Here is a 72,089-nt window from a genome sequence, read left to right on the forward strand (position 1 = left end):
TAGAACTGAACCCAGCCAGAGTCAGCACCTTCAGGGGAGGGGAGAAATGGGAGGGGAGAAATGGGAGGGAGGGGAAGCATGGAGTATAGAACTGAACACATCCACAGAAGGTAGCTTCAGGTTCACTCCCTGGTTCCTCTCCTGTCTGGTGTAGAAATCCCCTCAGCACGGGAATGGAGACAAGTCCAGACCAAAACTGTGTGCAGTACTCCAGCTGTGGTCTTACCAATAACCTGTCCAGTTGTAGCAGGACTTCGACTTTTATACTCCGTCCCCTTGCAATAAAGGCCAGAATTCCATTTGCCTTCCTGATTACTTGCTGTACCTGTATACTAACTTTTTGAGTTTCATGTACAAGAACCCCCAGATCCCTCTGTGTAACAGTATTTTGTATTCATCCATTTAAATAATAATTTGCTTTGTTATTTTTCCTACCAAAAGGAGATAACCTGACATTTTACCACATTGTCGTCCATCTGCCAGATTTTTGCCCACTCACTGAGCCTGTCTATATCCCTTTGTAGATTCTTTGCGTACTCCTCACAACTTGCTTTCCCACCTATCTTTGTATCATCAGCAAATTTGGTTGCATTACACTCGGTCCCTTCATCCAAGTCATTAATATCAATTGTAAATAGTTGAGGCCCCAGCACTGATCCCTGCGGCACCCCACTAGTTACAGTTTGCCAACCTGAAAATGACCCATTTATCCCGACTCTGTTTTGTGTGTTACCCAATCCTCGATCCATGCTGATATATTACCGACAACCCCGTGAGCTCTTAGCCTGTGCAGTAACCTTATCGAATACTTTCTGGAAATCCAAATATACATCATCAACGGGTTGTCCTTTATCCACTCTGCTCATTACATCTTGAAACAACTCCAGAAAATTTGTCAAACATGATTTCGCTTTCATAAAACCATGCTGACTCTGCTTGACTGCAATATGATTTTCTAAATGTCCTGCTACTACTTCCTAAATGATGGACTCCAGTATTTTCCCATTGACAGATGGTAGGCTAACTGGTCTTTAGTTTCCTGCTTTCTGTCTCCCGCCTTTCTTAAATAGGGATGTTACATTTGCAGTTTTCCAGTCCACTGGGACCTCTCCAGAACTCAGGGAATTTTGGTAGATTACAACCAGTGCATCCACTATCTCTGCAGCCACTTCTTTTAAGACCCTGGGATGCATGTCATCAGATCCAGGAGACTTGTCCACCTTTAATCCCATTAGTTTGCTTCCTACTTTATCTCCAGTGATAGTGATTCTTTTAAGGTCCCCACCCCCCACAATAACTCCTTTAACAACTATTGGGATGTTTTTAGTGTCTACTGTGAAGACCGATAGAAAATATCTGTTCCAAGTCTCTTCCATTTCCGTGTTTCCCATAATTGATTCTCCAGTCTCATCTTCTAATGGACCAACGTTTAATTTAGCTACTCGTTTCTTTTTTACATACCTGTAGAAGCTCTTACTGTCTTTTTATATTTCTTACTAGTTTGATCTCGTATGCTATCATCTCTGTCTTTCTTATTAGTCCTCCTTCGCTGGTTTCTAAACATTTCTCAATCCTCTGGCCTTCCACTGTCCTTCGCAACATTGTATGCTTTTTTTTCCAATTTGATACCATCCTTTACTTCCTTACTTCGCCAGGGATGGTTCATCCTTCTCTTAGCATCTTTGTTTCTCTGCTGAGATTATGAAGTGTCTCCTTATATGTTTGCCACTGCATTTCTACAGTCTTACCCTTGAACATATTTTCCCAGTCCACTTGGTGTCAGTGACAAGGATTGGTTTATATCACATGGGAGGAGATTGGTGTCAGTGACTGTGGGGTTGGGTCAACCTTCTTTGACGTGACCAAGGCCTTTGACACTGTCAACCGTGAGGGATTATGGGGTGTACTTTTCAAATTCGGCTGTCCTCAAAAATGTGTCACCATCCTCCACTTGCTTGGTGATAACATGCAAGCTGTGATCCTGAGCAATGGATCCACCACAGACCCAATTCATGTAAGGACCGGGGTGAAGCAAGGCTGTGTCACTGCAACCACGCTCTTCTCCATCTTCCTTGCTGCATTGCTACATCTCACCGTCAGTAAGCTTCCTGCTGGAGTGGAGATAATCTACAGAATAAATGGGAAACTGTTCAACCTCCATCGCCTTCAGACCAGATCCAAGGTCGTGCCATCCTCTGTCATCGAATTACAATATGCAGATGATGCTTGTGTCTGCGCTCACTCAGAGGACGAGCTCTAAACCATCGTCAACACGTTCACCGTAGTGTCTGAGAGTATAGGCCTTACACTAAACATCTCCGGAAAAGAAAGGTGCTCCATCAACCTATCCCCACCACACAGCACTGTCCTTCACCCCCACCCCACCCTGGATGATCAAAATCCATGATGAGGCCTTTGGCAAAATGGTCCATTTTTCATACCTCGGGAGCCTGCTGTCAACAAGGGCACATATCAGTGACTAGGTCCAACACCACCTTCTGTGTGTCAGCACAGCCTTTGGTCACCTAAGGCATAGAGTGTTTGAAGACCAGAACCGTAAAACCGGCATAAAGCTCATGGTCTACCGAGCAGTAGTGATACCTGCCCTCAGACACGCTTCTCAGACATGGACTATGTACAGCAGGCTCATCAAAGCACTGGAGAAATATCATTAACGCTGCCTCCGGAATATCCTGCTAATCCATTGGCAGGATAGACGCACCAATGTCTGTTCTCTCACAGACCAACATCCTCAGCATTGAAGCATTGACCTCGCTCGATCAGCTACGATGGATGGGACACATCGTCCACATGCCCGATACGATACTCCCAAAGCAAAGTCTCTACTTGGAGCTTCAACATGGCAAGCGAGCCCCGGGGGCCGAGGAAACGCTTCAAGGACACCTTCAAGGCCTCCTTGAAGTTCAACATCCCGACTGACACCTGGGAATCTCTGGCACAAGATCGCTCAAAGAATAATCCGTGAGGGCGTCGAACACTTCGAGTCTCTCCACCTGGAGCAAGCGGAGACCAAGTGCTTACGGCGGGAGGAGCACATGACAACCCAAGCACTTCAACAAACCGGCACTTCAACCAACGTACTTTCAACCACCATCTGTCCAACCTGCGACAGAGACTGTAGCTCACGCATTGGACTTAACAGACATCTGAGACCTCATTTGTAATGTGGAAGCAAGTCATCCTCGACTCCAAGGGACTGCCTATGATGTTGGTTGGTTTATATCAGACAGGAGGGGATTGGTGTCAGTGACTGTGGGGTGGGTTTATATCAGACAGGAGGGGATTGGTGTCAGTGACTGTGGGGTGGGTTTATATCAGACAGGAGGGGATTGGTGACATGGAATCATAGCAGTTTACAACACAGAAGGAAGCCATTTGGCCTCGTGTGTCTGAAAAAGAGCTATCCAGCCTAATCCCACTTTCCAGCTCTTAGTTCATAGCTCTGTAGGTTACGGCACTTCCAGTGCATATACAAGTACTTCGGTAAATGCGCTGAGGGTTTCTGCCTCGACTTTCAGGCAGTAAGTTCCAGACTCTGGAGGTTATGCTAGGACTGTGTAAAACACTAGTTAGACCACAGCTAGAGTATCCGCACAGTTCTGGTCACCACAGTGCAGGAAATACGTCTTTGCACTGGAGAGGGCACAGATGAGATTTACAAGGATGTTGCCTGGACTGAAGAATTTTAGCTGAAGAATTTTAGATGGGGTGGTGTTATTTTCTTTGGAATAGAGGCTGAGGATAGAATTGCTTACAAAATTATGGAGTGGATAGGAAGGACATAAGAACATAAGGAGAAATAAATAGGAATAGGCCATCGGACCCCTCGAGCCCACTCCACCATTCAATAAGATCATGGCTGATCTGATCTTGGTCCCAACTCCACTTCCCTGCCCTCTCGCATAAACCGTTGACTTCTTTATCTATCAAAAATCTGTCTATCTCCACCTTAAATATGTTCAATGACCCAGCCTCCACAGTTCTCTGGGGCAGAGAATTCCAAAGATTCACGACCCTCTGGGAGAGAAATTCTTCCTCATTTCCATTTTAAATGGACAACCCCTTATTCTGAAACTATGCACCCTAGTTCTAGTTTCCCTCACGAGGGGAAACATCCTCTCTGCATCTACCCTGTCAAGCCCCCTCAGCATCTTATACATTTCAATATCACCTCTCAGTCTTCTAAACTCCAATGAGTACAGGCTCAACCTATCTTCATATGACATCCCCTTCATCTCAGGAATCAACCTTGTGAACCTTCTCTGAACTGACCTATTTCCCTTCGCAGAGAGGTCAATAACCAGGGGGCACAGATTTAAAGTAATTGGTAGAAGGATTAGAGAGGAGTTGAGCAGAAACTTTTCACCCAGAGGGTGGTGGGGGTCTGGAACTCACTGCCTGAAAGGGTGGTAGAGGCAGAAACCCTCACCACATTTGAAACATACTTGGATATGCACTGGAAGTGTCATAACCCACAAGGCTGTGGAGCAAGAGCTGGAAAGTGGGATTAGGCTGGATAGCTCTTTTTCGACCGGTACAGACACAGTGGGCCGAATGGCCTCCTTCTGTGCTGTAAATGTCTATGATTCTGTGGTCGTTGAAATCCCCGACTATTGCTGCCCTATTGGTTTTGGACTTCTCAGAAACCTTCCTCCATATTTGCTTTTCTATCTCCCTCTGACTGTTTATAGTACACTCCCAACATTGTGATTGCCCCGCTTTTGTTCATCAGTTCAACACATATGGCCTCATTTGATGATCCTTCCAACATCTCATCCCTCCTCTCTGCTGTAACAACACCTCAGCTTATCTGCCTTATCCCCTAGACTTCTTGCATTGAAGTATATACCATTAAGCACGGCCAAACTCCTTTGTTGTCGATTTTCTAGCCTTTGTTTCCTCTGACTTCCAAACTCATTTACGAATTTTCTGCTCCCATTTCCAAGCTTTACTTCTCTCCCTCCTGAATCTACGCTCAGGTTCCCATCCCCCTGCCAAGCAAGTTTAAACCCTCCCCAACAGCATTCGCAAACCCCGGGAGGATAATGGTCGGGGCCCTGTTGAGGTGTGACCTTATCCGGCTTGTACAGTCCCCAGTCCATCAGGAATCTGTCTGTTCACCCTCACCCCTCAGAATGTCCTGCAGTCTCTCAATGATATCCTTGACCCTGGCACCAGGAAGACAACCGACCATCCTGGAGTTATGTCGGTAGCCGCAGAAAGGCCTGTCTGTTCCTGTAACTATTGAAACCCCTTTCACTATTGCCTACCTGACCTTGCCCTTACCCCGTTCCATACAGTTGAGCCACCCATGATGCCTTGGACTTGGCTCTGGCTGTACTCCCTGAGGAACCACCAGTACAGAGAGTGAGATGCACTGAGAGGTGTCCTGCACTACCTGCCTGGTCCTCCATGTCTGTCTGGGCAGTCACCCATTCCCTCTCTGCCTGCACACTCTTATGCTGCGAGGTGACGACCCCCTGAAAGGTGCTATCCACGTAGCTCTCAGCCTCGCGGATGCAGTGACACTCGCTGCTGCTCAAGCTCCGAAACCCGGAGATCGAGCTCCTCCAGATGACGACACTTATTGCACACGTACTTGACCAGGACACGAGAAGCGTGGTTGTTCCACAATGACAGGGTTTCAACTGTTTAAACAAAAACAACTCCACTGTTATTCCCTGAAATAATCCCCGCTGCCCGGCCTGAATGAATCCATGTCATTCCCAAACGCTGCAATGTTTGCTCCACCTCACAGGGTTCCATCTCTTTAAATGCACTCCTCCAGCCAAAGTGCCTTGCCCAGTCCCAATATATGCCTCCCCCAGCCAAAGTGCCTTGCCCAGTCCCAATATATGCCACCCCCAGCCAAAGTGCCTTGCCCAGTCCCAATATATGCCTCCACCAGCCAAATTGCCTTGCCCAGTCCCAATATATGCCTCCCCCAGCCAAAGTGCCTCCCCCAGCCAAAGTGCCTTGCCCAGTCCCAATATATGCCCCCACCAGCCAAATTGCCTTACGCCAGTCCCAGTGCATATTTCCCCCAGTCCTGTTTCTCAGCACCACCTGCATGGAATGATTCGGGGGGGGGGGGGGGGGGGGGCTGGGTGTGGGGGCCAGACAGTGGGCGGGGCTTGTCGCCTGTCGGTCACAAAGTGCAGAACCAATAGTTCCCTTGGGTTAATAAACCCCGGGGCGGGGAGGGGGGGGGGTCACACAGCCCGAGTGCGGACCCAGGCCGGAGTGACAACACTCCGCACCATCCGCTTCACACACACCCGGGCTCGGGCCCAGGCCCCGACTCACAGCCCGCAGGCCCCGTGTTCACCCTTCTGGTTCCAGGCCTGGCACACACTATTGGACCAGCCTGGACTCACCCTATTGTGCCAGCACAAAAGACCCAGTAGAAACAGAGACAGGGCCCAGTGTAATATAAACAGAGACAGGGCCCGGTGTAATATAAACAGAGACAGTGCTCGGTGTAATATAAACAAAGAGAGGGTCTAGTGTAATATAAACAGAGACAGGGTCTGGTGCACTAATAACTGACAAGGCCGAGTTTTACACTAGAAACAAGTCTTTAATATTGAAAGAACTTTTTGGCAATAATAATTGAAAGAGGTGATAGTGTCACATGAACAGAAGCCTTTAACACTTTAACAATACTAGAAACATTCTCTATAGAATACAACAGAGACACGATCTACAGTTATAATAATAGAGGTGTGCACTAGAACTGGAACTGCAGGGGCAGGTTATTTTCAGGTCGAGTGTAACAATTCCAGAGACAGGGTCCGGAGTAATAACAGCAAATGCATGGCCCACTGTGAGTAACAAAGACAGTGTTTGATCCAATAATAACAGAGGCAGACTCTAGTGTAATACTGAACACAATGCTAGATCGAGTGTGATGGTCACACAGGCAGTGTCTAGTGCAACAAAACAAAGATTGGATCTCCTCTAATAGTGTGCGCAAGTCGGGGCCTATTGCTATAACCTCATTCACCCATCCCCCTGTGCTCACTGACCTACATTGGCTCCTGGTTAAGCAACGCCTCGATTTTAAAATTCTAATCTTTGGTTTCAAAACTCTCCATGGCCTCGCCCCTCCCTATCTCTGTAAACTCTTACAGCCCCACCACCCTCCGAGTTTCTGCACTCCTCCAAATCTGTCCTTGCCCATCCCTGATTTTAATCGCTCCACCATTGGTGGCCGTGTCTTCAGCTGCCGAAGCTCTAAGCTCTGGAATTCCCCCCTAAACCTCCACCTCCACCTCCTCTTTCAAGGTTCTTTTTAAAAACAACCTCTTCAATCAACCTTTTGCGAATCTGTCCTGATATCTTTCTCTGTGGCTCTGTGTCAAAAATGTTTTCTTATTGATATCGATCGTGTTAAGCACCGTGAGATGTTTCATTGCATTAAAGGCGCTATATTAATGTAAGTTCTGGTTGTTTTCTTGTTGTAACAAATGCTTTGCCGAATGTGTGATAAGAGAGTCAAGGCCCACTGCAGTATGAATGTGTGGGTCAGTGTAATAACACCGGCACGGTCTAGTGTAACGGGAACAGGGAACAGACCCTGTCAGCCTTGGCTCAGTGGTAGCACTCTCGGCCGAGTGAGGATTCAATTCCCAATCCAGAGCCCGAGCACATCATCTAGGCCCAGACTCCAGGTGTCAGTACAGAGGGAGTGCTGCACTGTCAGAGGTGCCGTCTTTCAGGTGAGATATTAAACCGATGCCCTGTCGAGATTTTAAGTTGGATGTAAAAGATCCCACGGCCACGATTCAGAGGAAGAACAGGCGGAGTTCACCCCAGTGTCCTGGGCAATGTGTATCCCTCAACTTACGTCACTGAGAATGGATTGTCTTGTCATCATTACATGGCTGTTTGTGGGATCCCGCTGTGCACAAATTGGCTCCGTCCCGCTGAAAAAGAGACTCCTTAGGAGCCTGTCCAAAACATGTCTTCTCCGCCATTACACGCACGGCGCATGCTCCAAACACAGCCACGGCCCGCGCCTGCGCACTGAGCTCCTGCAGACTGGATGCAGCAAATTTTCCCCCGTAGGGTATGCTGGGTAGATAAGACCATGACAAACAGGAGCAGGAGTGGGCCAGATACTGCAAGGGTTATATACAGAGTGAAGCTCCCTCTGTACTGTCCTAAACAATCCCAGGGCAGGTACAGCACGGGTTAGTTACAATTTAAAGCTTGCTGTACGCTGACTTTCATCAAACACTCCCAGGGCAGGTACAGCACATGTTAAATACACAGTAAGGGTCCCTGCACACTGTCCCACCAGGTATTCCCAGGGCATGTACAGCACGGGTTAGATAAAGAATAAAGCTCCCTCTGCACAGTCCCAAGAAACAATCCCAGGGCAGGTACAGCGCAACTATTTTGTTGCTAATCTGTAAATCAAATGCCCCTGATTAAAGGGAGGAGGGCACTATAACCAACAAAATAAACTAAGTAAACTTTAGGTGGTAAACTTAAATCAAATTAAAATTTGGTTGCTCGAGATGACGATGCACTCCAGTCCCTCCAGTGCTGACCTCTTACAGAAGGCCGCAAGCGTACAGGTAGCAGGTACAGCAGGGGTTAGAGACAGAGTGAAGCTCCCTCTACACTGTCCCATTAAACACTCCCAGGGCAAGTACAGCATAATTTAAATGCAGGGTAAACGTCTTTCAAAACAGCCAATCCAAAAATTCACAGGACAAGCACAACACAGGTTAGGTACACATTATCATCATCATAGGCAGTCCCTCGAAATCAAGGAAGACTTGCTTACACTCTTAAAGGTGAGTTCTTAGGTGACTAAACATTCCAATACGGGAATTACAGTCTCTGTCACAGGTGAGACAGCCGGTCATTGAAGGAAATGGTGGGTGGGACTGGATTGCCGCATGCTCCTACGCTTGGTTTCTGCATGCTCTCAGTGATGAGACTCGAGGTGCTCAGCACCCTCCCGGATGCACTTCCTCCATTTAGGGCGGAATTTAGCCAAGGGCTCCTAGGTATCAGTGGGGATGCTGCATTTTTATCAAGGAGGCTTTGAAGGTGTCCTTGAAAAGTTTCCTCTGATCACCTTGGGCTCGCTTGCCATGTAGGAGTTCTGAGCAGAATGCTTGCTTTGGGAGTCTTTTGTTAGCCATGTGAACAATGTGGTGAGCCAGGGTATCTCTGGAGATGGAGCACGCCGTGTCCACAAGAGATGGACACTGCAGAGACTGGAGTGCATCATTTCAAGAGAGAACAGAATTTTATTTTAATTAATTTGATTTGATTTGACAAAGGTTTCCTTTATGTTGAATTATTAAGTTGTGTTTTTGGTGCCCTCAAAAAAAAAACAAGGGGGCACTTTAATGAAAGTTTCTGGAGTGTAACTCTCCCCCCCCCCTTTAATCAGGGGGCACTTGATTATTGTTCTACTTAAAATAGTTGTGAACAATGTGGCCCACCCAACTCAGCTGATCGAGTGTGGTCAGTGCTTCGATGCTGAGGATGTTGGCCTGATCGAGGAAACACCAGTAATGGTTTGATGAGAATGACCAGGAGATCCAAGATCTAATAAATCGCAAGCACAGGGCATTTCTGAAACTAAAACAACAACCCAACTCGGGACCAACAAAGCAGCATTACAGGTGGTTTCAGGCCGAGGTCCAAGAAAAAACCTGTGACCTAAAGCATAGATGGTTCGTGGAGAAATCACAGGAGGTTCAGCAGCTGGCTGACAGCCATGATGTGTGAGGATTCTTCACATCAGTCAACGCCACCTACAGCACAACCACCCAAGGCACCACCCCACTGTTGGCCAAGAATGGGGAAACACTCATCAAGGACATCGAGGCAGCCAAGACCCGCTGGAAGGAACACTTCGAAGATCTCCTTAACTGACACTCTGCCTTTGACTCGAGTGTCCTCGACTCCAACCCACAGCATGCTACCCACCACCATCTCAGCAAAACCCCAGCCCTGTACGAGATGGAAAAGGCCATCCGCCAGCTCAAAACCAACAAGGCAATGGGAGTGGACGAAATCCCCACTGAGGCACTAAAGTATGGCGGAGAGGCACTATTGGCACAAATGCATGACCTCATCTCTCTCATCTGGAAGAAGGAGGGCATGCCTGGAGATCTCAGAGATGCAGTAATCATGACCATCTTTAACAAAGGGGACAAGTCCGACTGCGGCGAATACAGATGAATCGCCCTCAGAAAGCCATCACTTGAATCGTCCTCAACCATCTTCTCCCATGTCGCTGAGGAGCTCCTCCCGGAGTCACAGTGTGGTTTTCATCCTCTGCGGAGTATAACGGACCTGAGTAGTTACACAGTAAGGATCTCAATACACTCTCCCACCAGACACTTGCAGGTAAGGTACAGCATGGGTTAGATACAGAGTAAAGCTCCCTCGACACTGTCCCATCAAACATTCCCAGGGCAAGTACAACATGGGTTAAATAGATATTAAAGCTTCCTCTATACTGTTCCATCAGACGTTCCCAGGGCAAGTACAGCAGAGGTTAGACAAAGACTACATCTCCCTCTGACTTGTCCAGCCATTCCACGGCAGATACAGCATCAGATCGATATAGAGAAAATCTCCCTCTATACTGTTCTGCTGGACATTCCCAGAGCAGGTACAGCACGGGTTAGATACAGACTAAAGCTCCCCTTACATTGTCCCATCAACCATTCCCAGGGCAGATACCACCAAGCTCATGGACTACAGGGCTGTAGTAATACCCGCCCTCCTGTATGGCTCAGAGGAATGCACCATGTACAGTAGCCACCTCAAGTCGCTGGAGATATATCATCAATGATGTCTCCGCTTGATCCTACAAATCCCCTGGGAGGACTGGCACAGCAACATCAGCGTCCTTGTCCAGGCTAATGCCCCAGCATTGAAGCACTGACCACACTTGATCTGCTCCGCTGGGCAGGCCACATAGTTCGTATGCCAGACACGAGACTCCCAAAGCAAGTGCTCTAGGTGGAGCGCCTTCACAGCAAATGAGCCAAAGGCGGGCAGCGTAAACATTACAAGGACACCCTCAAAGCCTCCCTGAAAAAGTGCGACATCCCCACTGACACCTGGGAGCCCCTGACCAAAGACTGCCCTAAGTGGAGACAGTGAATCCGGGAGGTCGCTGAGCACTTCGAGTCTCAATGCCGAGAGCATGCAGAAATCAAGCGCAGGCAGTGGAAGGAGCATACGGCAAAGCAGTCCCACCCACCCCTTCTCTCAATGACTATCTGTCCCACCTGTGACAGAGTCTGTGGCTCTCATATTGGACTGGTCAGCCACCAAATAACTCACTTCAGGAGTGGAAGCAAGTCTTCTTTCGATTTTTCCTCGATTCCGAGGGACTGCCTGTGATGATGATGATGATGATGATGATGATGATGACAACGCAGGTTAGATGCAGAGTAAAGCTCCCTCCACAATGTCTCACCAGACATTCCCAGGTCGGTACAGCGTGGGTTATTAAAGGTTAAATCTCACTCGAGCCTGTCCCAAACACTCCCAGGGTAGGTACAGCATAGGTTAGATACAGAGTTAATCTCCCTCTACGCCGTCCGATCAAACACTCGCACAACAGACACAGCACGGGTTAGTCAGAGAGTAAAGCTCTCCATGGACTGATCCATCAAACACTCCCATCGCAGGTACAGCACGAATTAGATACAGAGTAAAGCTCACTCTACACTGTCCCATCAAACACTCCGAGGGAAGATACAACACGGATTAGATAAGAGAGAAAAGCTTGCTCTACACTATCCCATCAAAAACTGCCAGAGCAGGTACAGCATGGGTTCGACAGAGAGGTTTAGGCTCGGTTTTCCAGGACTTGGGACCTGGGCAACAGAAGGCACAGTCACCAATTATAATCAGGGATGCTCAGGAAGACAGATATCTCATGGGTGGGGGGCAGGATGGAGGTTGTGGGGCTGGAGGAATTTACAGAGCTAGGGAGGGGCGAGGCAATTTAGGGGTTTGAAAATATTAGAATTTTCAAATCAAGGTGTTGCTTAACTAGAAGCCAATGTAGGTCAGTGAGGACAGGGGTGGTGGGTGAGCTGGACTTGGTGAGAGTTAGGGCATGGGCAGCCGAATTTTTGATTAACTCTAGTTTATGTAGAGTCAAATGTGGGAGGAGTGCATTGGAATAGTCAAGTCCAGAAGTAACAACAGCATGGATGAGGGCTTCAGCAGTGGATGAGCTGAGGCAAGAGCGGAGACGGATGATGTTACAGAGATGGAAATAGGCAGTCTTAATTATGCCGTGGATATCTGGTTAAAAAAACTATTTTAGGGTTAAGTATGACACCAAGGTTGCAAAAAGTCTGGTTCAGGCAGAAGTTGGGGAGAGGAACGGAGTCTGTGGCTAGGGAACGGAGGTTGTGGCAATGACAATTACAAATATCAGAATATTTGACAGGCTATCATGTGCAAAATGTGTGGATGAGTTTGTAAAATTCAATCGGTTACAAAAACGGGTTACAGAAAGTAACGGATTTCGAACCCTATGCAAGATGGTTCAATAAAGCGGTTGTTCAAAGGAGTTCAGTTGAGTTTAAACTGACACACTGCAGTTAAGTCTACTACAACTACAACTCGTACTCAAATGGAACAAGTTTGGAGTTTTATCGAAGGTGAACTAGGTGAGAAATGACTTAAGTTAGATTCAGAAAAAGCACTAAAATGGAACAGTCAGTATCAGAACATCAATTAGTCCCCTCTGATCATGGAGGAATCAAATATTCGACAGACTGTGTTTGAAACAAAGATAATTTATTCAACATTTATAAACAATATTAATCTCCAGCTCAGGTATAGGGGTTATTAAGATCATAAGAAACAAAGTAGAGCTGCCGGAGTGAACATGTTTCAGTGCCCAATGCAATCACAGTAAATCCTGTTCTATTCACAAATGCAGCCTTTCTCCTCAGCCCATTCAAAACTGAGATAAGGAGAAATGTCTTCTCTCAAAGGGTTGTAAATCTTTGGAATTCTTTGCCGCAGAGAGCAGTGGAGGCTGGGTCATTGAATATATTTTAGGCGGAGATAGCCAGATTTTTGAGCGATAATGGAGTATAGGGTTCTGGGGAGCGGGCAGAGAGGTGGAGCTGAGTCTATGATCAGACCAGCCATGATCTTATTGAATGGGGAGCAGGCTCAGGGGTCCGGGTGGCCCACTCCTGCTCCAATTTATCATGGTCTTTATACCCAGCATGCCCCGCGCGGAAGAATGTGCCGCACCCAGACTACAGGAGCTCAGTGCGCAGGCGCCGATCTTGGATGTGTTTGGAGCATGCGCGGTGCGTGTAATGGCGGAGGAGACATCGTTTGGACATGCTCCTTAGAAGTGGCCTTTTCAGCGGGACGGAGCGGAATAATGGACCAGCGGGGTGCCGGGGAGGCTTCATAAACATCCGGTGCCCGCCGCAAGCCCGGAATAATAACCGGAATATCGGCGGTTGCAGCTTCGGGTCGTTCTCCCGGTCACAGGCCCAGACTAACGGCGGCCAGCTTGGTACAGGAAGGCAGGGTCATCGCTCCGCCATCTTGGTTCAGTGAATAGCATAGCGCATGCGCTGCTATCTTGGTGCCGGAACAAAGTGAAAGATGTCAGTGTCTGGAACTGCACCCAACCAGAGTTAGAACCTTCAGGGGAGGGGAACCAGTGAGTGTAGAACTGAACCCAGCCAGAGTCAGTACCTTCAGGGGAGGGGAACCAGTGAGTGTAGAACTGAACCCAGCCAGAGTCAGTACCTTCAGGGGAGGGGAACCAGTGAATGTAGAACTGAACCCAACCAGAGTCAGCACCTTCAGGGGAGGGGAACTAATGAGTGTAGAACTGAACCCAACCAGAGTCAGCACCTTCACGAGAGGGGAAGCAGTGAGTGCAGAACTAAACCCAGCCAGAGTCAGCACCTTCAGGGAAGGAGATGGAGGGGAGCCAGTGAGTGTCGAACTGAACACAGCCAGAATTGGTGGTGAAAATTGGGAGTGGAGGGAAAACCGTCTATAACATAAGAAATAGAAGCAGGAGTAGGCCATTTGGCCCCTCGAGCCTGCTCCCCATTCAATAAGATCATGGCTGATCTGATCATGGACTCGGCTCCACTTCCCTGCCCGCTCCCCATAACCCTTTATTCCCTTATCGTTCAAAAATGTGTCTATCTCCATCTTAAATTATTCAATGACTCAGCTTGCACAGCTCTTTGGGGCGCAGAATTCCAGGGATTTGCCACCCTCAGAGAGGAAATTCCTCCTCACCTCACTTTTAAATGGGCGGCTCCTTATTCTGAGACTATGTCCCCCGAGTTTTAGTTTCCCCTATGAGTGGAAATATCCTCTCTGCATCCACCTTGGCGAGCCCCCTCATTATCATTAAGTTTCAATAAGATCACCTCTCATTCTTCGAAACTCCAATGTGTATAGGCCCAACCTACTCAACCTATCCTCAGAAGTCAACCCCCTATCTCCGGAATCAACTTAGTGAACCTTCTCTGAACAGCCTTCAATGCAAGTGTATCCTTCCTTCAATATGGAGACCAAAACTGTACGCAGTACTCCAGGTGTGGCCTCACCAATACTCTTTACAGTTGTAGCAGGACTTCTCTGCTTTTATAAACTATCCCCCTTGTAATACAGGCCAACATTCCATTTGCCTTCCTGATTACTTGCCGTACCTGCATACTAACTTTTTGTGTTTCATGCACAAGACCCCCAAGTCTCTCTGTAATGCAGCTCTTTGCAATTTTTCTCCATTTAAATTATAATTTGCTTTTCTATTATTTCTGCCAAAGTGGATAACTTCATATTTTCCCACATTATACTTCATCTGCCAAATGTTTGCCCTCTCACTTAACCTGTCTATATCCCTTTGCAGATTTTTTGTGTCCTCTGCACAATTTTTGTAACAACAGCAAACTCGGTCCCTTCATCCAAGTCATTAATATGGATTGTAATTAGTTGAAGACCCAGCACCGATCCCTGCGGCACCCCACTAGTCATGTTTGCCAACTGGAAAATGACCATTTATCCCGACCCTATGTTTTCTGTTGGTTTGCCAATCCTCTATCCACGTTAATACATTACCTCCAACCCTGTGAGCTTTTATCTTGTGCAGTAACCTCTTATGTGGCACCTTATCGAATGCCTTCTGAAAATCCAAATACACCACACCCACTGCTTCCCCCTTATCCGCCCTGCTCATTACATCCTCAAAGTACTCCAGTGAATTTGTCAAACATGATTTCCCTTTCAGAAAACCATGTTGAATCTGCTTGATTGAATCATGCTTTTCCAAATATCCTGCTACTGCTTCCTTAATAATGGACTCCAGCATTTTCCCAATGACAGATGTTAGACTAACTGGTCTAAATTGTCCTGCTCTTTGTCTGCTTCCTTTTTCAAATAGGCACGTTACATTTGCGGCTTTCCAATCTGTTGGGACCGCCATAGAATCCAGGGAATTTTGGTAGATTACAACCAATGCATCCATGAACTCTGCAGCCACTTCTCTTAAGATCCGAGGATGCAAGCCATCAGGTCAGGGGACTTGTCTGCCTTTAGTCCTGTTATTTTACCTAGTACTACGTCATTAGTGATAGTGATTGTATTGCGTTCCTCCCTATCTATAGCCCCTCGCTTATCCACTGCTGGGATGTTTTTACTGTCTTCTACCATGAAGGACTCTTACTATCTGTTTTTATATTTTGTGCTAGTTTTCTTTCATAATCTATCTTCCCTCTCAATCATTTTTTTTAGCCATTCTCTGCTGGCTTTTAAAAATGTCATACATCTCTGGCCTCCCACTAGATTTGGCCACACTGTATGCCTTTGTTTTCAATTTGATACCTCCCTTATTTCCTTAGTTAGCCACGGATGGTTATCCCATCTCTTACAGTCTTTGCTTCTCATTGGGATATATTTTTGTTGCAGGTTATGAAATATCTCCTTAAATGTCTGCCACTGCTCATCAACCATCCCATTCTTTAATCTATTTCCCCAGTCCAATTTAGCCAACTCTGCCCTCATACCATTGTAGTCTCCTTTATTTCAGCTTGGGACCCTGGTTTGAGAACCAACTTTCTCACCAACCAGAATATGGTTGAATTTGAAATTCAACCATATTATGGCCACTCGTTCCGAGAGGATCTTTTAGTACCAGATCATTTATTAATCCTGCCTCATTACGCAGTTCTAGATCTAAGATAGCCTGCTCCCTGGTTGGTTCCACAACATACTGTTCAAGGAAACTATCCCAGATACACTCTATGGACTCCTCCTCAAGGCTACCCTGGCCAATTTGCTTTGTCCATTCAATATGAAGTTTAAAATCACCCATAATTATTGCCGTTCCTTTATTACAATCCTCCATTATTTCTTGATTTATACTCCGTCCAACAGTGTAGCTACTGTTAGGGGCCTATAGACTCTTGTCCACCAGTGATTTTCCCTTTATTATTCCTCATCTCCACCCAAACTGATTCAATATCTTGATCCTCTGAGCAAATATCGTTTCTCACCAACGCACTGATCTCATTCTTTATTAACAGAGCTACCCCACCTCCTTTTCCTTTCTGTCTGTCCTTCCGAATTGTCAAATATCCCTGAATATTTCGTTCCTAGTCCTGGTCACCTTGCAACCACATCTCTGTAATGGGTATCAGATCGTACCCATTTGTACATATTTGTGCCGTCAATTCATCTATTTTGTTACAAATGTTATGTGCATTTAGACAAAGAGCTTTTAAATTTGTTTTTTTTCCTGTTTTTCCTGCTTTTTTCCTCTGTCCTTCCAACTCACTTTCTATATTTTTGCTTTCTAATTCCAGCTTTACTTCCCTCCCACTGAATCTATTCTCAGGTTCCCATCCCCTGCCAAGTTAGTTTAAACCCTCCCCAACAGCACTGACAAACCTCCCCCCCCCGCCCCGGACGAGGATATTGGTCCCGGCTCTGTTGAGGTGCAACCCGTCCGGCTTGTACAGGTCCCACTTCCCTCCAGAAGCGGTCCCAATGCATCAGGAATCTAAAGCCCTCCCTCCTGCACCATCTCTCCAGCCAGGCATTCATCTGCTCTATCCTCCTATTTCTGTACTCACTAGTTCATGGCACCATGAGTCATTCTAAATATTACCCTAGACCATGTCACTGTTTGTTTATAATTACACATGACCCAGTCTCGGTTTATATTACATTCGACCCTGCCTCTGTTTATATTACACTAGACCCTGTCCCTGTTTATACTACACTTGACAGTATCCCTGTTTATAAATAGAAGTATAGAGTACAAACGCATGGATATTATGATGAACCTGTACAAAACAGGAGCAGCTGGGGTTGCAAGGGGGATAGAGTATAAAAGCAGAGAAGTCCTGCTACAACTGTACAGGGTATTGGTGAGGCCACACCTGGAGTACTGCGTACAGTTTTGGTCTCTGTATTTAAGGAAGGATATACTTTCATTGGAGGCAGTTCAGAGAAGATTCACTAGGTTGATTCCTGAGATGAGGGCATTGACTTATGAAGAAAGGTCAAGTAGTTTGGACCTATACTCATTGAAGTTCAGAAGAATGAGGGGTGATCTTATTGAAACTTAAAACATACTGGAGGGCTTGACAAGGTGGATGCAGAGAGGATATTTCCACTCATAGGAGAATCCAGAACTAGAGGGCATAGTTTCAGAATAAGGGGTTGCCCATTTAAAACTGAGATGAGGGGGAATTTCTTCTCTCAGAGGGTTCTAATTCTGTGGAATTCTCTGCCCCAGAAAGGTGTGGAGGCTGGATCATTGAATTTTTTTAAGGCGGAGATAGACAGATTTTTTGAGCGATATGAGAGTAAAGGTTTATGGGAGCGAGGGGGAAGTGAAGTGGAGTTGAGTCCATGATCAGATCAGCCATGATTTTATTGAATGATGGAGCAGACTCGAGGGGCCAAATGGCCTACTCCCGCTCTTATTTCTTGTGTTCTCCTTAGAGCAGGGAAGATTGAGAGGAGATTTGATCGAGGTGTTCAAAATCATGAGTGGTCTTGCCAGAGTAGATCGAGAGATACTGTTCCCATTGGCAGAAGGGTCGAGAACCAGAGGACACAGATTTAAGGTGATTGGCAAAAGAACCAGAGGCGACACAAGAAGAAACCTTTTTGCGTAGCGAGTGTTTAATATCCGGATTGCACGGCCTGAAAGGGTGGTGGAGGCAGACTCAATCACGGCTTTCAAAAGGGAGTTGGATAAGTATCTGAAAGAAAAACATTTGCAGGGCTGTGGGGTAAGGGCGGGGGAGTGGGACTAGCTGAGGTGCTCTTGCAGAGAGCTGGCACGGGCTCGACGGGCCGAATGGTCTTGTTCCGTGCTGTAACCATTCTCTGATTCTATGGTTCTAACTCTCTCAGCATAAGCCTCTATTCCCTTCTCCCTCATATGCTGATCTTCAGTGCATCGATACTGGAAACACAGAGAGACCAATCCAGAGCCGCTCTGTATCAGGGTGGGTGCTGGATACGGAAGTCACTCCCTGGCCTCCTGTGTGGGTCTGTTTGTTGCATCAATTTGACCTGGAGTGGAGAGGGGGAGAAGCTGCTTGGTTTAACCCCCAGAACCTCTGGGCCCAGTTGGGACCAACAATTTCCGATGAGAGACTGTCAACGGCGGTGGATTCTAGGGGAGATTAGGTTGTGAAACAGACACTGCCCGCACAATGTAGAAGCGTATTGTTTTAGGAACAAGTATTTCTGCAGAGGCTTTCAATATACAGATTTGTTTTAATCCATTCTTAGGATGTGGGTGTCGCTCGTAGGGCCAGAATATATTTCCAATTTCCATTTGCCCCTTGACAAGGTGATGGTGGGCCTTCTCGAACCGCTGCAGTCCGTGTGGTGAAGGCCCTCCCACAATGCTGTTCGGTGAGGAGTTCCAGGATTTTCACCCAGTGACGATGTAGGAACGGCGATATATGCCCAAGTCAGGATGGTGTGAGACTTGGAGGGGAACTTGGAGGTGATGGATTTCCCATGCACCTGCTGCCCTGGTCCATCTAGGTGGGAGAGGTTGCGGGTTTGGGAGGTTCTGTCAAAGTTCTGGTCGAGTTGCAGATGTTTAAATTCCCTCCCCTTCACCCCGCCCACCTCTCCCTCCTCCCATAGAGGCCAGAGTCTTGTGTCGGCCCAGACCGGTTGGTGGGTTCCCTTCCCTGCAGGACATTAGTGACCAGTTGGGTTATTACGACAATCCGTCAGCTTTCATGGTCACTTTATTTCTGCTGATGGCCGCACAAATAGCCAGGTTCATTCAGCTCAATTTCACAACCTGCCTTTGTGTTTTTGTGGGTTCTCTCTCACCCACCCTTTTTCCTGTTTGAAACTCACTTTACAGGGTATTAAAAGGGGAGGATTTGTCAACCAGAGGCTCAAACCAACCATCACATTAAGATCTGACGGAGTCACTCGATTCACCGGGAACGGAATATCATCGGCCTTTGACCATGGAAGCAAAAAGCACTGTTCACAGCGGGGAGAAACAGTACACGTGCTCTGTGTGTGGACAAGGCTTCAGCCGATCATCCAACCTGGAGAAACACAAGTGCAGTCACACTGGGGAGAAACTGTGTAAATGTGGGGACTGTGGGAAATGTTTCAACTACCCATCCCAGCTGGAAACACATCGGCGAGTTCACACTGGGGAGAGGCCATTCAGCTGCTCCGATTGTGGGAAGGGATTCACTCAATTTTCCAACCTGCTGATACACCAGCGAGTTCACACTGGGGCGAGACCGTTAAGCTGCTCCGATTGTGGGAAGGGATTCACTCGGTCAGCCGACCTGCTGAGGCACCAGCGAGTTCACACTGGGGAGAGGCCATTCACCTGCTCCGAGTGTGGGGAAGGATTCACTCAGTCATCCAACCTGCTGATACACCAGCGAGTTCACACTGGGGAGAGGCCGTTCACCTGCTCCGATTGTGGGAAGGGATTCCCTCGGTCCTCCCACCTGCTGGCACACCAGCGAGTTCACACTGGGGAGAGGCCGTTCACCTGCTCCGATTGTGGGAAGGGATTCACTCGGTCCTCCCACCTGCTGAGACACCAGCGAGTACACACCGGGGAGAGGCCGTTCACCTGCTCCGATTGTGGGAAGGGATTCGCTCGGTCCTCCCACCTGCTGGCACACCAGCGAGTTCACACTGGGGAGAGGCCGTTCACCTGCTCCGATTGTGGGAAGGGATTCACTACATCATCCCACCTTCTGGCACACCAGCCAGTTCACACTGGGGAGAGGCCGTTCACCTGCTCTGAGTGTGGGAAGGGATTCACTCAGTCATCCCACCTGCTGAGACACCAGCGAGTTCACACCGGGGAGAGGCCGTTCACCTGCTCTGAGTGTGGGAGGGGATTCACTCAGTCATACACCCTGCTGAAACACCGAGAGTTCACAAGTGACTGCAGGGGTGGGATTCTGCTGTTATTGCTGCTGTTAATCACATGTGATCTGAACCATGTTCATTTTGACAGTTGGGGTTTGTTTCCGCTGATGTCAATAACTCCTGTAACTGGACTGGAGTTTAATATTTGGGAGAAAGACAAATAAATTCTTGTTGCTTTCAACACATTGGTGTGGATTTCGTTCTTTCCCACCCGAGAGTTTAGCATCACCTGGCTGGAGCTCAGTGAGGACAATCTGGGCGGAGGATCGTATGGGGGAGAAATTCAGCCTGGACACAGTCCTTCAGGGTCACACTGAGAGGGGCAAATGGCACTTTGGTCTTTCTAATCACTCTTCATTGACAGCGAAGTCGCCATGCTGGTTCACCTTGACATTGTAAGGTATGGATGATATCCACCCAAGGGTGTTTAAAGAGATGGGACGGCTGCTCTGTCAGCCCCTTGCCCAGATCTCCATCAGCTCAGTAGAGTCATGGGTTGTTCCCCGAGATTGGAAGGTAGCACACATAGTTCAAATTTTGTAAATTGGCCACAATTTGGGAACTGAAGGCCCATCAACGTGACCTCGATCACTGGGAAGGTGCTTGAAGGGATCCTGCAAAATGCTGTTTTCGATCATGGGGAAAGGGAAGGGCCCATTACAGATACTGAACATGGATTCCGGGAAAAATGGTCACGCCTTACAAACTAGCTTGAGTTTGTAAAGAAGTTGTTCGGTTGGTGAATGGGGGAATCCAGTTGACATTGTCTACCTCAGGATGTCAAACTCATTTTCTATGGTGGGCCTGATCCGATACCCTGGCACTTGGCATAGGCCACATTCAGCAAAAGCTATTAAAATAGGAATAAATGAAGAAAAACTGCATCGGAATTTACATTTAGATTTTATTTACTGCCACTACTCCCGATCCCTGGCACCTCTTAGCTTGAGCATTCATGAACTGACCCTGCTCAAACCATAAGCTCAAGGATATCGGCGCATGGTTCTGCCTCTGACCACAAGGCTGTGTCACTGCCACACACCGATACCGTTTCCTTGTTTCTCATCTCCATACAAACACCATCACTTCACACATCCTCTTTCTCCACAATTGCAGCAGACATGAGCAAGGACATGAGGCTTATTAAAAGACACATTTCATTACAGCAAAGGTTACACTGGGAGAAATGTTCAGTTACTTTGCATTACAGGCAAATTCCGGACAAACCAGCAGCACACTAGCACCTGAGCAGTGTCTCATCGGCCTTCAGGCTTTTCTTAAATAGATTTTCTGCCTGGATATAAACTTAAACCAGCTTTGCAGGCGTGATGCTCTATTCACACATTGAAGGTGAGAGAAATGCTGTGGGGCACACACTAAGTCCAGTAGCTGAAAGTGATTGACAGACTAGGTTTTGTGTTTAGTGATCCCGGGCATGTTACCAATACCGGCAAAGATGAAGCCCATGGAATAAAAGGGACAGTGGATACTGTCTCACTTTGAACGAGTCAGAATGAGAAGCTTTAACAACAGCCGATGTTTCACAAAGGGAGACCTCACCAGACCAAAGGACATTGGTGGCGTTTAATGGGCTGTTTGTGTCACTGGGCTACAGGAGGCTATTTGTGACAGAAGGAAAGCTGGTCACAGCAAACAGTTTCCCGACCTGTCCAGGGCCCACTCTGACCCCCACCTTCTCTCTCTCACCATTGATGGACACTGCTGCAGTAATTGCTCCTCTGACCTTTCCTCTCTTGTCCCTCCTACACCCCTAATACACGGCCCGCCACAATCTCCCTCCCCCGACATCATCACTGTGCTGGAATCCACACCAGTCTCCCCATCTGTTCCTTTTTCTCTCCCTGGATCCTGAAACTACAGTCTGAATCCCACTGTACTTAAGGAAGTGGCCCTCGAAATACTGAATGCATTGGTGATCATTTTCCAACAGTCTATCGACTCTGGATCAGTTCCTATGGACTGGAGGGTAGCTAATGTAACACTACTTTTTGAAAAAGTCAAGAGAGTGAAAATGGGGAATTATAGACTGGTTAGCCTGACATCCGTTGTGGGGAAAATGTTGGAATCAATTGTTAAAGATAAAACAGCAGCACATTTGGAAAGCAGTGACCGGGTCGGTCCAAGTCAGCATGGATTTATGACAAGTCTTCGAAAAATTTTTGAGGATGTAACTTGTAGAGTGGACAAGGGAGAACCAGTGGATGTGGTGTATTTGGACTTTCAAAAGGTTTTTGACAAGGTCCCACACAAGAGATTGGTGTGCAAAATTAAAGCACAGGGTATTGGGGGTAGATAGAGACGTGGATAGAGATCTGGTTGGCAGACAGGAAGCAGAGAATTTGGATAAACAAGTCCTTTTCAGAATGGCAAGCAATGACTAGTGGGGAGCCGCAGGGCTCAGTGCTGGTACTCCAGCTATTTACAATATACATCAATGATTTAGATGAAGGAATTGAGTGTAATATCTCCAAGTTTGCAGATGACACTAAGCTGGATGGCGGTGTGAGCTGTGAGGAGGATGCTAAAAGGCTGCAGGGTGAATGGACAGGTTAGGTCAGTGGGCAAATGCATGGCAGATGCAGTATAATGTTGATAAATGTGAGGTTATCCACTTTGGTGGCTAAAACATGAAGACAGAATATTATCTGAATGGCGACAGATTAAGAAAAGGGGAGGTGCAATGGGACAAGGGTGTCATGGTACATCAGTCATTGAAAGTTAGCATGCAGGTCGAGCAGTTGGTGAAGAAGGCAAATGGCATGTTGGCCTTCATAGCTAGGGGATTTGAGTGTAGGAGCAGGGAGGTCTTACTGCAGTTGTCTAGACTTTTGCTGAGGCCTCACCTGGAATGTTGTGTTCAGTTTTGGTCCCCTAATCTGAGGAAGGACGTTCTTGCTATTGAGGGAGTGCAGTGAAGGTTCAACAGATTGATTCTCGGGATGGCAGGACTGACCTATGTTGAGAGACTGGTTCGACTGGGCCTGTATTCACTGCAGTTTAGAAGAATGAGAGAGGATCTCATAGAAACATATAACATTTTGACGGGACTGGACACGTTAGATGTGGGAAGAATGTTCCCAATGTTGGGGAAGTCCAGAACCAGGGGTCACAGTCTAACGATAAGGGGTAAGCCATTTAGGACCGAGTTGAGGAGAAACTTCTTCACTCAGAGACTTGTTAACCTATGGAATTCTCTACTGCAGAGAGTTGTTCATGCCAGTTCGTTAGATATATTCAAGAGTGGGTTAGATATGGCCCTTGTGGCTAAAGGGATGAAGGCGTATGGAGAGAAAGCAGGAAAAGGGTACTGAGGTGAATGATCAGCCATGATCTTATTGAATGGTGCTGCATGCTCGAAGGGCCGAATGGCCTACTCCTGCACCTATTTTCTTTGTTTCTTACTCACTCTTCCCCTCCTGAAGCCGACAAGCACTAAAACTGAAGCTTGATGGCCCTCAGTCCCCACTCCTTGATTTACCTCCACTTCTCTCCTCCTCTTTCCCCCTTTGTTCTGTTCCACACTGTGGGACTTGGGCCATCCCTGGGGATTCTCAGAATGAACAGGGGGATGTGTGTTGAGACAGGATGTCTCAGCTCTCCTCCTCTTTTGCCTTTGGTTGTGTTCCACATTCTGGACCTTGGGCCTTCCCCGGGGATTCTCAGTATGAACAGGGGGATGTGTGTTGAGACAGGATGCCCCAGCTCTCTACCTTTAAAGGGACAAGGAGATGACCAGCTGGGCTGAATGGCCCTGCTTTATGACATCACTGCAGTGCCTAGCAAACAAACTCCCTGAGCCCTGCTCATTATGGGCTGGGTTGAGCTCAGTGCTGTTCCAGGAAGGGAACCAGGAGCAGGATTCGACCCGTGTGGAGCCCAGCATTAATGGGGAGAGGTACAGGATCAATTTATACCTTATTGAATGAGAAATGTCAGTGTCCCTGACACTCCCTGTCCCTCAGTATCTGTGTCAGGGAGCGACCAATGGGTTCACTCTGTATGTAACCTGTGCTGTGCCCGACTGGAGAGTGTTTGATGCTGGCACGAGGTGCTCAGCTCGATAAGCACAACATTTAACCCAAAGATGATCAGATAACCCATCACCTTGTCATTGGACACAGGTCCTGAATGACAGAAAGGGTTTCTAATAATTTGGCTGGTGTCCTTGATCAAATTGAACCACCTCCAATCTGTCTTTAAAAATTTGTTTATGGGATGTGCGTGTCACCTCTCACCTCTCCTTCTAAATGCTGGGGAATATAGGCCATGTCTACTCATTCTCTCAGGACAATCCCCCCATCTCAGGAATCAGTCTGATGAACTTTCATTGCACTCCCTCTGCAGCAAGTTTATCTTTCCTTAGGTAAGGAGACCACTCAGCAGGGCCCTGTATAATTGTAGTAAGATGTAAGTACTCAAATCTTTTTGTACAAAGGCCATTATAGCATTTGCTTTCTTAATTGCTTGCTGGACTTCATATTAACTTTTAGCGATTTCTGTACAAGAACACCCAGGTCCCTCTGAACACCAACATTTCCCAATTTCTCACCATTTTAAAAAATACTCTGCCTTCCTATTTTTACTATCAGTGTCTAACTTAACATTTCTTCACATTATATTCCATTTACCATGTTCTTGCCCACTCACTGAGCCTGTTTCTATCCCTTTGAAACCTCTTTTCATCCTTCTCACACTTACATTACCAACTAGCTTTGTATCCTCAGCAAACTTCGCTATATTACATTTGGTCCCCTTATCCAAATTATTGATATAGATTGTGAATAGCTGGGGCCCAAGCACCGATCCTTGCAGCACCCCACCAGTTACAGCCTGCCAACCCGAAAATCACCCGTTTATTCCTATTCTCTGTTTTCTGTCCGTTAACCAATCCTTAATCCTTGCTCGTATATTACTGTCAATCTCATGAGTCCTAATTTTGTTTAATAATCTCTTGTGTGGCACCTCATTGAATGCCTTCAGTAAATCTAAATACAGTGGTCCTCCCTTATCTATCCTACTAGTTACAACCTCAAAAAACACTAACAGATTTGTCAAGAACAATTTCCCTTTAATAAATCCGTGTTAATTCTGCCCAATCCTGTTATCACTTCCGAAGTGTCCTGTTACCACGTGCTTAATAATAGATTGAACATTTTCCCGCTACTGATGTCAGGATTACCGGTACTGTACGAGTTAGATACAAAGTAAATCTCACTCCAGCCTGTCCCAAACACTACCAGGGTTGATGTCGAGTAAATCTCAGTCTACAACATCCTAAACATTCCCAGGGCAGGTACAGCACTTGTTACATATAGAGTAAATCTCCCTCTGCACAGTCCCATCAAACTCTCCCAAGGCAGGTACAGCATAATGTAGATAGAGGGTAATTCTCTCTCTAACCTTGCTCTACAATTGCACAGGACCTTGGTGAGACCACACCTGGAGTACTGTGCACAGTTTTGGCCTCTTTATCTCAGGAAGGGTATATTTGAGTTGCTTAGATACAGAGTACAGCTTCCTCATCACTGTCCCACCAGACATTCCAAGGGCAGGAGAAGGCCACCTGGCCCCTCGAGCCTGCTCCATCATTTAATAGGATCATGGCTGATTTCATCATGGACTCAGCTCCAGTTCCCTGCCCGCTGCATATAAACCTTTATTCCCTTATCGCTCAAAAATCAGTCGATCTCCGCCTTAAATATATTCAATGAACCAGACTCCACAGCGCTCTGGGCAGAGAATTCCATAGATTTACAACCATCTGAGAGAATAAATTCTTCCTCATCTCAGTTTTAAATGGGCAGCCTCTTATTCTGATACGATGTCTCCTAGTTTTAGTTTCCCTGATGAATGGAAATATCCTCTCTGCATCCACCTTGTCGAGGCCCCTTATTTTCTTATCTGTTTCGATAAGATCAGCTCTCATTCTTCTGAACTCCAATGGGTATAGGCCAACCTACTCAAACTATCTTCATCAATCAACCCCCTCATTTCTGGAATCAACCTAGTGTCCCTTCTCTGAACAGCCTCCAATGTAAGTATATCCTTCCTTAAATACGGAGACCAAAACTATACGCAGTACTCTAGATGTGGCCTCACCAACACCCTGTAAAGTTGTAGAAATACTTCTCTGCTTTTATACTCCATCCCCCTTGCAATAAGGGCTAATATTCCATTTTCCTTCCTGATTACCTGCTGTACCTGCATACTAACTTTTTGTGTTTCATGCACAAGGACCCCCAGGTCCCACTATAATGCAGCACTTTGCAATTTTTCACCATTTAAACTATAATTTGCTTTTCTATTTTTTCTGCCAAGGTGGATTACCTTACATTTTCCTACATTGTACAACATTTGCCAAATTTTTGCCCACTCACTTAGCCTGTCTATCACTTTGCACATTTTTTGTGACCTCCTCACAATTTGCTTTCTCAGCCATCTTTGTATCATCAGCAAACTTGACTACATTACAGTTAGTCCCTTCATCCAAGTCATTAATATAGATTGTAAATAGTTGGGGACCCAGCACCGATCCCTGCAGCTCTCCACTAATCACTGTTTGCCAAAAGAAAAATGACCCATTTATCTTGACGCAGATACAAAGTAAATCTCCGTCTACACTGCTCCATCAAACACTCCCAGGGCAGGTATAGTACAGGTTAACTACAGCAAAAAGTTCTCTCTCGACTGTCCCATCAAACACACCCAGGGCAGGTATGGCACGGGTTGGATACAGAGTAAAGCTGCCTCTACACTGTCCCATCAACCACTCCCAGGGCAAGTGCTGCATTGGTTAGATACTAAGTAAAGCTCCCTCTACACTTTCCAAATAAACATTCCTAGGGCAGGTACAGCATAATTTAGATTAAGGGTTACCCTCTCTCGAACTTCGCTCTACAATTGTACAGGGTTTTGGTGAGACTACACCTGGAGTACTGTGCACAGTTTTGCTCTCCTTATCTAAGGAAGGATATAGTTGCCTTGCTTAGATACAGAGTAAAGCTCCCTCAACACTGTCCCACCAGACATTCCAAGGCCAGGAACAACAAAAGAGGTTAGATACGGATTATATCTCCCTCTACTCTGTCCCAAGCATTCCAGAGTATATGCTGCATTGGTTAGATACAGAATAAAGCTCCTTCGACAGTGTCCCATCCATCACTACCAGGGCAGGTACAAAACGGGTTAGATACAGAAATAAAGCTCCTTCTACACTGTCCCATCAAACACTGCCAGGGCAGGTACAGCACGGGTTAGCTACAAAATAAAGCTGCCTCCACACTGTCCCATCAAATCATTGGGCAGGTACAGAATGGGATAATACAGAGTAAAGCGCCCTCTACACTGTCCCATCAAACACTCCCAGGGCAGGTCCAGCACGGGCTAGAAATCTGACACAAACACCCCAGAGGTGCCACATAAAAGGTTACTGCACAAGATAAAGTTCACGGGGTTGGGGGTAATATATTAGCATGGATAGAGGATTGGCTAACGAAAAGAATACAGAGTCGGGATAAATGGTTCATTCTTGGGTTGGCAACCAGTAACTAGTGGGCTGCTGCAGGGATCAGTGCTGGGCTCTCAAATATTGACTATCTATATTAACGATTTGGAAAAAGGTACTGAGTGTAACGAACCCAAGTTTGCTGACGATACAATTATGGGAGGAAAAGCAATCTGTGAGGACACAAAACACCTGACAAAGGAAATAGACAGCCTAAATGAATGGGCAAAAATTTGTCAGATGGAGTATAATGTTGGAAAGTGTGAAGTCATGCACTTCGGCAGAAAAAATTCGAAGAGCAAGTTATTGTTTAAATCGAGAAACATTGCACAGTGCTGCAGGACAGCGGGATCTGGGGGTACTTCTGCAGGAAACACAAACAGAGAGTATGGAGGTACAGCAAGTGATCTGGAAGGCCTTGGCATTTATTGCAAAGGGGATGGAGTATAAAAGCAGGGAAGTTTTGCTACGGCTACATAAGGCCACACCTGGAATACTGCGTGCAGTTTTTGTTCCATATTTAAGAAAGGATATACCTGCTTTGGAGGCAGTTCAGAGAAGATTCACCAGGTTGACTCCGGGGATGAGGGGTTGACTTATGAAGAAAGGTTGAGTAGGCTGGGCCTCTCTACTCATTGGAATTCAGAAGAATGAGAGGTGATCTTATCGAAACGTATAAGATTATGATGGGGCTTGACAGGGTGGATGCTTCCACTGATGTGGGAGACTAGAACTAGAGGGCACGATCTTAGAATAAGGGGCCACCCATTTAAAACAGAGATGAAGAGAAATTTCTTCTCTCAGTGGGTTATAAATCTGTGGAATTCGCTGACCCAGAGAGCAATGGGAGCTGGGACATTGAATCAATTTAATGCAGAAATAGACAGTTTCTTAAACGATAAGGGGATAAGGGGTTATGGGGAGCGGGCAGGGAAGTGGAGCTGAGTCCATGATCAGATCAGCCATGATCTTATTGAATGGCGGGGCAGGCTCGAGGGCGGTATGGCCTACTCCTGTTCTTATGTTCTTATGTTCTACTCTGCTCCGTTCCCTCTGATACCATCTCCCTGAACTCACTGATTATCACTCTGGGGATCCTGTCTCCCTGCTCTGCGCCATTCCCTCTGATACAATCTCCCTGAACTCACTGAAGATCACGCAGGGATCCACCAGTGACATTCGCTCCCTGTTTCGCTGAAGTTTGGGAACACTGTCCTTCACCATCTGAACTTTCCTTCGGAGCCACCCGACCATGGAACACCTACTGCGGTTTCTGGTCACACCCGAGTATCTTCCGGAATTTTCCATTGATGCCACACTGCTCTTCCTCTAAGCTCATGGGGTCCAGGCCTGAGGCCTCCTGTAGTAGAATAGTGCTTCGGGTTGCCGGGAGGGAAGAATCATCGGTGCTGCTGAAGAGGCTTGCAAGTGAATTTGGGAATGTGTGGAGTTGGTGAATATTGTAATATATCACCTATTGACAGATGTTAGAAGTTAGTATTAAGAAGCTTATTTTACACATCTTTAATTAATGAATGTTCTTTATGTTTGTAACCTCCTGTATATGCATTGATTGTCTGTAAAACTAGTTTTTAAATGATAGAAAATGGCAGTAAAACATAAAATGGGGTTTAAAATGGCCAAAGGCTGAGAAGCAAAGCGTCATGGTAAATTGAGCCATTATTATGTTATCCATTTTTGTAACTGCTGATACAGCTTCACTTAGAACTGGGAGGATCATGGCCAAAATTATTAATAGTTAAGATAAAGGAATGCAGCATGTACCATTTATTTTCATAATTTTGTAAAGCCAAGCTCAGTAATGAATTCTGTGTGACATGTTCTGTATAATTGTTCTCAGAGAACTGATTCCTGCCACAGAGATGGAGGGGAGATAGAGATAACATAGAAGGTCAAAGGCATTAGATAATATGATCTATTGTAAGGCGACAACAGCTACAGATTTTCACAGCATTTGAATGGGAGAAAAGGGGTATAAAGTAACAGCTCTTCTACTCAGAAGGCAGTGCGAATCAAGAGAACAGGAGAAAAGGAGTCGGCACCACGGTCAGCTCGAGAGGACGCTATCGAGAATTAGGCTGTGACTATAATTTGTTAAGTATTACTTTTTATAACAGAAGGTATTTATTTGATAAAACTCTGTTGTTTTTACTCACTATACCTGTAGAAACATAGAAACATAGAAAATAGGTGCAGGAGTAGGCCATTAGGCCCTTCTAGCCTGCACCGCCATTCAATGAGTTCATGGCTGAACATTCAAATTCAGTACCCCATTCCTGCTTTCTCGCCATACCCCTTGATCCCCCTAGGAGTAAGGACCTCACCTAACTCCTTTTTGAATATATTTAGTGAATTGGCCTCAACAACTTTCTGTGGTAGAGAATTCCACAGGTTCACCACTCTCTGGGTGAAGAAGTTCCTCCGCATCTCGGTCCTAAATGGCTTACCCCTTATCCTTAGACTGTGCCCTCTGGTTCTGGACTTCCCCAACATTGGGAACATTCTTCCTGCATCTAACCTGTCTAACCCCGTCAGAATTTTAAATGTTTCTATGAGGTCCCCTCTCATTCTTCTGAACTCCAGTGAATACAAGCCCAGTTGATCCAGTCTTTCTTGATAGGTCAGTCCCGCCATCCCGGGAATCAGTCTGGTGAACCTTCGCTGCACTCCCTCAATAGCAAGAATGTCCTTCCTCAGGTTAGGAGACCAAAACTGCACACAATACTCCAGGTGTGGCCTTACCAATGCCCTGTACAACTGTAGCAACACCTCCCTGCCCCTGTACTCAAATCCCCTTGCTATGAAGGCCAACATGCCATTTGCTTTCTTAACCGCCTGCTGCACCTGCATGCCAACCTTCAATGACTGGTGTACCACGACACCCAGGTCTCTTTGCACCTCCCCTTTTCCTAATCTGTCACCATTCAGATAATAGTCTGTCTCTCTGTTTTTACCACCAAAGTGGATAACCTCACATTTATCCACATTATACTTCATCTGCCATGCATTTGCCCACTCATCGAACCTATCCAAGTCGCTCTGCAGCCTCACAGCATCCTCCTCGCAGCTCACACTGCCACCCAACTTAGTGTCATCCACAAATTTGGAGATACTACATTTAATCCCCTCATCTAAATCATTAATGTACAGTGTAAACAGCTGGGGCCCCAGCACAGAACCTTGCGGTACCCCACTAGTCACTGCCTGCCATTCTGAAAAGTACCCATTTACTCCTACTCTTTGCTTCCTGTCTGACAACCAGTTCTCAATCCATATCAGCACACTACCCCCAATCCCATGTGCTCTAACTTTGCACATCAATCTCGTGTGTGGGACCTTGTTGAACGCCTTCTGAAAGTCCAAATATACCACATCAACTGGTTCTCCCTTGTCCACTCTACTGGAAACATCCTCAAAAAATTCCAGAAGATTTGTATTAAAAGCAATTGGTGTGATCTGAACAAGAGTATCCTAGTTTGAATTATATATAAACCCTGAGAATAGTTGAATTGCTATAGTTAGCAAAGCGGCAAAAAGCTGCTAAGTAGTTAAAAACTACATCTGGCCACCACGAAGGGACAAAACAAAGAGATAGCTGACAAAATAAAATATACTTATTAAACAAGTTAATTGGGGACTCTTGTATTTTTTTCTCTCCATTTAAAAACAGATTGTTGTGTATAAACAGCAGACGCAAGGCAGCTAGTTTGATCACCGATCGAACCTTAGGTGGGTTGATTTACGTCAACTGATAGTGACTATTATCTTCGTTAAGGAAGCTTAATTAAAAATAATTAATTTTAAAATGCCAGAGGAGTGTCTTTGGGAAGAGTATCAGAAAAAGTTAGAAAAAAGATGTGGCGAGTCGCAAGTGTAGACACTTTTGGTAGATTGCCTAGGGAGAAACCCGAAAGTGTCTGTTAAGGATGCGGTCATTTTTGTTGATGAACAGATTAAAGCTAAGAAATGGAAGCTGGGTAAGGCGATGAATCTAGTAACCTATGCAGCTTCATACTGCGCAGAACGTGAATCAAAGGCCGAGAAACATAGAAAAAAAAACATAGAAACATAGAACATCGGTGCAGGAGTAGGCCATTCGGACCTTCAAGCCTGCTCCACCATTCAATAATATCATGGCTGACCATTCGCCTCAGTACCTTTTCCTGCTTTTTCTCCATACCCCTTGATCCCTTTAGCCGTAAGGGCCATATCTAACTCCCTCTTGAATATATCCAATGAACTGGCATCAACAACTCTCTGTGGCAGGGAATTCCACACGTTAACAACTCTGAGTGAAGAAGTTTCTCCTCATCTCAGTCCTAAATGGCCTACCCCTTATCCTAAGACTGTGTCCCCGAGTTCTGGACTTACCCAACATCGGGAACATTCTTCCCGCATCTAACCTGTCCCGTCCCATCACAATCTTATACATTTCCATGAGATTCCCTCTCATCCTTCTAAACTCCAATGTATAAAGGCCCAGTTGATCCAGTCTCTCAACATAGGTCAGTCCAGCCATCCCGGGAATCAGTCTAGTGAACCTTCGCTGCACTCCCTCAATAGCAAGAACCGTCCTTCCTCAGATTAGGAGACCAAAACTGAACACAATATTCCAGGTGAGGCCTCACCAAGGCCCTGTACAATTGCAGTAAGACCTCCCTGCTCCTATATTCAAATCCCTTAGCTATGAAGGCCAACATGCCATTTGCCTTTTTCACTGCCTGCTATACCTGCATTCCAACTTTCAATGACTGATGAACCATGACACCCAGGTCCCATTGCACCTCCCCTTTTCCGAATCTGCCGCCATTGAGATAATATTCTGCCTTCGTGTTTTTGCCACCAAACTGGATAACCTCACATTTATCCACATTATACTGCATCTGCAATGCATTTGCGTACTCACCTAAGCTGTCCAAATCAACCTGCAGCCTCTCAGCATCCTCCCCACAGCTCACACCGCCACCCAGTTTAGTGTCATCTGCAAACTCCAAGTTACACTCAATTCCTTCATCCAAATCATTAATCTATACTGTAAAGAGCTGGGGTCCCAGCCCTGAGCCCTGCGGCACTCCACTAGTCACTGCCTCGCATTCCGAAAAGGACCTGTTTATCCTGACTCTCTGCTTCCTGTCTGCCAACCAATTCTCTATCCACGCCAGTACATTACCCCGAATACCATGTGCTTTGATTTTGCACACCAAACTCTTATGTGGGACCTTGTCAAAGGCCTTTTGAAAGTCCAAATACACCACATCCACTGTTTCTCCCTTGTCCACTCTACTAGTTACTTCCTCAAAAAATTCCAGAGGATTTGCCAAGCCTGATTTCCCTTTCATAAATCCATGCTGACTTGGACCAATCCTGTCACTGCTTTCCAAATGCGCTGCTATTTCATCCTTAATAATTGATTCCACCATTTTCCATACTACTGATGTCAGGCTAACCAGTCTATAATTACCCGTTTTCTCTCTCCCTCCTTTTTTAAAAAGTGGTGTTACATTAGCTACCTTCGAGTCCATAGGAACTGATCCAGAGTCGAAAGACTGTTGGAAAATGATCACCAATGCATCCACTATTTCTCGGGCCACTTGCGTAAATACTCTGGGATGCAGACAATCAGGCCCCAAGCATTTATCAGCCTTCAATCCCATCAATTTCTCCAACACAATTTCCCGCCTAATAAGGATATCCTTCAGTTCCTCCTTCTTACTCGACCTTCAGTCCCCTAGTACCTCCGGAAGGTTATTTGTGTCTTCCTTTGTGAAGACAGAACCAAATTATTTGTTCAATTGGTCTGCCATTTCTTTGTTCTCCATTATAAATTCACTAAGTCCGACACAAGGGACCTACGTTTGTCTTCACTAATCTTTTTCTCTTCACATATCTATAGAAGCTTTTGCAGTCAGTTTTTATGTTCCCGGCAAGCTTCCTCTCATACTCTATTTTCCCCCTCCGAATCAAATACTTTGTCCTCCTCTGTTGAATTCTTAATTTCTCCCAGTCCTCAGGTTTGCTGTTTTTTCTGGCCAATTAATATGCCTCTTCCTTGGATCTAACACTATCCTTAATTTCCCTTGTTAGACATGGTTGAGCCACATTCCCCGTTTAATTTTTACTCCAGACAGGGATGTACACTTGTTGAAGTTCATCATGTGATCTATAAATGTTTGCCATAGCCTATTCACCGTCAACCCTTAAAGTATCATTTGCCAGTCTAGTCTAGCCAATTCACACCTCGTGCCATCGAAGTTAGCTTTCCTTCAGTTCAGGACCCGAGTTACAGAATTAACTGCATCATTCTCCATCTCAATAAAGAATTCTACCAGATTATGGTCACTCTTCCCCAAGGGGCCTCGCACAACAAGATTGTTAATTAGTCCCTTCTCATTACACATCACCCAGTCTAGGATGGCCAGCTCCCTTGTTGGTTCCTCGATATATTGGTCGAGAAAACCGTCCCTAATACACTCCAGGAAATCCTCCTCCACCGCATTGCTACCAGTTTGTTTAGCCCAATCTTTATGTAAATTAAAGTCGCCCATGATAACTGCTGTACCTTTATTGCGCACATCCCTTATTTCTTGTTTGATGCTGTCCCTAACCTCACTACTACTGTTTGGTGATCTTTACACAACCTCCACCAGCGTTTTCTGCCCGTCGGTATTCCGTAGGTCTACCCATACCGATTCCACATCATCCAAGCAAATGTCCTTCCTTACTTTTGTATCAATTTCCTCTTTAACCAGCAACGCCACCCCACATACTTTTCCTTTCTGTCTATCCTTCGTAAATGTTGAATACCCCTGGATGTTGAGTTCCCAGCCTTGGTCACCCTGGAGCAATGTCTCTGTGATGCCAATTACACATATCCATTAACTGCTATCTGCACAGTTAATTCATCCACCTTATTCTGAATACTCGTCGCATTGAGGCACAGAGCCTGAGGCTTGTCTTTTTAACACACTTTGCCCCTTTAGAATTTTGCTGTAATGTGGTCCTCTTTGTTTTTTGCCTTGGATTTCTCTGCTCTCCACTTTTACTATTCTCCTTTCTATCTTTTGACTCTGTCTCCCTTTTATTTCCATCCCCCTGCTATATTAGTTTAAATCCTCCCCAACAACACTAGCAAACACTCCCCCGAGGACATTGGTTCTGCTCCTGCCCAGGTGCAGACTATCCGGTATTTACTGGTCCCACCTCCCCCCAGAACCGGTTCCAATGTCCCAGGAATTTGAATCCCTCCCTTCTGCACCACTCCTCAAGCCACATATTCATCTGAGCTATCCTGCGATTCCTGCACTGACTAGCACGTGGCACTGGTAGCACTCCTGAGATTACTACTTTTGAGGTCCGACTTTTTAATTTAGCTCCGAGCTCCCTAACTTCGTCTCGTAGGACTTCATCCCATTTTTTACCTATATCTTTGGTATCTATATCTTTGGTACCTATATGCACCACCACAACTGGCTGTTCACCCTCCCTTATCAGAATGTCCTGTACCCGCACTGAGACATCCTGGAGTCTCGGGTGCGGCCGCAGAAACGCCTATCTATTCCCTTTACAATTGAATCCCCTATAACTATAGCTCTCCCAATCTTTTTCCTGCCCTCCTGTGCAGCAGGGGCACCCATGATGCCATGAACTTGGCTGCTGCTGCCTTCCCCTGATGAGTCAATAGCAGCCAAAGCGGTGTATCTGTTTTGCAGGGCGATGATCGTAGGGGTCCCCTGCACTTCCTTGCTTGCACTGCTCTTCCTGTTGATCTTCCATTCCCTATCTGGCTGTGGACCCTGTACCTGCGGTAAGACCAACTCGCTAAACCTGCTATTCACATCATGGATGCTCCAGAGTGAATCAACTCACAGCTCCAGTGCCGCAATGCGGTCTGTCATGATCTGCAGGCAGATACACTTCCCACACACGTAGTCGTCAGGGACACCAGAAGCATCCCTGAGTTCCCACATAGTACAGGAGGAGCATAACACGTGCCCGTGCTCTCCTGCCATGACTTAATCCTTGGATTAACTTAATGAGGCAACAACAATGTTAAAAGTTTACTCACTGATAAAAGAAAGAAAAAGAAAAACTTACCCCCTTGGTTGTGACATCACCTTTTGATTTCTTTCTACTTCTTTTTTGCTGCCCTGCTGCAGCTGCACCGGCTGGGCCTTTATAGGCCTCAGTGATCTCCTGCTCCACCTCTCCGACACTGCCGCCGATCCCCGATCTCCCGCTGGACCTTTATAGGCCTCAGTGATTTCCTGCTCCACCTCTCTGACACTGCCGCCGATCCCCAGACTCCCGCTGGGCCTTTATAGGCCTCAGTGATCTCCTGCTCCACCTCTCCGACACTGCCGCCGATCCCCAGACTCCCGCTGGGCTTTTATAGGCCTCAGTGATCTCCTGCTCCACCTTTCCGACACTGCCGCCGATCCCCAGACTCCCGCTGGGCCTTTATAGGCCTCAGAGATCTCCTGCTCCGCCTCTCTGACACTGCCGCCGATCCCCGGTCTCCCGCTGGGCCTTTATAGGCCTCAGTGATCTCCTGTTCCACCTCTCCGACACTGCCGCCGATCCCCGGTCTCCCGCTGGGCCTTTATAGGTCTCAGTGATCTCCTGTTCCACCTCTCCGACACTGCCGCCTATCCCCGATCTCCTGCTGGGCCTTTATAGGCTTCAATGATCTCCTGCTCTGCCTCTCCGACACTGCCGCCTATCCCCGATCTCCTGCTGGACCTTTATAGGCCTCAGTGATCTCCTGCTCTGCCTCTCCGACACTGCCGCCGATCCACGGACTCCCGCTGGGCCTTTATATTCCTCAATGATCTCCTGCTCTGACTCTCTGACACTGCCGCCGATCCCCGATCTCCTGCTGGACCTTTATAGGCCTCAGCGATCTCCTGCTCTGCCTCTCCGACACTGCCGCCAATCCCCAGACTCCCGCTGGGTCTTTATAGACCTCAGTGATCTCCTGCTCTGCCTCTCCGACACTGCCGCCAATCCCCAGACTCCCGCTGGGTCTTTATAGACCTCAGTGATCTCCTGCTCCGCCTCTCTGACACTGCCGCCGATCCCTGGAATCCCGCTGGGCATTTATAGGCCTCAGCGATCTCCTGCTCTGCCTCTCTGAGGCTGCCGCCGGTCCCCGGATTCCCGCTAAGCCTTTATAGGCCTCCCGAACTCCTACTCCGCCTCTCAACGCTACCGCCGGAATTGGAGGATAAGATATCAGCATTGAGAAAACAAAATTCGGCTAAGAATGAAGAATTGCAGAAAATAGATTCAGACAGTAAACAAATTGAGAATTTGCAGAGTCAATTTGCCTCAGCTACTGCATTAATGCAACAGCAGAATATCAATGCAAATCACGCAGGACTGCAATGAAAAATTACGCAATCTTGAGATTCAAAACGAAGATCTAAGCAGATAGAATAGCCATCTCACCAAACAATTATAGAACTCATGGGGAGCAATGAGGGACGCTTTGCATCGACCCCAAAGAGAGGCAGACCATCAACCTTGTCAGGCTACGATCCGACAGTTTTTCAACTAGTTGGGAGTAAAAACATGCAGTTGTAGCCGCAGCAACGATGGAACATACCTGCTCAGATCTTAATGAGAGTCTGGCTCATTCTGGTTGAAATTTGGAGCCATTCCTCCTCGCTCTCTTACTGCTAAATACCACATCATGTGGTAATAATGACACAACAATTAAAAAGGATGAGAAAAAGGCTCCGCTCAAACCCCCGGCTATCGAAAACCAGTAAGTATCGTGACTTGAACTAATGTCACCTCAACTCAACACCAGATGACACTGGGGCAGATACTGATTGAGTTTCACCACCGGCACTCCTGTTTGGTAGGAGCTTATCAGCGTTCTCAGCCTTCAAAAACTAAACTAAAAAAGCCAGTTAGAAACCAGAAAACAAAACATACCTCTGCGCGTAGCATAGAAACTTGTGAAACAGGATAAGCATGAATTGCAGGAGAGAGAGTAGGAAGATCTAAGAACTCAGCAAAGGAAGGAAAAAACGGAACTAGAAAATATGTTGCTGAAATAAAATAATTGAAAAAAAATGCAAGTATGAATAAATTGAGCGTTAAAATATTCAATGTGTACTTAAAATTGAATTACATTTTAAGTTAGAAACGCAGGTGCCTAGTTAGTTTAATTATGATTTATGCAGCGATGGGTTTGTAATAAGGATGGGTTTGTTTAACAAAAGATAAAATTTAAGCCTCGAAGTTATAGTTGCTAAAAAAATGATTTGGAAGTTTTAATTGGATTACAGTAAAAAAAATAAATGCGTGGTCTCATTTTAAATTAATTCAGATTGTAACAAAGCACTGTCTTTTCAATTTTGTTATTACAAGCTGAAAAATTCCGAGATGCTCACTTACCTGTCAAAATAAAACTTAAAAATTGATTACATTGGTTTGAAAGTTAAGTGCCTTTAAAAAAAGCCTGCATAAATTTCTCGAAGCTACAAGCTAAGGGAAAATCCCCTCTCTTTTGCCTTTTGTGTAGAATGTGTTTCTGATGTTTGTTAAATACAAAAACGATTGTTTCTCCAGTTACATTCAGAATTTTAAAATTAACCTGGTCAGCAGAAAGTCGACACCATTTGGACACTTCCGCTGCCTGTGTCAAAGACAGTGCTGTGATCCTTCTTGGGACTGATAGGATATCAAAGGAATTTAATTCTGCATTTTGCAAATAAAACAGAACCTCTGTATGAACAGTTGAAAAATGAGTATGGGACAGACTTTCGACCGGCCTGGGGAGATATCCAGACAAATTCAGTAAAATGCTTTAAAACAAGCTATAATACAGGCAACTGCTCTTATCTCTCTGGATGGGATTCAGAGTGAACACCCACTCATCTCAGCAAGCAGAATTGGTAGCCATTATTCGCGCCACCCACTACACAGTATCTGAAGCAATAAACATTTGGTCTGACAGAAGCTATGTATGCCATGCAGTTATGGCCTTGCACCGATACCAAAAACTGCGTACTATTTGTTAGATAGTAAAATTTTAATACATTCTGGTCTCCTCCGTAAACTTTGGAAAGTGCTCCAGAAACGACTCGCCCTTGTCATATAGGCCACCAGAAAGATTCCTCACCCCATAACAATGGCCATAATGCAGCTGGTCAGTTGGCTAAAGAATCTGCAATAACCGGATTAAATGTACCAGGTTGCGTTTTTGAAACTCCCCAGATATCTGCTGTAGCGGCTGCCACTAAAACACAAGCCATCGACTTGCATAAACTCCAGTCCGAGCACGACACTACATGCGACGACGAGTAAGTCCATATGAGGCTATGACTGGGAACCAAATGTGGATACCAATAGACATAAACCTGGGGAATAACATACCACTCAAATGGACGGGTCCACATCAAATAATTGATAAATTAAATCCAGTTATGTGCCTATTGAAACATACATAGAAACATAGAAAATAAGTGCAGGAGTAGGCCATTTGGCCCTTCGAGCCTGCACTGCCATTAAATAATATCATGGTTGATCTTTCCCTTAGTACACCTTTCCTGCTTTCTCTACGTACACGTTGATCCCCTTAGCCGTAAGCGCCATATCTACCTTCCTCTTGAATATATCCCATGAACTGGCATCAACAAATCTCTGCGGCAGGGAATTCAATACGTTAACAACTCTCTGAGTGAAGAAGTTTGTCCTCATCTCAGTCCTAAATGGCCTACCTCTTATCCTAAGACTATGTCCCCTGGTTCTGGACTTCCCCAACATCGGGAACATTGTTCCCACATCGAACCTGTCCAGTCCCATCAGAATATTATACATTTTTATGAGTTCCCCTCTCATCCTTCTACACTTCAGTGAATAAAGGCCCAGTTGATCCAGTCTCTCCTCATATGACAGTTCAGCCATCCATGGAATCAGTCTTGTGAACCTTCGCTACACTACCTCAATAGCAAAAATGTCCTTCCTCCGATAAGGACACCAAAACTAAACACAATATTCCGGGTGAGGCCTCATTAAAGTCCTGTACAACTGCAGTAAGACTTCCCTGCTCCTATACTCAAATCTCCGAGCTATGAAGGCCAACATACCATTTGTCTTCTTCACTGCCTGCTGCACCTGCGTGCCAACTTTCAATTTCTGATGGACCATGACACCCAGGTCTCGTTGCACCTCCCCCTTTCCTAATCTTCCACCATTCAGATAAAATTCTGCCTTTGTATTTTTGCCCCCAAAATGGATAACCTCAAATGTATCCACATTATAGTGCATCTGCCATGCATTTGCCTACTCACCTAAGCTGTCCAAATCACCCTGCCGCCTCTTAGCGTTCTCCTCAAAGCTCACACCGCCATCCAGTTTTGTGTCATCTGCAAACTTGGAGATATTACACTCAATTCCTTCATCTAAATCGTAAATGTATATTGTAAAGAGCTGGGGTCCGAGCACTGAGCCCTGCGGCACTCCACTAGTTACTGCCTGCCATTCTGAAAAGGACCCATTTAACCTGACTCTCTGCTTCCTGTCTGCCAACCAGGTCTCTATCCACGTCAGTACATTACCCCCAATACCATGTGCTTTGATTTTGTACATCAATTTCTTGTTCGGGATCTTGTCAAAAGCCTTTTGAAAGTCGAAGTACACCACATCCACTGGTTCTCCCTTGTCCACTCTACTAGTTACATCCTCAAAAAATTCCAGAAGATTCGTCACGCATGATTTCCCTTTCTTAAATCCATGCTGCCGTGAACTGATCCTGTCACTGCTTTCCAAATGCGCTGCTATTTCATCCTTAATAGAAACATAGAAACATAGAAAATAGGTGCAGGAGTAGGCCATTCGGCCCTTCGAGCCTGCACCGCCATTCAACAAAATCATGGCTGATCACCCACCCCAGCACCTACCCCCACGACCCCTCCACCCCCTCCCCCGACCCCCCCAGCCGCAAGGACCACATCCAACTCCCTCCCGAACACATCCAATGAACTGGCATCAACAACTCTCCGCGGAAGGGAACCCCACAGGCCAACAACTCCCTGAGTGAAGAAGTCCCCCCCAATCCCAGCCCCAAACAGCGTGCCCCACTGGCTCCGGACCCACCCAACACCGGGAACACTCCCCCCGCACCCAACCCGCCCCGTCCCGTCAGAATCCTTCCCAAACACCCCAGGATGTCGAGCCCCCAGCCGCGGCCACCGCGGAGCCACGCCCCCGCAACGCCAACCACACCACATCCACAAACCGCCATCTGCGCAGGCAACCCGTCCACCCCACTCCAAACACTCCCCGCACCGAGGCACAGACCCCCCAGGCCCGTTCCTCCAACACACTTCGCCCCCCCAGACCTCCGCTGCAATATGGCCCCTCCAGTCCCCCGCCCTAGATTTCTCTGCCCCCCACCTCCACCACTCTCCCCACCATCCCCCGCCCCCGTCTCCCCTCAACTTCCGTCTGCCTCCCCGCACAGGCTCCCATCTTGGGGGCGATAACCTTCTGGGGCAGGGAATTTTAGCCCCCAGCGTGGAAGTCCTGCTCCTGCCGCAGAATTGGCCTTACTGCCCCTCAATGGAAGCGGAGTGCAATTTCCCACACTCCACTTCCTTTGGGGGCAGTTACCGGGGCACGATTGGATGCTCCTGTGACAGTTGGAACTGGTGCTCTCCACTCTCTCGTCCTGTGACAGTTTGAACTGGTGATTGATTCCAATTAATGATTGATTCCAACATTTTCCCCAATGCTGATGTCAGGCTAACCGGTCTATAATTACCTGTTTTCTCTCTCCCTCCCTTTTTAAAACGTGGTGTTGCATTAGCTGCCCTCCAGTCGATAGGAACTGATCCAGAGTCGATAGACTGTTGGAAAATGATCACCATTGCACCCACTATTTCTAGGACCACTTCCTTAAGTACTCTGGGATGCAGACCTTCAGGCCCCAGGGGTTTGTTGGCCTTCAATCCCATAAATTTCCCTAACACAATTTCCCGCCTAATAAGGATATCCTTCAGTTCCTCCTACTGACTAGACCCACTCTTCCCGAGTACATTCGGAAGGTTATTTGTGTCTTCCTTCGTGAAGACAGAACCAAAGTCTTTGTTCAATTGGTCTGCCATTTCTTTCTTCCCCATTATAAATTCACCTGAATCCGACTGCAAGGGACCTACGTTTCTTTTCACTAATCTTTTTTCACTTCACATGTATATAGAAGCTTTTACAGCCAGTTTGTCTGTTCCCTGCAAGCTTCCTCTTGTACTCTATCTTCCCCTCTTAATTAAACCCTTCGAACTCCTCTGTTGAATTCTAAATTTCTTCCAGTCCTCAGGCTCGTTGCTTTTCTAACCAATTTATATGCCTCTTGCTTGGTTTTAACACTATCCTCAATTTCCCTTGTTAGCTACAGTTGAGCCACCTTCCCCGTTTTATGTTTACTCCAGACAGGGATATACAATTGCTGAAGTTCATCCTTGTGATCTTTAAATGTTTGCCATTGCTTATCCACCATCAACCCTTTAAGTATGATTTGCCAGTCTATTCTAGCCAATTCATGCCTCATACCGTCGTAATTACCTTTCCTTACGTTCAGGATCCTGGTTTCTGAATTAACTATGTCACTCTCCATCTTAATAAGGGATTCTACCATATTATGGTCACTCTTCCCTAAGGGGCCTTACACAACAAGATTGCTAATTTGTCCCTTCTCATTACACATCACCCAATCTATGATGGCCAGCTCTCTGGTTGGTTCCTCGACATATTGGTCTAGAAAACCATCCCCAATACACTCCAGAAAATCCTCCTACACTGTATTGCTACCAGTTTGGTTCACCCAATCAACATGTAGATTAAAGTCACCAATGATAACTGCTGTACCTTTATTGCACACATCCATTATTTCTTGTTTGATGCTGTCCCCAACCTCACTACTACTGTTTGGTGGTTTGTACACAACTCCCACTAAAGTTTTCTGCCTTTTGCTATTCCGCAGCTCCACCCATACCAATTCTACATCGTCCAGGCTAATGTCCCTCCTAACTATTGATTTAATTTTCTCTTTAACCAGCAACGTCACCCCGCCTCCTCTTCCTCTCTGCCTATCCTTCCTAAAGGTTGAGTTCCCAGCCTGGAGCCATGTCTCCATGAAGCCAATTACTTCATACCCGTTAACTGCTGTCTGTGCAGTTAATTCGTCCACCTTATTCCGAATACTCTTCGCATTGAGGCACAGAGCCTTCAGGTTTGTCTTTTTAGAATTTTGCTGCAATGTGTCCCTGTTTATTTTTTGCCTTGGGTTTCTCTGTCCTCCACTTTTCCTATTCTCCTTTCTATCTTTTTCTTCTGCCACCATTTTATTTCCATCTGTCTCACTGCATAGGTTCCCATCCCCCTGCCATGTTAGTTTTACTTCTCCCCAACAGCACTAGCAAACACTTCCCCTCGGACATTGGTTCCGGTCCTGCCCAGGTGCAGACTGTCTGGTTTGTACTGGTCCCACCTCCCCCAGAACCACTTCCTATGTCCCAGGAATTTGATTCGCTCCCTTTTGCACCACGCCACGTATTCATCTGAGCTATCTTGCGATTCCTACTCTGACTTGCATGTGGCACGGGTAGCAATCCTGAGATTACTACTTTTGAGGTCCTACTTTTTAATTTAGCAACTAGCTCCCTAAATTCATCTCATAGGACCTCATCCCGTTTTTTACCGATATTATTGATACCTATATGCACCACGACAACTGGCTATTCACCCTCCCTTTTCAGAATGTCCTGCACCCGCTCCAAGACATACTTGACCCTTGCACCAGGGAGGCAACATACCATCCTGGAGTCTCGGTTGCTCCCGCAGAAACGCTTATATATTCCCCTTACAATTGAATCCCCTATCACTATAGCTCTCCCACTCTTTTTCTTGCCCTGCTGTGCAGCAGAGCCACCCACGGTACCATGAACTTGGCTGCTGCTGCTCCCCTCTGATGAGTCATCCCCCTCAACAGTACCCAAAGCGGTGTATCTGTTTTGAATGTTCCGCATGGCCTAAAGGAAGAACCAAAACTGAAATGGTTCCATATCAATCAGATGAAACCTGTTCAGAACGAAAAAATATTATGCTTGGTTTTCTTGCACGTGAATGATGTGGATCTATACGCTTCTATTGCTACTAGGAAGTTTGGGATAGACAACGAAAGAAGAGCAGGACTGCAGAACACTCTCAGACGATAAATGTACTCAGCTCCTCTTTTTTGGAACATTTCCACTGGTTCTTGGTGGACTTAAAAAAATACATAATGAATCATATGGATGGCATTTCCCATTGTGGATGAAGCAGGATAATAATGTAACAACAGAATACACGGCAGGTTGTGGTGCTATAACGGAAGGTGTAGATCAGTGGGACATAAAAGAAGTATACGGAGTATGTATGAGATGTCCGTTTAGAGATAGGGAAGGCCGACAGGTATGGAGATTTCTGAAAAAGAGTGGGGGATTGTGGGGAGAAAAAAAAACAAGGCACAATAGCATCAGAAAAGAAAGCATACAACCAATTGTTTTGTCCTAGATGGTGGAAAAAACATGAAGGGCAGTACTCATGCATTGGGACACATATTAAACCTACCCACCCGGAAAATAAACCTGTCATGACTACATTCAAGGCTTGTGGAAAATATACCTACCTCACACGTGACAGAAGTGGGATAGGTGCACAGATGGTGAAATTTGAGGATGCTGTCGAAAGTGGTTTAAATGATAGAGGGGAATTCTGTAGTATTAGGTTTGAATCGTAAAATGAAAGTAATGACTCAGATCAGGATCAGAGATGCGGAACTATGTAAAATTTAAAGTTTGATTAAAGTATATTCAGTCAAGCACGAATGCCACAAGGTAGGGAACCAAAGGTTATAGGGATTAATATAGAAAATCTTCCCTGGATTAGAATAATTTCACATTTATTGTTAATTGTTCAACTCACATTGTTAATATGATTAATAGTGCACATCTTCAATTTAAAGCATCTCATACGCCAGACACAAACATGACTTAACGTTATAACCGCCCAAAACCGATTAGACAAAAGTCAAAATGAAAACTTAGGAAGTCCCTCCACCTCAAGGTAGGGATTGTAAGATATCAGCTATTGACAGATGTTAGAAGTTAGAATGAATAAGCTTATTTTACACGTCTTTAAATAATGAACAGCCTTTACGTTTGTAACTTCCTGTATGTGCATTGATTGTCTATAAAACTAGTTTATAAATGATAGAAAATGGCCATGTAATATAACGTGTTTCAAAATGGCCAAAGTCTGAGAAGCAAAGCATCATGGTAAATTGAGCCATTATTATGTTATTCATTTTTATAACTGCTGATAGAGCTTCATTTAGAACTGGAAGGATCATGGCCAAAATTATTAATAGGTAAGATAAAAGTATGCAGCATGTACCAATTCTTATCATAATTTTGCAAAGCCAAGCTCAGTATAATTGTGTGTGTGAAGGTCTGTATAACTGTTCTCAGAGAAGTGAGCCCTACCACAGAGAACGAGGAAAGATAAAGATAACATAGTAGGTCAAAGGCAGTAGTCAATATGATCTATTGTAAGCTAAAAACGGCTGCAGATTTTCACAGCATTTGAATGGGAGGAAAGGGATATAAAGCAACAGCTCTTCTACCAGGAAGGCAGTGCGAATCAAGACAACAGGAAAAAATCATCTTCAGAAGGAAAAGAGGATAACGGGTCGGCACCACGGTCTCTCAAGAGGACGCAATAGAGAACAGGCTGTGACTATAATTTGTTAAGTATTGCTTTTTGTAACAATGTAATTTACTTGAAAAATCTCTCTTGTTTTTACACAATATCCATGTAATAAAAACATTTGTTCTCATCTGAACAAGATTCTCCTAGTTTGAACTGAATATAAACCATGAGAATAGTTGAATTTCTATAACTTGCAAAGTGGCAAAAAGCTGCTAAGTAATTAAACATGTGAACGGCCTCTCATCAGTGTGAACAAGCTCGTGGCCCTTCAGCTTCCCAGAGCTTTTAAAGCTCTTCCCACAGTCAGAACACAGTCAGTGTGAACTCGCTGGTGTATCTGCAGGCAGGATGAATAAACAAGTCCCTTCCCACACACAGAATAGGCGAACGGACTGTCCCCGGTGTGACTGCACCGATTAACTTTCAACAGAGACGAGGAACTGAATCCCTTCCCGCCGTGCCCACCTTCACCCGGTTTCTCGCCAGTGTGACGGTGCACATGTCTCGCCAGGTCAGGCGATCGGGTGAATCCGGGTCCACACTCGGGACACGTGTTTGATTTGTACGTGCTGCGATCGCTGCCCTCCCGTTCCATGAGCAAAGCCGATGATATTCACGTCCGAATGAATGACGTTACCCTGTCAGATCCTGACGTAATGTTTGGTTTCAGCTTTCTGTCTGTAAATGCTCCACTTCTAAAACCTTTCAAATACCAGTTTCGAAAAGTGATAAATGTTACTAAATGTCCCCACCTCCCAGTCCGGGGGCAGTGAAGCTGATTTTCAGCCGCAGCTGCTGCACAGGTTGGTTGAAAGGACCAACAGTAATGGCGGCTACACTACCCACAAGCCCCCGCGCTCCGGCCACCGCCCGGAGTTGTGACTGACGCCGCGCATGCGCCCCTTGCCCCGCCCACTCCTCCAAAGGCACCGGGTCCGCACCGCGCATGCTCAGCACACACACAAACACACACACACACACACACACACTGGGACCCTATCAATCATCCTCCGCCCCCTCCCCCCATCCCCCGCCTGCTCGCTGGGCCCCTGAGTTTCAGGCTGCCGCGCCGGCATTTCTTTGTAAACATAGAAACAAAGTAATTTACAGCGCAGAAGGAGGCCATTTCGGCCCATCGTGTCCACGCTGGCCGACAAAGAGCCACACAGCCCGGTCATCAGCCCTGAAGTTACATATAAACATATGTACAATGAACAATGGTGGACAGATAAAGAGTACCCGGTCCAACCAGTACGCCCCCCACAACTGCGATACTCCATGTATCGCAACATTCTACTCTCCACAACTCCCAGAGCCATACGCTCTCCAGGGAGAGGCAAAAAAAACAGGTAAAAACTCAGGCCAATTGTAGATCAGAAAGAAATCTGGGAAAATTCCTCTCCGACTGCTCCAGGCAATCAAACCGATTCCAGGAGATCACTCTGGCCATATTCGATTCCCTGAAGTACTTACTATTGTATCTGCACCAGCCAACAAGAGGTTATCCAGTCGAATCCCACTTACCAGCTCAAGTTCCTTAACCCTGCAGGTTATGCTACCTCAAGTGCCCATCCATGCACCTTTTAAATGTGGTGAGGGTTTCTGCCTCTACCTCATTTCCAGGCAGTGATGTCCAGACCCCCACAACCCTCTGCGTGAAGAAGCTTTCTTTAAATCCCCTCTAAACCTTCGGTACTGGTGAAGAGCCGCAATCAGAGAGGGAAAGTGAGTTTTCCCCAATATAGATACATAGAAAATAGGAACAGGAGTATGCCGTTCGGCCCATCGAGCCTGCAACGCCATGCAATATGATCATGGCTGATCCTATTATTCAACACCTTATTCCCGCTTTCTCTCATTATCCTTTGATGCCTTTTGCGTGTAGAAATCTATCTATCTCCTTCTTAAATATATTCAGTGCCTTGGCCTCCACAGCCATCTGTGGTCGGGAATTCCACAGGTTCACCACCCTGTGAGTAAAGAAATTTCTCCTCATCTCAATCCTAAATTTCCTATCCCGTATCCTGAGAGTGTGACCCCTTGTTCTAGACTTCCCAGCCAGGGGAAACCTCTTCCCCGCATTCGGTGTGTCCAGCCCTGTCAGAATTGTAAATGTTTCAATGAGATCCCCTCTCATTCTTCTAAACTCGAGTGCATACAGGCCTAGTCGACCCAATCGCTCCTCATACGACAGTCCTGCCATCCCAGGAATCAGTCTGGTGAACATTCGTTGCACTCCCTCTAGGACAAGTATATCCTTTCTTGGATAAGGAGGCAAAACTGCACACAATACTCCAGCTGTGGTCTCACCAAAACCCTGTATAACTGTAGTAAGAGATCCTTGCACCTTTACTCAAATCCTGTTGCTGCTTATTGCACCTGCATGTTTGCTTTCAATAACTGGTGTACAAGGACACCCAGGTCCCTTTGTACATTGATATTTCCCAAGCTATCACCATTTAAATAATACGTTGTCTTTATGTTTTTCCTACCAATGAGGATAACGTCACATTTATCCACTTTATAATGCATCTGCCAAGTGTTTGCCCACTCACTAAACCTATCTAAATTGCCTTGCAGCGTCTCTGCATCCTCCTCACAACTCACAACCCCATCTAGTTTTGTGTCGTCAGCAAATTGGAAATATTACATTGATTCCCTCATCCAAACCATTTATATATATATTGTGAATAACTGGGGCCCAAGCACTGATCCCTGTGGTACCCCTCTAGTCACTGCCCGTTACGTCGAAAAAGAACTGTTTATTCATACTCACTGATTCTTGTCAGTTAACCAATCTTCAATCTATGTCAGGATATTACCCCCAATCCTATGTGTTTTAATTTTGTACACTAATCTCAAATTGGCAATTTATCAAAGTCCTTCTGAATATCCAACTCCACTGCATCACCTGGTTCTCGCTTATCTATTCTCAGTTACTTCCTGAAAAACACCAGTAGGTTTGTCAAGCACGATTTTCCTTTCATAAATCCATGTTGACGTTATCTAATCCCGTTGATATTATCAAAGTGTCCCGTTATCTAATCCTTTATAATAGACTCTAGCATTTTCCACACGACTGATGTTAGACTAACTGGTCTGTACTTCCCTGTTTTCACTCTCCCACTTTTTTAAATAGTGGGGTTACATTTGCCACACTCCAATCTGCAGGAACTGTTCCATAATCTGTAGAATTTTGGAAGATGTCAACCAATGCATCCCTTATTTCCATGGCTACCTCTTTTAGTATTCTGGGATGCAGACCATCAGGCACTGGGGATTTATCTACCTTCCGTCCCATTAGTTTCTCCTGCAATATTTTCTTCCTAATAATCATTTCCTTTAATTCCTCTTGCTCCCTAGACCCTTGGTTCCCTAGCATGTCTGGGACGTTATTTGTCTCCTCTTCTGGGAAGACAGAATCGAAGCCTTTATTTAGTTGTTCTGCCGTTTCCTTTTTCCGCATTATAAATTCTCCGGTTTCTGACTGTAAAGGACCTACATTTGTCTTCACTAATCTTTTTTTCTTTTTACATACTTGTAGAAACGTTTGCAGTCGGTTTTTATGTTTCTTGCAATTTACTCCCATACTTTAGTTTTATGCTCTTAAATCAATCGTTTGGTCCTTTTTTGTTGAATGCTAAGCTTTTCCCAATCCTCAGGCTTGCTACTTTTTCTGGCAACTTCGTATGACTTCTTTTTAGATCTAATACCATCCTTAATTTCTTTTGTTAGCCATGATTGGGTCACTTTTACTTTTGTGTTGATGCGCCAGAAAGGAATGTATAAATGTGACAAATCATGCATTCGTTCCTTAAATGATAGACATTGCATATCCACCACCATGCCTTTTAATGAATCTGCACATTCTATCATAGCCAATTCATTTCTCATACCTTCGTAGTTTGCTTTGTTTAGATTTAGGACCCTAATTTCGGATTGGACTACTTCACTTTCCATTTAATAAAGAATTAAATCATGTTATAGAAACACAGAAACATAGCAAATCGGTGCAGGAGTAGGCCATTCGGCCGTTCGAACCTGCACCATCATTGAATAAGATCATGGCTGATCATTCTCCTCAGTACCCCTTTCCCGCTTTCTCTCCATACCCCTTGCTCCATTTAGCCGTAAGGACCATATCTAACTCCCTCTTGAATATATCCAATGAACTGTCACGAACAACTCTCTGCTTTAGAGAATTCCGCTGATCAACAACTCTCTGAGTGAAGACGTTTCTCCTCATCTCAGTCCTAAATGGCTTACATCTTATCCTTAGACTGTGTACCCCTGGTTCTGGACTTTCCCAACATCGGTAACAGTCTTCCTGCATCTAACCTGTCCAGTCCCGTCAGCATTTTATATATTTCCATGAGATCCACTCTCATCCTTCTAAACTCCAGTGAATACAGGCCTGGACGATCCAGTCTATCCTCATATGTCTGTCCTGCCATCCCGGGAATCAGTCTGGTGACTCTTTGCTACACTCTCTCAATAGCAAGAACGTCCTTCCTCAGATTAGGAAACCGAAACAGAACACAATATTCCAGGTGAAACCTCACCAAGGCCCTGTACAAGTGCAGTAAGACCTCCCTGCTCCTATACTCAAATCCCCTAGCTATGAAGGCCAACATGGCATTTACCTTCTTCACCGCCTGCTGTTCCTGCATGCCAGCTTTCAATGACTGATGTACCAAGACACCCATGTCTCGTTGCACCTCCACTTTTCCTAATCTGCCGCCATACAGATAACATTCTGCCTTCGTGTTCTTGCCACCAAAGTGCATTACCTCACATTTATCCAAATGATACTGCATCTGCCGTGCATTTGCCCACTCACCTAACCAGTCTAAGTCAGCCTGCAGCCTCTTAGCATTCTCCACAAATCTCACACCGCCACCCAGCTTAGTGTCATCTGCAAACTTGGAGATATTACACTCAATTCGTTCATCTAATCATTGATGTACATTGTAAATAGCTGGGGTCCCAGCACTGAGCCCTGCGACATCCCACCAGTCACTGCCTGCTATTCTGAAAAGGACCCGTTTATCCCGACTCTTTGCTTCCTGTCTGGAAACGAGTTCTCTATCCACATCAGTACATTACCTCCAATACCTTGTGCTTTAATTTCGCACACGAATCTCTTGTGTGGGACTTTGTCAAAATCTTTTGAAAGTCCAAATACACCACGTCCACTGGTTCTCCCTTGTCCACTCTACTAGTTACATCCTCAAAAAATCCAGAAGATTTGTCAAGCCTGATTTCCCTTTCATAAATCCATGCTGACTTGGACCGATCCTATCATTGCTTTCCAAATGCGCTGCTATTTCATCTTTAATAATTGATTCCAACATTTCCCCCACTACTGATGTCAGGCTAACCGGTTTATAATTACCTGTTTTCTCTCTCCCCGTCACTCTTCCCTAAAGGACTCCGCACAACAAGACTTAATTAATCGCTTCTCATTGCACAATACCTAATCTGTTGTGATGGTAAATGGTATGTTGGCCTTCATAGCTAGGGGATTTGAGTATAGGAGCAGGGAGGTCTTATTGCACTTGTACAGGGCCTTGGTGAGGTTTCTCCTGGAATATTGTGTTCAGTTTCGGTCTCCTAATCTGAGGAAGGACGTTCTTGCTATTGAGAGAGTGCAGCGAAGGTTCACCAGACTGATTCCCGGGATGACAGGACAGACATATAAGGAGAGACTGGATCGTCCGGGCCTGTATTCACTGGAGTTTAGACGGATGAGAGTGGATCTCATGGAAATATATAAAATTGGGTATGGTGCCTGTTTCCGCATAGGCTGCTCAACATACAGGTCGAAAGAAAACACCTCGTATACACTCCAGGAATTTATCTTCCACGGTATTATTGCTAATTTGGTTTGGCCAGTCTAAATGCAGGTTAAAGTCACCTACGTTTACTGTAGTACCCTTGTTACACGCATCTCTAATATCCTGTTTGATGCCATCCCCGACATTACCACCATTGTTTAGAGGCCTATAGATAACTTCCACCAATGTTTCCTGCCCCTTGGTGTTGCCTAGCTCCACCTAGACTGATTCTACATCTTGATTTTCTGAGCCAATATCCTTTCTCATTCTTAATCAGATTTCATCCTTTATAACAACGCCACACCACCCCCTTTTCCATTTTGCGAAATATCAAATATCCTGGGCGATCGAATTCACAGCCCTGATCACCCTGCAACCATGTGCCGTAATTGCAACTATATCGTATCCACTTACATCTATTTGCGCTGCTAATTCATGTACCTTATTACGGATGCTTCGTGCACTCAGATACAGTGCTTTTAGATTAGTAATTTTAGCATCATTAGACATCTTAACATTATTTTGTACTATAGCCCTATTTGTCTCATCGCTATTTTTTCTTACCTGGACCCTATTTGCGAAATCAGTTTTTTGTTTGTATGCTCTATCCCTTCCTGACGTAAACTGTGTATCATTACCACAGTCAGTTTCCTGCATTGCTTCCTTTTCTTTTCTCTAGCATTCTGGATTTCACTTTATTGTGAACCTCTCCCCCATTATGTACTTTAAAGCCCTATCTACCTCCCTGGTTATTCGATTCACGAGAATTGTGCTCCCAGCATAGTTCAGGTGTAGTCTGTCCCCACGGAACAGCTCTCTTTCTCGAGTATTGGTGCCAGTGCCCCAAGAATCGAAACCCACTTCTTCGACACCAACTTCTGAGCCACGTATTCATCTCCCTGATTCGACTGAACCTATGCCAGTTTGCTCGTGGCTCAGGTAATAATGCAGAGATTATTAGCTTTGTGGTTCTGTTTTCCGATTTAGAACCTAGCTGTTCAAACTCTCTCAGCAGAAACTCTTTCTTAGTCCTACCTATGTCATTAGTACCGACGTGCAACACGACAAATGGACCCTCCCCCTCCCACTAAAACTACTTCTCCAGCCCGGAAGAGTTGTCCGTTATCCTAGCACCGGGTATGAAACAAAATCTTCGGGACCCATGCTCTAGGTTGCAGAGAACCCTCTCTATCCCCCTAAAATTAATGTTCCCTACCACAACCACTTTCATAGAATAATAGAAACATAGAAAATAGGTGCAGGAGTAGGCCATTCGTCCCTTCTAGCCTGCACCACCATTCAATGAGTTCATGGCTGAACATGCAACTTCTGTACCCCATTCCTGTTTTCTCGCCAAACCCCTTGATCCCCCGAGTAGTAAGGACTACATCTAACTCCTTTTTGAATATATTTAGTGAATTGGCCTCAACAACCTTTTGTGGTAGAGAATTCCACAGGTTCGCCACTCTCTGGGTGAAGAAGTTTCTCATCATCTCGGTCCTAAATGGCTTACTGCTTATCCTGAGACTGTGACCACTGGTTCTGGACATCCCCAACATTGGGAACATTCTTCCTGCATCTAACCTGTCTAAACACATCAGAATTTTAAACGTTTCTATGAGGTCCCCTCTCATTCTTCTGAACTCCAGTGAATACAAAGCCCAGTTGATCCAGTCTTTCTTGATAGGTCAGTCCAGCCATCCCGGGAATCAGTCTGGTGAACCTTCGCTGCACTCCCTCAATAGCAAGAATGTCCTTCCTCAAGTTTGGAGACCAAAACTGTACACAATACTCCAGGTGTGCCCTCACCAAGGCCTTGTACAGCTGTAGCAACACCTCACTGCCCCTGTACTCAAATCACCTCGCTATGAAGGCCAACATGCTATTTGATTTCTTAACCGCCTGCTGTACCTGCATGCTAACCTTCAATAACTGATGTATCATGACACCCACTTCTCGTTGCACCTCCCCTTTTCCTAATCTGTCACCATTCAGATAATAGTCTGTCTCTCTGTTTTTTCCACCAAAGTGGATAACCTCACACTTATCCACATTATACTTCATCTGCCATGCATTTGCCCACTCACCTATCCTATCCAGGTCGCTCTGCAGCCTCATAGCATCCTCCTCACAGCTCACACTGCCACCCAGCTTAGTGTCATCCGCAAATTTGGAGATATTACATTTAATCCCCTCGTCCAAATCATTAATGTACAATGTAAACAGCTGGGGCCCCAGCACAGAAACTTCCCTCCCTCCCCCTTCCTCCCTCCCTCCCCCTTCCTCCCTCCCTCCCTCTTCCTCCCTCCCTCTTCCTCCCTCCCTCTTCCTCCCTCCCTCTGCCCCGCTCCCGCTCCCTCACTCTGCCCCGCTCCCGCTCCCTCCCTCTGCCCGCTCCTGCTCCCTCCCTCTGTCCTGCATCTTCCCTCCTACCCCGCTCCCTCCCTCTGCCGCGCTCTCTGATGTTGCCCCGCACAAAGATGGCGTGTTCTTTCCTCTTTACTCACCTGACTTGAACGGCGTTATGCACCACGGTGCCTTGGTTAATCTGCTATTCCACCCCGCAGTCTGCACCCTTGTCCACAAGCGTTTCAAGAACTTCAAATCTATTGGAGAAGTGCAGGGACTGAGGCTCCAGCAATACTAACTCCTGGATCCCCGTACCTGCCTCACTCGCAGTCACACCCTCCTGTCCCTGACTACGTGCCAATTCTAAAGTATTTAATTTACACGGTGTAGCTGCCTCCTGGAGGAAAAGGTCCTGGTAACTTGCTCCCGCCCTGATGTCTCGCGATGTCTGCAGCTCGGACTCCAGCTCCTCATCTTGGAGTTGAATTTTGTCGATTCGCAGACACTTACCGCAGATGTAATCGCCCTGGACCTAAACTTCCAGAAGCTCCCACATATTGCAGCAGCTCCTGTTTCACCATTACTTAATTTAATGAATTAGTTTAATGTTAATCAAATTATTTACCATATATTCTTTATTCAATTAGTTAAACAAATATAGTCAGTTTTTAGAATGCAGTTATATGCTATATGTTAATTCAAAAGAAAAATTTATCCCGCTATCACTACCAATCATGTACCTGCCTTACCTGTGATGTCACATAGCAGAGTTCTCCCCATCCGGAGCCGTGCAATCTCCTGGGAGAGGCAAAAAAACAGATAAAAACCCAGGCCAATTGCGGAATAAATCTGGGAAAATTCCTCTCGGTCCAGAACAGGTGATGTAAATGAGCCCAGGAAATCACACTGGCCGTCTTAAATTCCTTGAATTTGCAGATCTGCTTTTCTCCCCACTCCCGGGACTCAGTCTACTCCCGCAAATGAAATTGCCCAAGGTAGCCTTGAAGAAATGTTGATAGAGTGTTTTCATTCAACAGTATGTTACAGAACCAATCAGGTAGCAAGCTATCCTGGATCTGGTACTGTGTAATGAGTTAGGATTAATAAATGATCTCGTAGTAAGGGATCCTCGAGGAAAGAGTGATCATGGAAGGGTTGAATTTTAAATTCAGTTGGAGGGTGAGCAAGTTGGATATCAAACCAATATCCTGAAGTTAAATTAAGGCGATTAGAATGGTATGAAGGCAGAATTGGAAAAGTGGACTGGAAAAATAGATTAAAATGTAAGATGGTTGATAAGCAGTGGCAGACATTTAAGGAGATATTTCATAAGTCTCAAGAAAAATTTATTCCCGTGAAAAGAAAAGACATTAAGAGAAGGGAGAAGCATCGTGTCTAATTAAGGCAGTAAAGGACGGTATAAAATTGAAAACAATGGTATACAAAGTGGCCAAGATTGGTGGGAGGCGAGAGGATTGGGTATTTAAAAATCCAAGAAAGTACGATTAAAAAATTAATAAAGAAAGGGAAGATAGAATATGAGAGTAAACTAGCAAGACATGTTAAATCAGATAGTAAGAGCTCCTACAGGTACATAAAAAGTAAGAGAGTAGCTAAAGTAAACGTTGTCCCTCAGAGGATGAGACTGGGGAATTAATAATTGGGAACAGGGAAATAGTGGAGATTTTAAATATATATTTTGTATCGGTCTTCACGGTAGCAAACAATAAAAACATCGCAATGATGGACAATCAAGGGGCTCCGGGGAGGGAGGAACTTAAAACAATCTCTATCACTAAAGAAAAAGTATTTGGTAAAATAATGGGACTAAAGGTAGACAAGTCACCTGGAACTGATGGCTTGCATCCTAGGGTCTTAAAATAAGTGTCTGCAGAGATAGTGGATATATTGGTGGTAATCTACGAACATTCCCTCGAATGCGGAGAGGTCCCAATGGATTTGAAAACTGCAAATATAACGCCCCTATTTTAAAAAGGAGATACACAGAAAGCAGGAAACTATGGACCATTCAGTCTAACATCTGTCGTTGGGAAAATGCTGGAGTCCATTATTAAGGAAGCACGAGCAGGACATTTGGAAAAGCATAATATGGTCATGCAGAGTCAGCATGGTTTCATGAAAGGGAAATCACATTTGACAAATGTGCTGGAGCTCTTTGAGGGTGCAACACGCAGGGTAGAAGGCTGGATAATGGGGAACCAGTGGATGTCATGTATTTGAATTTCCAGAAGACATTCGATAAGGTTACTGCATAAGGGGCTGGGGCAATGTATAATCCGGTTGGCAAACGGTACCTAGTGGGGTGCCTCAAGGATCAGTGTCGGGGCCTCAAATATTTACAATTTACATTATTGACGTGGATGAAGGGACCGAGTGTAATGTAGCCAAGTTTGCTGATGATACAAAGGTGTTTGGAAAAGCAAGTTGTGAGGAGGATACAAAAGATCTGCAAAAGGACATAGACAGACTAACTGCGTGGGCAAGCATTTGTTGAATGGAGTATAACATGGGTAAGTGTGAGGCGATCCACTTTGGCAGGAAAAATAAAAAAAAAAAATTACTATTTAAATGGTGAGAAGTTACAAAATTCTGCAGGAGAGCGGGACCTGGGGTCCATGTGCATGAAACAAAAAAGATAAGTATACAATTGCACAGGTTACAGTGAGGCCACACCTGGAGGACTGTGTCCAGTTTTATTGTCCTTATTTAATTAAGCATATTTTGCATTGGAGGCAGTTCAGAGAAGGTTCACTCGTTTTATTCCTGAGATGAAGGGGTTGACTTCTGAAGAAAGATTGAGAAGGTTGGGAATTTACTAATTGGAGTCTAGAGGAATGAAAAGTCATCTTAATGAAACGTATAGGATTTTGAGGGTCCTCGATTAGGTAAATGCAGAGAGGATGTTTCACCTCGTGGGGAAATCTACAACTAGGGGGCATACTTTTAGAATAATGATCGCCCATTTGGAAGTCAGATGAGAAGGAATTTCTTCTATCAGAGGCTTGAAAATCTGTGGCATTCTCTGCCCCAGAGAATCCAACCTTGATCTTCAAATGTAGTCACTGCAATGTTTGCAATATTAGAGGGCAGCATCGCTCCACCAATTGAACTAATGTAATACACACAGTCCAATCATCTTGGCGATGGTTCCCTTAACCGAGACCAGTATATTTTTCTGTGGCATTATATGAGCGCAGTTCATGTTGATGGAGCACCATCAACATAACAATGATTAAAGGACCATCAGACTGTTTTCCATGGGAGGCGTTTCTTGTTTTAGTTCAGTTATCTACTGGTGGAGTGCTGCACTATCAGAGGCGCCCTCCTGCACTCCAGTCCACTACTGGTGGAACGTTGCATTGTCTGAGGCGCCCTCCTTCACTGCAGTTCACTACTGGTGGAGCGCTGTACTGCCTCAGGCGCCCTTCTTCACTGCAGTTCACTACTGGTGGAGTGCTGCACTGTCAGAGGAACCCTCCTTCACTCAGGTCACTACTGGTGGAGCGCTGTACTGTCTGAGGCACCCTCCTTGACTGCAGTTCACTACTGGTGGAGAGCTGCATTGTCAGAGGCACTCTCCTTCACTCCAGTTCACCACTGGTGGAGCGCTATATTGTCGGAGTCGTCCTCTTTCCAAGTTAGTGCTTGATCAGAGATTGCCTCGACCTTCTCTTCACATTCATGGTCAGTCAAATATAGGGCTATTTCAAGGAGAACATGGTGCTCTCGGTGTCCGCACGAGTATTGCCACACCAGCCAACATCAGCAAAACAATTTACCAGCTGCTGCGTGAAAAATTGCGGCTAATTTTCCTACACGTGCTCTTTACTAAAAGTGTGTAAATGTAAAACACTTGCTACATTTCTCACAGATAGGATGAAAAGCTGTTTTAATAGATATTAAAGAGATATTTTAATTTAAAATGAGTGTTTCCAGTTCAAATATATATTGCAATACACGTTTCCACTCAAACCGGGAAAGGTTGAACGGATCAGTGCTCGGGGCACCGCTCCTACTGAATCAATGGAATTGAGAAATCAAAGGAGCAGCATTATTATAAAAAATTAAGAACATTAGAAATAGGAGCAAGAGTAGGTCCTTTGGCCCCCGACCCTGCTCCGTCATTTAATAACATCATGGATGATCTGATCATGGACTCAGCTCCGCTCATTTCCCGCTCGCCAAAACCCTGTATTCCCTTATCGCTCAAAAATTTGCCTATCTCCACCTTAAATACATTCATTAACCTAGCCCTCACAGCTCTCTGGGTCAGATAATTCCACAGATTTTCAACCTCATCTCAGTTTTTAATGATCGGTCCCTTATTCTGAGACGATGCCGCTTAGTTTTGTGCCGCAATGAGTGGAAATATCCTCTCTGCATCCTTCTTGTCGAGCCTCCTCATTGTCTGATATATTTCGATAAGATCACATCTCACTGTGGGACCCCAGCTATTTACAATCTATATTAATGACTTATGGGGTAGCGTGTGCCAATTATACCCATCTCTCTGATCATAATACAAGCAAGATTTTGGATTAGCAGAGGCACCACCTTCAAACTTCCTGGACCCGACCGTACCCATTAACACCCGAAGCTGAGGTAGAGGTCTGTCAGATAGTGCAGGAAATAGAGGAGCAAAGTGAATTGAAGCAGGTAATAGCCTCCACTAATTCACCTGTGTGGCCGCTAAAAAAAACCCGACAGGTCTTACCGACTGACTATCGATTTTGCCACGTTGAATAAGGCGACTCCCCCAGAACACACAATAGTGGCAAGTCCGGCCACAATTTTTAATGGCCTGGATCCAGACCATAAGATATTCACCGTGCTGGATATAGCGAATGGAACATGGGCCATACCCTTGGACAAAGAGTCGCAAGGAAAATTTGCCTTCATGGTAAAGAGAAAACAATACACATGGCCAGAGTACCACATGAATTCCATAACAGTCGGAGCATACTTCATCGAATATTGTCAGGGATGTTGGAATCAGTAGACGTAGGAGAAGAAAGGATCAAAGTAACATCTCTAGAATACATAATATCGTAAGGGAAGAGACAGATGCCCGCGGACAGAAAGGAAGCAATTCAATCAATTCCCAGGCCAGGAACCGTGAAAGGGGTCAAGCAGGTACTAGGGCTATTCAACTGCTGCAGAAATTTTATTCCCGAATATGTCGAGATGGCTAACCTATACAGGACCAGGTAAAACCATCCCAAGAGCCAGTAAACTGAAGCCCAGATCAAGAAGCTGCATGTGTGCAGTTAAACAAGCTCTCACAAGTGCTCCAGCCCTGTGACTATCAGACCAGAATAGGCCTTTTCACGTCTATACCTACCATATTAACCATCATTATAACGCGTTAGCGATTCAATTACATGGGGACAGGCAAATACCAGTGGCATATTACTCAGATAAATCGCAACCTGTAGCTGTAGGACTGTCCAGGTGCGTTGCTGCCCCAGTCTGTGCGACTTGGGCCATCAGAGTTAGCGAACCAATAATAATGTCAGGATGCATTATTCTACATACCCAGCATACCTTTGTAGAATTACTTAACACTGGAAGGCTAAAAACGATGCACAAAGAGCAAGTTGGGAATCAATGCTCTTACTTCCCCAATGGGACGGTAACAATAATAAAAGACGCCTGTAACGCCCCTGCAGGGTGGATCATTACAGAGAGAGAGGAACATCAGTGTACCCCAACAGAAGAAGACGAGGGAAGTAGTCAGGCAAGTGAAACACCGCTTGAGGAGGCAGACATGGATCTATATGTAGATGGAGCTCGGTGTGATATCAATGGCACACCAAGGACGTGATGGGCCATGGTAGTGAGCAGCGGACAGGTCAAAGGGGAAGGACGGTTAGAAGAGAGTCTATCAGCTCAAGTGGTTGAATTAGTGGCTCTCACTCTGAGGATAGCTAAAGGAAAAAGTGTAAACATCTATACAGGCAGTGAATATGCTTTTGGAGTATTGCATGATTATATGATAGCCTGGAGCAGGTGTAGTTGCATGACCTTTGGAGGAGCACCGATTAAAAATGAGATTGTTAAGCACCTAGTGAAAGCCTCCCTCTTACCCCAGGAGTGTTCGATATTAACGATCAAAGAGCACATAAAAATTAATGATCAGTATCAACAGGGGAATGCATGGACAGATGAAGCAGCAAAGCGAGTGACAGAGACAGGTACACTGGCCGGGGAAGCCCAAGGCGGAGCATGTATAATCGGACCTGAGGAAGTAAACATGCTTAAGTTACAGGAACCGGAGGAGTGGAAGCAGAGATGGGCCCAACAAGGGACCGACAGGATATGGAGGAAGGATGGCAATGTGCTGGCCCGGTATGCACTCAGGGGAGCCTATTAAATTCATACTGCGGGTATTTCCATACAGGTAGAAACAACATGATAAGCTCGATCTCCAGATGCTGGTGGTGGAAGGGATTGAGTAGAGATATAGGGGGCCACTGTCGAAGGCGCTTGATAAACATAAAATACAACCCAGGGGGAAAGTAAAGATCAGAATGGGACATCAGCCCCGACCGAAAGGACCTTGGGAAAACTTGCAGTTACATTTTACTAGTCAGTTACCCAGCAACAAGGGGAAGGCATGCTGCTTAGTTATAATAGACCAGTTTACGAAGTGAGTGAAAGCTTTTGCCACTTGAAATTGTTCAGCAAAAACCATGTCCAGGATCCTAGCAGAAGAAATAATGGCACTACAGCTGAACTCACATCAAGGTACACAATTCACAGGGAAGATAATGAAACAGGCCTGCGCTTAGGGATTAGGCAAAAATATCCCATATCAAGGAGACTGGAAAGGGATGGATAGATGGCATACCCCGCGGACAAATGAAGCTCAAGGCAACCCCTAGTCGGACGACAGGACTGATACATTTTGAAGTAAATAAAATACAGGAAATGGAAATTTGTAATGGAACTCTGTAAGCAGTTACATGATGTAAAGACACAGGCTAGAGATTAGCAAATCAAGGATTTAGAGAACGATACTAAGAAACAGAAGGTCCAACCACCCCAAATAGGCAGCCAGGTGATTACTCCAGAGAGGTCCAGGCTGGCACCCAAATGGACCGGACTCTATCAGGTAATAATGGTAAGTTATGATAGTTATAAGGAGTATCGGCAAGTGGAAACACTGGAACCAATTAAAAAAGCATGCTCACTAACTAACCGGTGACGACCGGGAAATATTGCTTTTTGCTGGACTCTGGTGCTCGTGGAAACAACGTGGGGTAAGGTAGCCTCATATCAAGGACAACAGACTGAGGGGTGGCAAGGCCTGTATTACAGGAACTCGGGCGACATTAGTTTAATAAAGAATCAAAAACACTAATGGTGACGGATGGAGCAACAGTAGACTTAAATAACGGACATAAAACAAGGTAACAAGGAAACGAAATAACATTGGGTATGGGCCAATAATACGGGACCATAATTAGTGGGAATAAGACCGCGGTGTGTTTTATAATCAGGAGGGACAAACATACTGCACCCGGGGAAGGGGGTGCAGATTTCACTCAACATCTATGAATGGTGGTGGAGGGATATCTCCATGGATAAACCCACCAACACGGCCCCACCCACTACTTTAGCAACATTGAGCACTACCAGTACCTTGACCATCACACACCCAGCGCCACAAACGTGCCCAACTCTGAACGCTGGGGCAAAAGAGAAATTAATAAGGCAGACCAAGGATAAGATACACTTCAGGGTACGTCAGCTAATTATTACTGTATTCCTAAATTTAAACATTATAACTACCCCCCAACATCTGCGGGTTAAAAAGTGTAAAAAGTATAAACCTAACCCTGCGAGCGCTTAAAGGCACTGAATCAAAAACCATGAAGATTAATGTGGAAAAAGGGACAGGTAAAAAACGGGACAGGGGAAAAAGAGGGATACTAGAAATGGTACGCCGCGGGATACACTGTAGGATACCCGGCGGGATACACGGCGGGTGTAGCGACACTATAGATCTACATACGATAGATGATTGAGTTAACGCCCTATCACGAACCTTACAGGGATTGCTGGAAAGGGATCAGGATAATGAAAAGATACAGGCACAACTGGGTAATGGCGCAGAAAGGGAATTGTTACAGAGGCCCACACATTGCGAGACCACGCCAGAATTTAAATGAATAGAGAAAAACGGAAGTTAAGTAAAACCATACAGACAGAACGAGTACGTACAGGATATGGAGCATGGTTGCTCAATGGAATACAACATAACATAGAGCAGCTTCAGAATGGAAAGGTGCCGGATTGGATAACACTCGATATATTTACCAACTGGACCTTAGTCAAAAACATGACTCATGCCTGCGAGATGTAGAGAAATAGTCATGCTTGGGTCCCAAAGGCCAGCTGTGTATCCGGACATTTAAATAGATTTTGTATTATCTATACGACATATGAGATGACAAGGCAAGATCCTCTACAGCAAACAATGTAGGAGAAATAAGGAATCAAACTCGCACACGGTACCATGACAAATCAGAAATGTAACTGAGGAGAACAACAGTATGACGAGTCTCAGCAAATATAGATTGTTATAAAAATAACCAGGTTGCTTTATGTCGAGATCCACTACGAATGATCAAAGATGACTGTGGATATAACCAAGTGGACGGATGCACCTTGAGTATCACCCCGCTAACACATTACTACTAAATTACCGCTGTTCCACGAGGTTATGGAGATTGATGTGTGAGCACCACGGCAACTGAAATGAAGAAAGGAACATCTCATGCACCATTATGGATATTGACCTCGGCTTTACTTCAACTTGACGAGACAGATATAAACGTATTTATTATAACCCCTGAGCTAAAGGAGGAAAGATCGATGGGACAATGATGGACATTACCTGAGGAGGTTATGCGAAGGCCATCGGGCCATAAGGAAAACCGATAATCGAACTGAAAGAGAAACAAACTAGACTGAAATGGGTATCCCAGGCGGGGCAGAAATTCGGCTTTCATCCGAAAGTCAACAGCTTTAACAATGCAAAATTCCCCAAGTACTGCAATTGAGTGTCAGCCAAGATGATGTGCTCAAGTCTGAGGAGTAGGACTTACACACACAACCTCCTGATTCAGTCGAGAATGGAGTCACTGAACCAAAGCCGATACCAAAGTTCACAACCGTATTATTTTCCACAATTCTTTTAAAAAGTTCAAAAGGACATACCAAATTCATGGTGATGATTTCCATAGACAGTTGCACATACACAGAGACATACATACAGATAGACATACACAGACACACACACAATAACCAAAAATATACACTCATCAACATAGAAACATAAAAACATAGAAATTAGGTGAAATAATCAGTCATTCGGCCCATCCAGCCTGCACCACCATTCAATAAGATCATGGCTGATCATTCAACCTCAGTTCCCCATTTCCTGCTTTCTTTCCATACCCCTTAATCCCTTTAGCCGTAAGGGCCATATCTAACTCCCTTTTGAATATATCTAACAAACTAGCCTCAACAACTTTCTGCGGTAAAGAATTCCACAGGTTAAGCACTCTCTGAATGAAGAAGTTTCTCCTCATCTCGGTCCTAAATGATTTACCCCTTATTCTTAGACTGTGATCCTTGATTCTCGAACTCCCCAACAACAGGAAGATTCTTCCCGCCTCTAAGCTGTCCAATCTCGTCATAATTTTATATGTTTCTATGAGTTGCCCTCTCATTCTTCTAAACTCCAGCCAGCCCAGTTGATCCAGTCTCTCTTCATATGTCAGTCCTGTCATCCCCATAATCAAGCTGTTGAAGCTTCGCTGTACTCCCTCAATTGCAAAAACGTCCTTCCTCAGATTTGGAGAACAAACTGACCACAATATTCCATGAGTGGCCTCACCAAGGCCCTGTACAACTGCAGTAAAACCTCCCTGCTCCTATACTCAAATCCCCTCGCTATGAAGGCGAACATGCCATTTGCCTTCTTCACCGCCTGCTGCACCTGCATGCCCACTTTCAATGACTGATGTACCATGACACCCAGATCAATATATACACAGAGTACCTTAGACAAATAGAGGGATAGACAGGCAGGGTCATTATCGGTACTTTGGCTGGCTTTTGCTTTTTTCTATCAGTTTGTATCGTAATATTGCAGATTAATGAAAGCAAGAAATCAGCGGCTGTGTTGAAAGGTGTGGGACGTTGTTCCATCTATCTGAAAGTCACTTTTGCAGGAACCTGGTTAAATTGTCAAACAGAATGAAATATGCTGAGAAACGTAGTCGGCAGGATTCAAACCTGCACGGGGAAACCCCAATGGATTTTTAGTCCATCCTCTTAACTACTCGGCCATGACTACTTGTCCGCTGCCTCTTTCAATGTTACTCAGATAAAACTCAGTCATCCATCACTGTGCAGCAGACGGCCACAGAATCCTGAAACAGTCTCCGTTTGCTAAAAATCTGGAAGAGGCAATCTGCTCTTGCTGTATTTTTACTGTTCTATATTACTCTGGAACTTTTTAACATGAATCTATACCAAGAAACAAAAATAAAATTATGCATTTTGAAAAAAACTGCCGCTTTGTTGGGGAATTGAACCTCGGTCTCTCGCGTGACAGGCAGGAATACTCACCACTATACTAACGAGGAACTGAAGAAACAAGCTCTGTCAGAGCCGGAATCGAGCTGTGAATAGAACTGGACACCATTAGAAGCCGATCGACACATTGAGAGACAGAGACAAACCGACAAACAGGGAGAGACAGACAGCGAGATAGAGACAACGAGAGACAGAAAGTGTGAATCTGAGAAGGAGAGGCAGACTGAGTGAGAAAAAGACTCAAACACACATATCCAGAGATGTGTGTGTGTGCTCTGTAAAGAGAGAGAGGGAAAGAGTGAGAGAAAGACAGTGATAAATACAATTACAAGGAGAGAGACAGATAGAGAGAGGGAGAGAGACAGATCGACAGAGAGACAGAGATAGAAACAGAAAATGATGGAAATACTCAGCAGGTTAGAGACAAGAACTAACAGAGACAGGTCAAAAGAGACAGACAGACAGAGACATAGACAGACAGAAATGATGGGGAAGAGAGAGACAGACAAACAAAGAGATTGAGAGAATGCCATTGGAACAGAATTGGACACCGTGAGAAAGAGACAGACACATTGAGAGACAGAGACAAACAGGGAAACAGGGAGAGACAGAGAGTGATATAGAGAGAAAGAGAGACAGAAAGTTCAGACTGAGAGGGAGGGTCAGACTGAGTGAGACAAAAACTCAAACACATACATACACATAGATGTGTTTGCGTGCTCCATAACGAGAGGGAGGCAAATAGTTTTGGAATGACAGAGAAAAATACAGGGACAAAGAGAGAGACAAAGAGGGAGACAGAGAGAAAGACAGATAGAGAGAGAGAGATAGACACAAAAACAGAAAATGATGGAAATACTCTACAGGTTTGAGACAGGGACTAACAGAGACAGGCAAAGACATGGACAGACAGAGATGATGGGAAAGACAGAAACAGTCAGACAGAGTCTGAGAGAATCCCATTGGAACAGAACTGGACACCATGAGAAAGAGACAGATTGAGAGACAGAGACAAACAGAGAAACAGAGTGAGTCAGAGAGAGGCAGACTGAGAGAGACAAAGACTCAAACACACAAACACATACAAAGCTCTCTAAAAAGAGAGAGAGAGGCAGACACTGAGCGACACAGATACATTTCACAATTTCATTTCATTATCGGCTCAGAGTGTCACAGAGTTACAGAAAAATGCAGATTCAAAAGTTTAAAATTGGGTATCACTGAGCAGAATGGGAAGCAATCTGTGTTAAATTAAGAAGTTACCAGAACCGGGGTTTGAACCCACGCGGGTATCAAACCATCAGATCGCAAGTCCGACACATTCAACACTCATCCTTCCTCGTGCTGTCAGTAGCTGGATTCTGTGTCTATGAGGATCTGGGCTCTAACTCCACCCCCACAGGCACACACATGCACATAGGTTTTCAGTGAGCATTTTCGAACATTTTTAGTAATATTGACACGGGGGCAACTCTCCTATTCTGTTTCGACTAATGCTCTGGAAACTTTCACATCCACCCGAGTGTGCAGACGGAGCTTCAATTTAACATTTCATCCGAAGGTCAACAGCTTCAACAATGCAAAATTCCCCAAGTATTACATTTAAGTGTCAGCCAAGATTATTTGTTCAAGCCTCAGGAGTGGGACTTGAACACACAAACTCCTCATTCAGTCGAGAATGCTGCCACTGAACCAAAGTTCACAACCGTATTATTTTACCCAATTATTTTTTTTTTTAAAGTTCCAGGACATGCCAAATTCACAGTGATGATATCCACAGACAGTTGCACATACACAGTGACATACATACAGAGAGACAGACACAGAGACACACACACACACAACCAAAAATATACACGCACCGACGGACATGCACAGAGTGCCTTAGATATTTCGGGGGATAGACAGGCAGAATCAATGTCGCTAATTTGGCTGATTTTTGCGTTTTTCTATCCGTATGTATCGTGAATATTGCAGATAAATGAAAATGAGAAAAAAAATGTCCGTGTTGAAATGTGTGGGTCGTAATTCCACCTAACTCAGGAACAGTTTTGCAGGTATCTGATTAAATTGTGAAATGGAATATAAAATACTGAGATCTGTAGTTGACAGGATTTGAACCTGCGCGATGAAACCCCAATAGAATTCTCGTCCATCACCTTAACCACTCGGCCACGACTACAGGTTCGCTAGCTCTTTAAATGTTACTCAGATAAAACTCAGTCATCCATCTCTATGCAGCAGACAGCCAAAGAATCCTGAAACAGTCTCCGTTTGCTCAAAAACTGGAAGAGGCAATCTGCTCTTGCTGTATTTTTACTGTTCCATATTACTCTGGAACTTTTTATCATGAATCTATGCCAAGAAACAAAAGTAAAATTCTGCATTTTGAAAAAACTGCCTCCCCGTCGGGGAATTGAACCCCCGTCTCCAGCGTGATGGACGGGGATACTCACCACTATACTAACGAGGAACCGATAAATATGAGCTCTGTCAGAGCTGGAATCCAGCTGTGAACAGAACTGGGCACCATGAGAAGCCGACAGACACGTTGAGAGACAGAGACAAACCGACAATCAGGGAGAGACAGACAGCGAGATAGAGACAATGAGAGACAGAAAGTGTGAGTCTGAGAAGGAGAGGCAGACTGAGTGAGAAAAAGACTCAAACACACACATATCCAGGTGTGGGACGTTATTCCACCTATCTCAGGATCACTTTTACAGAAACCTGGTTAAATTGTGGAATGGAAAATGCTGAGATCCGTCGTCGGCAGGATTGGAACTTGCACTGGGAAACCCCAATGTATTTGGGGTCCATCATCGTAACCACTCGGCCACGACTACTGGGTTTCTGCCGCGTTAAATGTTACTCAGATTAAAACGCAAGCATCCGTCTCTCTGCAGCAGAAGGACACAGAGTCCTGAAAAAGTCTCCGTTTGCTAAACCTCTGAAAGAGATAATCTCCTCTTGCTGTATTTTTACTATTTGAGATTGCTCCAGAACTTTTTAACATAAATCTATACAAAGGAACAGATGTAAAATTCTACATTGTTGAAAATGCTGCCTTCACCGTCGGGGAATTGTACACCGGTCCCCCGCGGGACAGGCGTAATTATTCACCACTATACTAATGAGGAACTGACGGGCACATACTCTATCACAGCAGCAATCGAGCTGCCTGCAGAACTGGACACTGTGAGAAAAAGACAGACATATTGAGAGACAGAGACAATCAAACAAACAGAGAGAGACAGACAGCGAGATAGTAACAAAGAGAGAGAGACAGTGTGAGACTGCGAGGGAGGGTCAGTCTGAGTGAGACAAAGACTCAAACACATACATATACAGAGATATGTGTGTGCTCCATAAAGAGAGAGGCAAAGAGTGATGAAAAGACATATGAAGACAAAGAGAAATAGAGATACAAAGAGAGAGACAGAAAATGAGAGAAATACTCAGCAGGTTAGAGACAGGGACTAACAGATAGGCAGAGAGATCGACAGAGGCAGTAATCTAAGGATTGCTACCAGTGCCACATGCTCGGCAGAGCACGAATCGCAGGATTGCTCAGATGAATACGTGGTTTGAGGAATGGTGCAAGGGGGAGGGATTCAAATTCCTGGGACATTGGAACCGGTGCAGGGGGAGAGGGGAAAGTACTTAACGGACGGTCTGCACCGGGGCAGAAACGGAACCGATGTCCTCGGCAGAGTGTTTGCTAGTGCTGTTGAGGAGGATTTAAACAAAAAAGGAAGTGGGTGGGAATCTGTGCAGGGAGGCAGAGGGAAGTAAAAAGGGGGCAGGAGCAAAAGGTAGGAAGGAAAAAAGCAAGTGTGGAGGTCAGAGAAATCAAGTGCAAATTCAAAAAGGGCCACATTACAACATAATTCAAAAAAGGACAAAGAATGTTTAAAAAAACAAGGCTGAAGGCTCTGAGTATCAATGCGAGTAGCATTCGTCATAAGATGGATGAATTAACTGCGCAGATAGCTGTTAACGGATATGATGTAATTTGGATTACGGAGACATGGCTCCAGGGAGACCAAGGCTGGTAACTCAACATCCAGGGGTATTCAATGTTCAGGACGGACAGAGAGAAAGGAAAAGGAGGTGGGGTAGCATTACTGGTTAAAGAGGAGAATCACGCAAGAGTAAGGAAGGATATTAGCTTGGATGATGTAGAATCTATAGGGGTACAGCTGCGAAACACCAAAGGGCAGAAAACGTTAATGGGAGTTCTGTACAGGCTACGGATCAGACTGAATGAGAAAAAAAACTCAAACACATAGATACACAGAGACGTGTTTGCATTGTCCATAAACAGAGGGAGGCAAATAGTGATGGAATGTCAAGAAAAATACAGGTACAAAGAGAGAGACAGATAGAGGCAAAGACAGATAGAGAGAGCGAGACATAGAAACAATAACAAAAAATGATGGAAATACTCATCAGGGTACAGTCATAGAAACATAGAAACATAGAAAATAGGTGCAGGAGTAGGCCATTCGGCCCTTCTAGCCTGCACCGCCATTCAATGAGTTCATGGCAGAAAATTCAACTTCAGTACCCCATTCCTGCTTTCTCGCCATACCCCTTGATCCCCCTAGCAGTAAGGACCTCATCTAACTCCTTTTTGAATATATTTAGTGAATTTGCCTCAACAACTTTCTGTGGTAGAGAACTCCACAGGTTCACCACTCTCTGGGTGAAGAAGTTCCTCCGCATCTCGGTCCTAAATGGCTTACCCCTTATCCTTAGACTGTGACCTCTGGTTCTGGACTTCCCCAACATTGGGAACATTCTTCCTGCATCTAACCTGTCTAACCCCGTCAGAATTTTAAACGTTTCTATGAGGTCCCCTCTCATTCTTCTGAACTCCAGTGAATACAAGCCCAGTTGATCCAGTCTTTCTTGATAGGTCAGTCCCGCCATCCCGGGAATCAGTCTGGTGAACCTTCGCTGCACTCCCTCAATAGCAAGAATGTCCTTCCTCAGGTTAGGAGACCAAAACTGTACACAATACTCCAGGTGTGGCCTCACCAATGCCCTGTACAACTGTAGCAACACGTCCCTGCCCCTGTACTCAAATCCCCTTGCTATGAAGGCCAACATGCCATTTGCTTTCTTAACCGCCTGCTGTACCTGCATGCCAACCTTCAATGACTGATGTACCATGACACCCAGGTCTCTTTGCTCCTCCCCTTTTCCTAATCTGTCACCATTCAGATAATAGTATGTCTCTCTGTTTTTACCACCAAAGTGGATAACCTCACATTTATCCACATTATACTTCATCTGCCATGCATTTGCCCACTCACCTAACCTATCCAAGTCGCTCTGCAGCCTCACAGCATCCTCCTCGCAGCTCACACTGCCACCCAACTTAGTGTCATCCGCAAATTTGGAGATACTACATTTAATCCCTTCATCTAAATCATTAATGTACAGTGTATTCAGCTGGGGCCCCAGCACAGAACCTTGCGGTACCCCACTAATCACTGCCTGCCATTCTGAAAAGTACCCATTTACTCCTACTCTTTGCTTCCTGTCTGACAACCAGTTCTCAATCCATGTCAGTACACTACCCCCAATCCCATGTGCTCTAACTTTGCACATCAATCTCTTGTGTGGGACCTTGTCGATCGCCTTCTGAAAGTCCAAATATACCACATCAACTGGTTCTCCCTTATCCACTCTACTGGAAACATCCTCAAAACATTCTAGAAGATTTGTCAAGCATGATTTCCCTTTCACAAATCCATGCTGACTTGGACCTATCATGTCACCTCTTTCCAAATGCACTGCTATGACATCCTTAAGGGACTAACAGAGACAGGCAAAGACATGGACAGTGATGATGTGAAAATGAAAGACAGTCAGACAGAGAGTCTCAGAGAATCCCTTTGGAACAGAACTGGACACCGTGAGAAAGAGACAGAGACAAACTGAGAAACAGGGACAGACAGAGTGAATCAGAGAGAGGCAGACTGAGAGACAAAACTCAAACACACAAACACATACACAGCTCTCTAAAGAGAGAGAGAGGCAGAGACTGAGCGACACGGATACATTTCACAATTTCATTTCATTATCTGCTCAGAGTGCCACAGAGTCACAGAAAAATGCAAATGCAACAAATGAAAATCGGGTATCACTGAGCAGGATGGGAAAAATCTCTGCTTAATTAAGAAATTACCAGGAGTGGGGTTCAAACCCATGCGGGTATAAACCCATTGGATCTTAAGCCAAAAGCCTTCAGCACTCGGCTATCCTTGTCCTGTCAACGCTTGGACTCAGCGACAGGCAAAGAGAGGCAGACAGACAGATGATGGGAAAGTGTGAGCCAGTCAAGCAGAGAGTCTGAGAGAATCCCATTGGTACTGAACTGGACAACGTGAGAAAGAGACAGATTGAGAGACAGAGACAAACAGAGAAACAGGGACAGACAGAGTGAGTCAGACTGAGAGAGACAAATACTCAAACACACAAACACATACACAGCTCTCTAAAGAGAGAGAGCGGCAGAGACCGAGCGACACAGATACATTTCACAATTTCATTTCATTATCGTTTCAGAATGTCACATAGTTACAGAAAATTGCAGATGCAACAGGTGAAAATCCGGTATCACTGATCAAAATGAGAGGAAATCCGTGTTAAATTAAAGAGATACCAGGAGTGGGGTACGAACCCACGCGGAAAAAACTCATTGAAGTTTAAGGCCCACGCCTCAACCACTCGTCCATCCTCATCCTGACAGAATCTGGATCCTGGCTCTGTGAGAAACTGGGCTACAACCCCACCCCCACATACACACACAAACACATAGGTTTTCAGTGAGCATTTAAGAACATTTTTTGTAATATTACACAGGGGCAACTCTTCTATTCTTTTTCGAGTAATGCTCTGGGAACTTTCACATTCACCCGAGTGTGCAGACGGAGCTTCAATTTAACATTTCATCCGAAAGTCAACAGCTTCAACAATGCAAAATTCCCAAGTGCTGCACTTGCGTGTTAGCCAACATTGCTCAAGTCTCAGGAATGGGACTTGAACACACAAACTCCTGATAGAGTCAAGAATGCTGCCACTGAACCAAAGCCGATACCAAAGTTCACAACCGTATTATTTTCCGCAAGTCTTTTTAAAAAGTTCCAGGACATACCAAATTCAAGGTGATGATTTCCATAGACAGTTGCACATACACAGAGATATATATATAGATGGACAGACACACAGACACACACACACACACACACATAACAAAAAATATACATGCACCAACGGACATGCACAGATGCCTCAGACATCTCGCGGGATAGAGAGGCTGAATCACTGTCGCTACTCTGGCTGATTTTTGCGTTTTTCTATCCGTATGTATCGTGAATATTGCAGATTAATAAAAATGAGAAAAAATTGTCAGTGTTGAAAGGTGTGGGACGTTATTCCATCTATCTCAGGATCAGTTTTGCAGAGACCTGGTTAAATTGTGAAAT

General features: G+C 45.3%; 1 protein-coding gene across 1 annotated transcript; it reads left to right on the forward strand.

The window, feature by feature from the left end:
• The first annotated feature begins 13,492 nt into the window (after positions 1-13,492).
• Positions 13,493-45,785, forward strand: LOC139235405 (zinc finger protein 214-like). Its single transcript, XM_070866535.1, has 3 exons — positions 13,493-13,607; positions 19,424-20,259; positions 45,643-45,785. The coding sequence occupies exons 2-3, from the start codon at positions 19,533-19,535 to the stop codon at positions 45,783-45,785; spliced, it is 870 nt and encodes a 289-aa protein (XP_070722636.1). The 5' UTR covers positions 13,493-13,607; positions 19,424-19,532.
• The last annotated feature ends 26,304 nt before the right edge of the window (positions 45,786-72,089 follow it).

The sequence above is a fragment of the Pristiophorus japonicus genome, chromosome 23 (genome assembly GCF_044704955.1).
Source record: "Pristiophorus japonicus isolate sPriJap1 chromosome 23, sPriJap1.hap1, whole genome shotgun sequence".
Lineage (NCBI taxonomy): Eukaryota > Metazoa > Chordata > Chondrichthyes > Pristiophoridae > Pristiophorus > Pristiophorus japonicus.

Coding starts and splice junctions, on each gene's coding strand:
- LOC139235405 (XM_070866535.1), top strand. CDS start 19,533: ATGGAAGCAAAAAGCACTGTTCACAGCGGGGAGAAACAGTACACGTGC. Junction 20,260..45,642: donor GCCGTTCACCTGCTCCGATT/GTGGGAAGGGAT, acceptor AGATTTTCACAG/CATTTGAATGGGAGGAAAGG.